Source organism: Chlamydotis macqueenii, chromosome 28, assembly GCF_036417535.1.
Source record: "Chlamydotis macqueenii isolate bChlMac1 chromosome 28, bChlMac1.mat, whole genome shotgun sequence".
NCBI lineage: Eukaryota > Metazoa > Chordata > Aves > Otidiformes > Otididae > Chlamydotis > Chlamydotis macqueenii.
This window is the reverse complement of record NC_141583.1, coordinates 197,174-262,675: the sequence shown is the minus strand read 5'-3', so window position 1 is coordinate 262,675 and position 65,502 is coordinate 197,174. Positions and strand designations below refer to the sequence as shown.

Below are 65,502 nucleotides of genomic sequence, written 5' to 3'. Positions count from 1 at the left end.
CAAGAGTTTTTAAACTTGGCTCAGTCCTGCTCAAAACTAGTTCTGATTGAAAAACAAACCTCGAGACTATCATGTACAAAAGCTTGATCAGCTAAGAAGATGGTTGAAATTTTCAGAATATGATCAAAGCAAAAGAAGGGAGTTTTCACTTTTTAAAGATAAACAGTGTATTTCGACCCTCCCTGCGCGCAGGTGGTCAGAACAAGTGCGGCTTGTGCAAGGCAACTGCTGCTCCAGGACTTCCCCGCTGCAGCGGAGCCGTTTAAATCGCAAACACTTTTGTTTCTCGTCAAGACAAGGGGGTAGGGGAAAAAAAAAAAAAAACCCGAAACAAATGGGTTTTGAGAAAGCTTCTTAGAAAAATGCAAGTATTCCTGGGGATTCAGCTCCAGCAGTCCTTGCTCCAGCTAGAATTAGCTGCCTAGAACAAGAGAAACACATGGTTTTTATCATACACCCCAGCACGGTGGAGGGCATTTTGAAGGGACAGGTGACTTTCAGAGGGACAGGCGACTTTCAAAGCAATGGGTGCTGGTGCCCGCTCCCCCGGGGCAGCGCAGGGGGATGTCTCGGAGGCTGCAGCCCCTTCCCGGGTGAAGCTCAGCTGCCCTCTGCTCTACAGGTGTTTGAACCAAATTTCAGGCCACTCTGCTGGTGTTTCACAGCTTGCTGGGTTTTACCATTGCGAAGGGTTACAAAAGCTTCAGGGGGCTTTGGGCAAAGGAGGGGGGCCTTCCAGTTGTCTCCAGATATGTGTTTCGCCTGGCACAAAGGGCCCCTGTATCGGCTGCAGCCGTGGCACGGCAGCAAAACTGTTATTGCCACCCCTGAGGATGAGGATGCTCATTAAAAATCTTCCCAGCTAGGTGCAAACGCTCCTGCTTTGCACAAAAGCATGGCTGAAGGATTGTTAATGTACTAAGGGTTTTTTTTAAATGTGGAAGGCAGAGGTGTCCTTAAAAACCACCCTGCTGCCTCCCTCAATTCCCCCACCCTTGCGCGTGGTACCACGACCAGCATTGTGCGCCGCTCTCCAGCCCCGCTTGGCCTTTTGTCAGCCCCCTTTTCTGTGTCAATCAGATGGCTTTTGTCGGGTCCCAGACATGTTGTGTCCACACGCACACAAATACGTGAACACGGGAACACAGCGCACATTCAGATCATGCGCCGCACCCTCCCGTGCACACATGCACACACGAGGGGTGCACACGCAGGTTAAACAGCCGCCATGTCCTCCCTGGGGCGGTGGGAACTGGGGTTTGGGGGTGGCTGGAGCGGGAAGCGGTGGAGGTGCCCGTTCTCCAGCGATGCGGTGAGTGTCTGTGTGTCCTCGAGGGCTGCCTGACCCGCTGGATGGAGCTGGGCTGCTGCTGGCACTTTTCTCCCTCACTTTGGGGTTTTTCTCCCTGTTGCTTTAAGCTGTTTTTCTTCAGTTTTTCCCCATGTTTCTCAAGCACACGGTGATGTCTGGTTGAGTCGCCAAGTTGTTCCTAGAAAATATGTATTTTTTGCAGTGCTGTTTTTGTGAGTTCTTGTGTAATTAGTGATGCCAGGTGACAGAGAAACTACAACTTAAGTTCAGAGTGGTGGGCACACTGCAGCCAGCCATCCCATGTCCCTTCCCCCCAGATTCCTGGGCTCCTTTCCATCCTCAGCTGCCCCCAAGCCCCTAGCCTTATGGTTGCTGTTGGGACCCCAGCTTGCTGCAGCTCAGAGGGCAACTTTGGGCTAAAACCCGTCCCTTTGGGGACTCTTGACAGCCTCTGCAGGGCTGGGGACCCACACAGAGAGGTGGCAGCTCCCTTCCTCATTTGCTGGGTTGGGGCCATTTTCCAGCAGCCGTTTCCCTGCCAGCTCCCGGCTGAGAGGAGGTTTTTGCTCCATCCTCGTAGTACCACCATAAGCCCGGGCCGGACTCGACCTGGCCAGGCCGCTCGATCTCCTAGCAACCGCTCAGGCCTCAATGGCGCCCGTAGACCTTGACGGCACCTGCAGGCCCTGATGGCCCCGCAGGTCTGACAGGGAGCGAGGGACAGAGAGGAGGCAGGAGGACAGCATGGCTACGGGCTCTACGCATGGAAGAGCCTGCAGCAGCAGCAGCCGCCCTCCCTAGGCATCAACAAAATGGCGGCAGTGGCTCCCAAATGGCGGCGCCCGTCCTGCGGGGCCTGGCGGGGAAGGCGCCGGCGCGGTGCCAGGGCTGCTCCGGAGGGCACAATGACTGGCACATAACGGCCCCTCGCTGCGGCCGCCCCTCTGCCGCGGCGGTGCCAGCTGTAGCCCCCCTCCCCTCCGCCTTGGCACGGGCAGGCGGCCCCGCCATGGCCGCCTCTGAGGAGGATTAAGGCCGCAGTTGTGTCTCCCTCTTTCTTTCCCCCTCAGTGGCTGAGAACAGGAAACATGAACCTATCTGAGACTAATTGACTTGCAAATTAATCGTTTGTCCCTGTGCCTGATAATTAGTGCTAACGATTTTTACACCCCCCCCCCTTTTGCTCTCTCCTCCTCCTCTTTATTTTAAAGGGGGCTGTTTTCCCATTATTTTTCTTCCCTCTCTTCTTTTTTTTTTTTTAACCCACCCCCTGCCCCAGTTCTTCCCTAAGCCTCCCCAGCTGCCCCCTCGCCGTGGGGTGGGGATGGCACTGGGTTTGGAGGCGAAGGGGCCTGGCAAGGCGGCCGCCCTGCTCCGGCACCCACGGCTGTTTGTTGGCTTCCCACGACTTGGTGCCAGCCTCCACGTCTGCCCGCGAAGGACAACAAACGGGGCTGGAGAAAGGGGGTCAGGAGTTTGGGGGGCTGCGGAGGGCCTGGGAGGTGGGGGAGTGGGGCCGCCCAGGGATGTGGTGGCGCTTCCGAGGTGGCTGCAGCTGAACCCGCGATTCCGAATGTCCCAAACACCCGGGAAACAGGTTTAAAAAAAAAAAATCAAAAATCAGTTCAAAAGGAAGCAAAGGTTGGAGGTTGTTTTCCCCAGCCTTCCCTCTTCCTCTGTCTTTATTCCAGGGATATACATCTCATTTTTACAGGTCAGAAGAGGTGTTTTTCCAGAAGGAGGGCAGCTCAACGCTGATATTTGAGGCTGGCGGTTGAAATCACTAGCGTTGGCTGTTGTGGCTTTGTCCAAAAGCCTCACTCAAAACCAGGGTGCTGCTGCTGGAGCAAGAGGTCGATGTGGGAGATGGGGGGGTGGGGGGGGGCGGGGAAATGAGTTTTATGGTCGTTTTTGTGGCCTGGGGCCTCCTGTGCCTGAGTCTGGGAGCAGCCTAGGGCTGACGGGAGAGGACATATTCAGTTCATTGGTGAAATGCAGTTTTGTTGAAATCAACGCATTTTAGGGGAATGTTTCCCTGTCAGCAGCAGAACAATGCTGCTAATGCATTATTCCGAGACTGTTATTGAGGGCTGGTAACATAAAACACCATAAAGTACATTTACTTTGGTTGTTTCATTTCAGTAAACTTTCCCTTTTCTCCAGTGAGACTGAAAATTCTGCACGTAATTATCATATTTCGAGGCAACTCAAACCAAAATGCTTTGATGCTTCTACACTGGAATTATTGAGAAATTTCACATGGCAATTTTTTTTTTTTTTCTTCCCTAGTTTTTAGGAGGAAACAATGCCATGTGAGGGGGATGCACTGGGGTGGTGGGGGACCTTTTGTGCTGTTGTTCTCTTTTTTCCTCCCTGGCTGGCTGGCGTTTGTGTTCGTCCAGTGCCAGGCGAGACAGGAAGTAAAACAGCCCCTCTGCGCCCGTGCTCAGGACCCTGACCAGCCCTTGGCCCGTGGCAGAGCCGGGGTTTGTCCACCCTCCCCGTTCCTGACCGCGAGTCGGGCTGCGGGTGGGAGCCCTGTGTCCAGTCATCCCGCCGCTCCCCTCCAGCCACCGGCTGCTCTTCCTTTGGTGCCCCACCATTGATAATTAAAGGGATACTTTTCTTTGCAGCTCTCCTCCCGGAACGCTCCTGGTGCCTGACACAATTTGTCAGCCGTACTCCTGCTGTAATCCTATTTTTGCCCCGCTCCCTGCCCTGCTTTGTGTCCAGGGCTCTCTTCGCCTCTCGTTTTGCAGCTCCCGCTGCTCAGGCGTTGCCGGTCCCCCTTCCCTTGGAGCCAGGAGTCTATAAACCCCGATGGTGCTCTTAGACTCCACGCTCATGAACTCGGTCTGTTTGGTTTGACCAGAGTTAATTGCACACAAACTCCGGCCCAACGGCACACAGGGGCTCTTTGTTCCCACAAGAATCACTTGCCCTTCGAGGTCACTGTGGCCACGACCTGCCGTCCCCGAGGGTCGCCCCGCTGACATGCACTGTCGATTTGATCCCTGCACCATGGTGGAGGGTGGGACGGAACGGTGCAGGTTGCTGTGGGGAGAAAGCTAAAATGGGGGGTGCGATGGGGTGGGAGGAGGCATTGGAGTCTTCTGGGTCAGGCTGATGGAAGTAATGTGATGATTAGCAATGATTGTTGAGCTTTATGGCTGGGGAGGGGGAGAGAGGGTGAAAGAGATGTTAGGGGTGGATTAACCTCCATCAGACCTGTACAAGAGGTTTCCCAGATTAAGTGCAAGTTCAGTGGTCTGTAAACGTTCCCCTTTCGCTGGGGTGCTTCGCCAGAGCAGCTCTGGAGTTAATGAAAGCTCTGCTGCTTGTGTGCAGGGACCAGACTTTCAATTCCAGCCCCTGTCGAGGGCCTGTGGCCTTTCAAAGGGAAGCTGGGCTTAACTCCTCTGAATTAACACCTTTAATTCAGGGGAGTTAAGCCTGAGCTCCCAAGTGCCAGATTAACCTGGGTGTTTGGTTCCTGGTAACTTTCCAAGCGCTCAGAAGCATTCGGAGAACTTTTATTGGGCTCGTGGTCCATCCCACAGGCTTTGGGTCATGGTCCCGTCCGTACAGTGCTGGCGTTGTGCAGGGAGAGGCTGTAGTGTGGGTGGTGCTCCACGGCAGCAGGGGCCCTGGGGTCCTGGGTGAAATTTGGTGCTGCTCAGAGCCAAGCGAAGGGACAAGTTGCTTTGCTCTCCCACCAGCTCAGCTTTGCGGAGGGATGGGGGTCTGATTGTGGGTGCTGGCAGGCACCAGTTTAAGAAGCACTGATGCTGATGGAGGGTTGGAGACAGCATTGAGCGTTTGGTGGTCCCTGGGCAGGACTGAGACCCCCATGAAGACCCTTTCTGACCCTCTCCCCCACTCAGCCATGTCTTTGCTGCTGCTGGGGAAGGCAATCCCCTTCCTCTCCAGCATCCTTCAGGCTCCATCAGGGAGAGACCAAGAGAAGAGTTACGACTTGTTTCAGAGGGGGAAGGGGCTGATAGCTGGCAGCAGCAGTAAGAATGATGCCCTTCAGAGGGCCCTGGGTGCTGGGCAGCGCTGGAAGGGACGTTCCCACTGACCATCTCATCCTCGGGTCCGGCCCGCAGCTCAGGCAGGTGGGAACTGTCCCGGAGCTGGCCGGCCCTGTGCAGACCCCTCTGCGGAGCACGGCAGGCTGGCGAGATGCTGCCTCGAGGCGGTTTTCCCAATCCTGCGCACCTGGTACTCTGTCAATGCAGCCACTTGGCTAAATGTGGGTCATTGTAGGAGGGTGCAGCCACTCGAGCAAACAAGCCTCAATTGCCCACTGATTGGGGTGGCTGAGAGCACCATCACTGAAATTTCTGAGGGGGGAGGCATTAATAATCCCCATTCTGTCTCTGCAGCCCTTGCCCCCTTGTTATTTCCCTCTTTGTGTCTTAATTTGGCCCATTATTATTATTTTATAAAAGGGCCTTTTCTCCACCCCCTCCCTCTTGAAGACACTCCTTAGACCGATGGGAAAATGGCAAGGAATAATTATGAAAAACATCAGTGGAGAGAGGGCCATCTGAGAGGGATTAAAGGATTACAATTAAAACTCATTTTAGGGAGGTGATGTGACATTAGCGTTTTCATTCTTCCCTCCCCACCCCCCTTCCCCAAACACCCTCCAGGCTATCTGGGTCTAAGTTGATTAAATGACAAACTCCAGCTCAGAGGGAAACAACAACAAATTAAAAATAGAGTAAAATGAAAAACAACAACCCCAAAATGATTTACAAAATTAAGTGAAAATGAGGTCACTGAGAATTACTGGAAGTCTAGCAGCAGCTGGAAATGGGGTGGACAAAGCACCTGCTGCTAATAGCAGGTTTCTGATGGTGGAAGCATCTCCCCTGCCTGGTCTGATGGGCAGGTGAAGATGTCTGAGGTCTCTCCTCTGGGATCCACCTGGAGCTTTGGGCTGTGGCAATGTCTGCTTTTGGCAGATTGCGTCGCAGGGCTGGTGCTCACCGTGGAGTTTGTCAGCCCTGTGCTTTGCCAAGGGGACAGCGGGGCTTTGCTTTGGGACTTGAGAGCAGACGCGGTGCTTGCTGTGCCCCCCATCCAAAAGCCTAAAGCAGATTTGCAGCAGGAGAGCACAAGCTGGGAGCCGCACCCCGGGGAAATCCGGTGCTGGAGCAGCAGGGCCACAGTAGCCCTCGTTTCTGCCTCGGCACATCCCTTTCTGGCGTGGCTCTCCAGCCTGTTTTCTCAGCTCTTATTGCTGCTCAGACTCACACTTTGCAGCTCCTACTAGTGTCTGGAGCCAGCCAGACCCTGCCTTACCGCTCGGTCAGCATCACGCTGGCTGCGGCACAATTCTCGGGGCTGGAGGTGTGTTCTGACCCTCCCCAGATTAAGCAAAGCCAGAGGGTGATGCCTGCAAGACCTTCCTTCTCTCCTCCCCATCCATCAGGATGCACAGAGGTTTCTGCCCGTTGTTCCTCTGGAGTGGAGAAGCCTGATGGGGCTCCCAAGAATGGGAGCTGCTTAGCGTCTTGATAAAATAAAGCGCCACTGCGACTCAGGGCGGTGGGAAAGGCAGCGTGCTCAGAGCAGGCTGCTGTGGGGAGCTGGCATTTCCAAATGGAAACACGTACCGAGCTGGGGCTTCATTTCAGTAAGGAAAACAAATTACAGGATGATTGCTGGCTGCTTCAGCTAATGATTATGAAGCCTGGGATGGGGGATTTCCCTTTATAAAGCAAAAATGTCTGTAAATCAAATTATTCTGATGATGTGGACACCTAAGCCCATGCTGACAGCCTCGTTCGAAGCAGGGATGATGGGAAGATGCGGAGGCAGAGCTGTGCAGCTCAGACTCTGCACTTCACCATGCTGAGGAAGTTTTGGCGGTCGGTATCCAATCTATAGGGGCTCCGAGAGCAACAGTTGGGACTGAGTCCATGTCCTGCCCTGAAAGCACAGATCCTACTGCATCAACTCAACCACAACAGCCTGCGAGTGCACGGCCTGGGAGTGCTTTTCCCCCAGTGTGTGCCTTTTGGCAGGGCACGCGGCTTTGGGCATGCAGGTCGGGAGCAGACAGGAGCTTCTCTCTTCTTCATCCTCTTTTTTTCCGGCCAAAGGGATCGGGCTGTGATCCCAGCCGCTCGCCTCCATCCCACGGCCCGGCATAGCTGGGCATCTTGTCACGTGGCCGCGCACGTGGGCACGAGCGCTTGTCATGTGAGATGCCATACAGTGTCTGATATTGGGAGGCAGGCAGAGCTGCAAAAGCTTAACAGAAGGGAAACTCCCCCTACCCCCCCACTCCGGATCCAGCCTATTTTCTTTCCTCTCCTTTTGTTTCTGATTTCCGGAACTATGCGGCAAAGCAAAGCGTGGGGAGAAGAAAGAGGCTGAAGAGAGCTGGCATCTGGCAGGGAAAAGAACAAAATAGCGGCGCAGGGCTTTGCTAGGCAGGAGCAGCGAAGGTGGATGGTTCGCAGGGCCCTTTGCCTCGTCAGCAGCGACCGCCCCAGGAAAATTCAGGGTCTGAACACAGGGCAGGCTCCCTGGCAGGGCCAAACCGGTGCAGAGCTCGCTGGTTAACTGTGGTGGAGGAGTCAGCACAGTGGCTTGAATTTTAGCTGCTCGTGAGCATCTTCCCCTGGTCACAGTATCCGTCCCTCGCTCTCCCTCCTGCCATAACTCATCCACCCAAGCATCCCCAGGCATGCCTGTCCTGGCATTCCCCGAGGATGCGCACTGCACCTCCAGCACAGCGTCGAGAGGCTGGGGTGCACTCATACAGCCCCGTCCCGTGCTCTGTTTGCAAAAGAGAGAGGGTCGAGGTGGAGGCGATTCTCCCGCGGCTGCTTTCTCCGAGGCAGAAACAATGGGAACGGCACGCTTTCTGCGATGTCCCTTTTGCAGTCGGGGCTGGGAGATGCCTTCAATATATTTTATTCTTGTTTTTTCCTCTGTCCCGGCGAGTACAGAAAAAGGTCTTTGCATACAGACCCAGTGAAGATAATGTTAATTAGGTAAATTAATTAGGACCAAGATGCAGTGTTTTCCCCCTGAGGAAGAAATACAGTAAACTCCATTTTTTTGTGAGCTGTTTATTCAGCCAGGGGGGTCGAAGGAGAATAGCGGTGTCAAAGAAGCTGCCATTTTCAAGGTCCTTATGTCCCTTCTGCGCAGCCCTAGAAAGGGAACAAAACTCTGTTGACAGCAAAATCTCAGCAGGAGCCCCTGGGCTGAGGGGCAGGGGGAAGCGAAGTGGAAAGGGTGCCAGGTTTCCGGGCGCCTGGAGGGGAACAGGCTTTGCTCTCCGGTGTTTCAATGGGCCGGGGAAAGCAAATCAGCCCTTTCAGGGTCAATCAGGCTGTTCTGGAAGGCACACACTGGAGACAATGTGCCCTTGGCAGGGGGAAAGGGACTGGGTGGCCGTGGCAAGGGCGAGGGGAAGGAGAGGCTGTGCTCCTGCTCCATCCGTCCTCGGAGCGCTTGGAGAGGTGCTGGGACCTCCGTAGTGCAATGGATCAGGAGCAGCCCGAAGAGGCTGTTGGGATGGGGGAGATGGGGCACCCATGGGTGTTTCTCCCTGTATTTTGTGTTGTCCTTTGAGATGCACGTGGCTCTCCCTCTCCACCAGCACGGCCACAGCTTGCATGGTGAAGGAATGCTAATGCACCGTGCCTGCTCGCTGACCCTCTTCCCACCCCGGTCTTTGGTTTCACAGTTTAATTCATTCCACTCTGAAAGCTTGTGACCAGGAGAGTCCGGTCCCAGCCCACGCACTTGGCCCAGTGTCTCTCCTGGACGTGGTGTGTTTTTGGGTGGGTCAGTCGCCTCCCTGCCACATGCTGTGGGACAGATGTGTTCCTGGCTGCTCTTGAGCATCGGTAGGTTGGGATATTTGCATGCCAAGTGCTGCTGTATCGCCTCGAGAGGAGCAGGGCTGATTTTTGCCAGCTCTGTCGCAGCCTCTCCCAGCCCAGCGCTCTGTCCACAGCACCATCTCCCGTCAGCATCGCTCTGGCTCGCAGGGGCAGTGCATCCTGGGAATTTCCTTCCCGGGTGCCAGAATACCTTCACCCTGAGCCCGATCGCGCAGACGATCTTCCATCATCATATTTAGCCCCCCCTCCCCATCACTGACCAAAGCCAGGATGAAAGCAGTGTGGTTTTATTTTTTTTTTTCCACTTTCTTTCTTTTTTTTTTTAACGGCGTTTCATTAGCCTCCAAATCAGACAGGCTAAACAATGGCGTTCTGTCAGCGATGGGCTTTCGTGCTGATTTCATCTCCTCTCTCATCCGTATGCAAACCAGCCTCCAGCAGGCTTTGGTCATGCCATGGAAACCGAGGTGCAGGCCTGGAATGGGGGTTCTCGGAGTGAGAAATCTCCTGTTCGCTTTTTCCCATTTGCATAATGCAACTTTTCTTCCCCCAGACACTGAGGCGCTTTGTTTATAGAGAGCCAAGAGAAAGGGGGATGCCGGGGACAGAAGAGGACCGCGGGGAGGGGGGAAGAGCCCGGTGGGAGTGGGGAAGAGGAGGGCAGCTCTCGCAAAAGAGGAACGTGCAGAAAAAAGCGCCGGGCGACTGGAAGGGAATATATATGAGGATGGGGACTGGGAAATGGGGCTGGGCCAGTTCCCCGTGATCCTGGGACCCGCGCGCTCCTTTGGCCTCTCTGTCCCAGCCGAAGGGTGTCGGGGGGACTTGGCGTGGCTGAGGATCCAGCTGGGAGCCTGGATCTGTGCTGAATTCAAGCCGGTTGTCATGATAATGCCCCCCAGAGGAAGCAGGAGCCTTTTCAAGCCCTGCATGAAACATCTCAAAGGGTTTTGTGCAAGAAGCCCCTAAGAACCTGAACTGGTGGAAACCGAAGGTTGTTTGGAGGAATAGTGACCCGCAGGGTCCGCGGGAAGGTGGCAAAGTGACAGCCGGCAGAGCGGAAGGAGCCGGTTGTCCTGGGAGGTGGGGAGGGAAATTGGGGGAGATGAAATCACCCCAGGTCTATTCCCAAGGAAAAATCTGGGATGGCAAGAAGGTTAAGCAATGCAAAATTGCAGTTTGTTTCTCTCCCTTGAAACATGGCAAACTCCAAGGTTGTGTGGGAAGGCAGGAGGAGGAAGGGATCGGACAGTCCAGTCCCCATCAGTGCCCCCAGTTTATTGGAGTCACTGGAGGCAAGTGACCTCCCAACCTTGTACCTCTCCCCCTGCAAACTGGCAATCTGGTTCTCTTTTGCAAACCAGTTTGAGACCTACTGATGCACGGGGGACAAGGTGTTGCTCTCACAAGTCTCATCGCCTCCGATGGCTGCACGTCCTGAAAACAAACCCCGGCTATTGCTGGCTCCCTCCTCGTCAACAGGGTGCCTGCTCCGAATCGAATGGAAGGACAACTAATGGTAATAATAACAGTAATAGCAATGGAATGTATTAATCAGTGACAGATGACAGACACGAAACCTGCAGTTAAAAGTATTTTAGGATATGTAAAAATCCCAGCAAATGATTTGCAAATGACGTGCAGATGGCAAAGCAGGCACCAATGGGGATATTTTTGGGTTTTGCCTTCAAGTGGGGCCACTCTGTTTTGAGGGGGATTGAGCGCGAGTTGGACGTACAGACATCCGCTACCCAGTGAAAGTCTCCTGTTGGTGCCGTACAGCCGCGATCAGTGGTGGGAAGCGTGGGATGCTTCACCAGACCCGGCAAGTCCTGCAGGACGGGCTGCAAGGGCAGGACCAGCAGAACGACGGGCAGGAGCGCCGGCGGGGCACACGCTCTTCCCCGCACGCGGAATTTGCACAGGTTTAGGCTGGAACTGGTTCAAGCCTCGCTTGTGCCTTTTGCACTGCGGGGCTCTGGTTGCACTGGGACCAGACGTTACTCCTTCCTCTCTAAAGAGCAGCTGGGAGTGAGCGTGGGTGATCCATGGAACGTAAAACTCCAAATACCTACCTGTGGGCAGGAAAACGCCGCAGTCTCATCTCAGCATCTGGTGATTACAGTACTCTGGGATGGGAGAAGAAGTGAAGGGAAAAGCGTTAGTGCTTCGGAGGACTGCGCTGTAGCTTCGCAGAGTCCTGTTGGCCAGCAGGAACACCCGCCTTGACATCCATCTCAGGTGCAGCGGTACCTTCGTGTAGCGCAGCTCTGCACAGCACGGAGCGACTGGGATGCTGCTAATGCGCTGTGAAAGGGATGGGGATTTTCAGGTGGCTAATTTGGGGCTTTTTCTCTGTCTTTTTTTAGTCTAGTTTCTGCAAAAAAAAAGAGATTTCTGCGGTCACAAGAGTGCATCTGTCATTTCTTGCCTCTCTCTCAGGAAATTTAGAAACAGGACGAACTCAGCCCCGTTTGGCTCGATGTCGGTTTTTGATCCTCAGGCTGTGGAAACTGTGTTGGGGCTTTAGTTATGAGTTTTGCAGAAGCTTATTTCTGCTTCAAAAAGCAGTTTTTGCTTAAAGATGAAGGACTGGTGAAGGGCTGTGACCCTTCCCTTTGGACAGGGAGAGGTGCTTTGCCCGTCCAAAGCCCGTCGTGGCAAGCTTTGGGCAGTGGCATGGAAGGAGAGGAAGGAGCAGGCTGTGAATAAAACATCTGACTTGGGTGCAAACCGCTTTGCAGGTGGCCCGAGCCAGGGCGGGAAGGGGCAGCCCGGCAGCGGGTCGGTTTCTGCCGAAGCAGGGAGACGGCTTCCCAGCATCACTTCCACACTCGCCCTCCCACCCTCTGGCCCGCTGGTCATGCCAATTTGTCACCAAGCTGGGATTTCAATTAAACCCCCAAAGGAGGGGTCAGGGGTTATACAAACATGGTGGAATAGGCCACTCGCCTGGAGGGCTTTGCCGGGGCCGCTGGTGCCGGCCCCTCGCTTTACACCGTCCCAATTGACCCGGGCTGAGGGCCGGCATTGTCCCCCGCGCTCCATTCAAGAGGCAGTTTGTCAATAAAATTGACCTCTCAGCTGCCAGGGATGCTGTCGCCTCCTCTTCCTCCCTCCCAGTTCGGCCAGAGCAGAGCTGACGGTCCCTCCGTGGTCTTCGTGCCCCTGGACATTCCGAGAGCGGGGACAGGAGCAGAACAGCCAGGTGCTGCAGGGCACAGCAGGATCATGGCAGCTGCTTCCACCCGTGTTTTTCGTTCGGTACTGGTCTCTTGCATCTGAGGGCGGTTTCCAGCCGGACCGCTTGGAAACGTCATCACAAGCACCGGGTTCATTCCTTCTCCCCAAATCTTGTTCTTTCACAGCCATTAGCTGTTGCTCTTGCAGCCGCTCCCGTGAGTGTCCTGTGATGTCTTGCAGCTCGTCGCCGCTCAGGTAGGGCCCACACAGGGACCCGGAGGTTTTCTCCAGCAGAACAGAGCCCCGTTGACCCTCCCGGTTACACAACCAACACCACGCAGCGCAGCATCTCTACCTACCAAGCCACGTGCCCACTGCCACCGAACAGGACCTCGCTTTTCGGGGAGGTAGGAGGCTTCCCGGTGGGTTTGGGCAGTGGGGCTGCATCGGCCGCTGCTCCTGCGTGCTAATTGTGCTGGGCAGCGTTGCAAACAAGCAGTGCTTGAACCTACGAGGCTGAGGAGGCAGTTTCAGCTGCAAGATAAATGGATATCGTGGAGCAAGTGGCAATTAGCGTGGGTAAAGAGCCCCTTAGTGACTGTCCCTTACATAACACCTTTGTTCCAGGCTCTTCACTTCGTACTCAGTTTGTAAATAAACTTGACTCCCAATTTTACTGGGGCCTTTATTCCCTCTTTATTTTATTTTATTATTCTTTTAACCCAAAGAACAAGCCGATTGTTCGCCCGCGGGGAGACGCGGCGCTTTGAGGCGCTGCCTGGCCTGGCATTGCCCGCTCGCCCCAAAACGGACGCGGGCAGCAGCGCACAGCAGAGCCACCCACGCAGCCACCATGCCAGCGATTTTAATTGCTTTGCCCCCACTGACGGTGCCCGCAGGCTCATTACGCTGCTGGCAACGAATGAGGGCCTGAAAATGGGGCTTTAATTGCGGTGGGTCACAGGTGGTGGGGGCTTTTGTTGGGAGGTAGCTTGGCAGAGGGGCTGAGCTCTGCCCCCAAGTTTGGGGTTGGGGCGGGAGTCTGGGGGACTCTGGATCAGCCCCAGCGCAAGGACCCGTCTCTAATTCACACCGTGTCCTCCCTGTCGCCGTGGGGCCCGGGAGGCTCTGCCTGCGCGCGCGGTGGCCTCTGCCAGGCTGGCGGTGAGAGGACGCCCCAACGCACGGTGGGGTGTGCGTTGGTGGGTCCGGGGTGCTTGGCCCCAGGCTTCGGGCAGCTGCAGGGCACGAGGCTCGATGGCTCTCCCGCCTTTAACACGCACGCTCGAGCTGCGGTTTGCTCTCGCCGGGTCCTTTCCCAAAGGGCAGGGGCTGCCCAGGGAGGTCGCGAGGTGTTTGGCACCACGAACAGTGGCTCTTCCTCCACCGCCGGTGCTGCCCAGGCTCTTCCCTCGCCGCCGCATGTCCTTCACGCAGCCCAGCGCTGGTGCTGGTGATGCCGTGCCGCAGTGGGAAGCCGACGGGCGCTGCTCTTTGTTCAGCGTGGGGATGGTCGGGCCCCTGCTAGTCTCCTGGGCCTCCCCTCGCCCATATGGTGCCCATTATTAGCCGCGCACACCAGCCTGGTCTGACAAGGAACTTTACAGGTGTCGCTCGGCTAACGATTCACACTCTAACGAAGGTGGGAAAGATGATTAGCTGGCTTTCTATCAAACAGCACACAGCATCAGCTGTTCCTGGGAGTGGGGGCTGTGGATGTGTAAGGACACGTACGCCGGGAGCCTGGGCTTTGTCCTGCCTCTAATTCCAATGGACTCTCAGGCACCTCTTTGTGTGCCTTAGTTTCCCCAGCTGTAACAGAGAGATGTTGTTATTGCTTTTCCTCGTAAAACAGCCTTTGAGCAGCTGACAGAGCCCCCGCATTAGCAAGAGGTGATTTAGGCAGGTCCCCTGGCAGCTGGGCTGTCGCGGGAGAGGGCAAAGGAGCTGTTGGAGTCGGGGCTCTCGGGGAACAAGGCTGGTAGGGAGAGGGGGGGAACGTGAATTAAATGAGCCCCCAGGAAGCGGGGATGCAGTGTATCTGGAGTGCATCCCGCAAGCTGCGAGACCCCACGGCGCGGGGAAGGGCTCCCTGGTGCCAGCATGGCGCGGGCAGGGCTTGCTCTGCGCAGATGTGTCTGCCCTCCCTTGCCTGCATCGCGTTGGCGGGGCCTTGGGCTTTTCCTGCTGATGTATTTTAAATAAAGACTGATTTAGCAGGCAGGTCCCAGCACCCCTGAGCTGGCACACCATGCACCCAACCCCTTCCTTCTCCAGCTCTTTCCAAGTCTTGAGGGAGAGGGAAAATGAGAATGAAATGAGTTTTTCTGAGCTGTCCTTTGCTCCCGTGCACAGAAAGCGGTGCTGTCTCACAGTACATCTCCCCCCGTCAGGCTGCGATCTGAGGGTGAGCCCTGCTCCAAAAAGTGACGGAGCAGAGAGCTGGGGAAACTGAGGCCCGAGCAGCGTCTGGCGCCCAACCCACCCTCCAAGCAGAAGAGGTGTGAAGGTGGGGTTGCCCACCCAAGCTCGTCGTGCCTCATCGGGGTGCGATTGTCACCCAGCTGCCACCGTGACCCGCTTGTCCCGGGATGGGCCCCCGGGGCTGCAGGCAGAGCCAGCGCTGCCTCTCCCCGCGCTGGCGGGGCCGGCGGGATTATCTGCTTAGCTGCACCATCTGTTCGCCAAACTGCCATCATTATGTTCAACTTGGGAAGAAAACGGCCCCTACAGAGAAGCAATTTGTTCGCTGACTAAACCTTTCAGGCTCTTGCCGTCCGAACCTACCCTCGCCCTTGTGCGGGCGAGCTCTCCGCTCGCGCCCGGCTCGCTTAAACAATCTGCGGGGAGAGTGGCAGCGCGCAAGCCGGTTGCGTTGGTAAATGGGAGCGAGGAGGGCGCGGGGCTCCCCTAATCCGATTACAAAACATAACAGCCTTTCAGAGGGGCCGGGGGGCCGGGCGAGGGGAGGAGGAGGGAGGTCCATTTCACACCCAACCCCTACGTCTGGGGGTCTCGCAATGATCTCACTGGAGGGGCTTTTCTTCCCCTCGCAGTGGGTTGCTTTTGAAACGTGCCGCAAGGAGATAAAAAAAAAAAAAGGGGAAAGGGGCTGCCTGGGAAAGAGGAGGAGAGGGGTGGGAAGGGGTGACGGGGGGCTGGGGGTGAGCCCTGCACCCCGGGCCAGGGGCACTGGCTGGAGCCCAGCACCTCCTTGCTGGGGCGCCAGCCCTCGTGCCGCTTCTCCCCTCCTGCATCCCTCCGCGATGCTGGGGAGTGGTGCGTGCCGCGGGGACGTGGGCACGGGGGACGTGGCCTCCCCACCAGCCTGAGTATGAAGAGGGGCTGGGGTCTCTGTGCAGAGGAGGGGCAGCAGAGAACTCCTCCCCAGCACCCATGGCGGTGGCGGGATCGGAGCTGCGTGGCCCGCTTCCCTGCGTTTGGTGCTGGAAATCCGGTGGCGCCGAAGCGTTCAGTGGATGCGGTGAATTCACTAGGTTTTCTGCAACAAACTACTGGAACTGGGAAAGTTAAAGTGGTGGTTTGACTTGTCTCAAAGTTTTGAATTCCTGCTGTGGAGCAACGCTTCAGACTCCAAATTTTCTCTAATTTGATTCAATTCCTTTTAGAAAGGAGAAGGAGCCCCATTTAAAAGTGGTGGGTTTTGGTCAGCCTGCAACCAAATTATTTTTATTATTACTTTTTTGCATCTTTGGTGCAATCATTTAAAAAAAAAAAAAAAATCTGTGTGTTTCAACAGCAGCAGCTATTCAAACCAGGTGGTCCTGACCATGGCCACTTTGGGTAGCAAACTGCTGGCCCCAAACGTGGCTGCGCTGGCCCTGAGCCCCCTGTCCCCTCTGCGTGGGACGGGGCTGTGGCCCCCTCCCCAGGTGCCGGCAGCTGGGGACACCTGCGCCCGTGGGAACCCCACACAGCGAGCACCGAAACCTGGCACTGGAGGTGTGAAAGTGTCTGGCAGCCGCCCCCAGGCTCGTGGGAGGTGGGTCCCCCCAGGACCTGCAACGGCCAGGGGAGTGTCCCCCTCCCAAAGGGGCTGGGTGCTGGGGGGCTACTTTCCTCTTTTGAGGAGGGGGGGCTTTTTCTTGGCCCCAATCCCCGACGCAAGGCAGCGAGCGGTTAGGGGAAGGTGGGGGTCACCCCTGTGCTGAGGACCCTGGTGTCACCCTGGTCTTGTCCCCGGGTGCTGGGTGCGCTGGGCTGTTGCACCCTCTGGTGTGACCAGCACCCGTGGGTGGGGGGACAACAGGAATGGAGCAACACGTGGAACCCATCAGTCCTTCGGGTGAAGAGGGGTCCTGGGGGGGTTTGCTTTCCTCCCTGGAAAGAAACCTGAAGGAAACTTGGCCGGCAAAGTCGGGCAGGTGCTGTGTGAATTCACTGGCAAATCCTGAAGGTACAAAAAAATCTGTGTGTTTTAATTGTTGTGTAAAAGTGTCCGTAGAAAGCCTTTGCTGCTCTCTGTGGAGCCTGGCGTGACCCAGCAACCCTCGCTGCCTTTCCCCTCTTTGGAGAGTGGTAGATGGGGAAGCCGAGGCACGGAGCAGCGAGGGGAAGCGGCTGAGCCAGGCCGGACACCCTGCGGTGTCCCAGGAGCAAACTGGGTTGCTCGCGCCCTGAGCACCTGCATCGCCGCAGCATCTCTTCACCCTGCGGCAGCCCGCGGGCACCCGAGCGCTCCCGAAACCTTTGGGACCATGCAAGGACGAGCCTGGCTGTGTCTGGAGCAGGCTGCTGGGAAATTCAGGCTGCAGCAGCTGCCCAGCACTGGGGATGCTGTGCCCCGGGGGGGGCAGGACCCCGCTGGGGTCCGCGGTCCTCACACCAGGGTGCCGGTGCCCGGCTCCTTTGCCCTTGCCTTGTGGTCGCATCCTTCCCCGGCCACCTGCACCAGCGCGGAACGGGGCAGACACAGGCCCTGCTCGGAGCGAAGCAGGACGGGTGCTGGGGGGGTTTCATGCAGCTGCTTCCCCCAAACCCTGCTGCGGGGGGAGGGAAGCAGCCCCCAAGCCCCGCACAGCCCGGTTTTTTTTTGGCAGCCAGCCCCCCGCTTTACCTCCCCGAGGGCCGCGTTGTCCGGGTACCGCCTGTCTGGAGGTCTCAGCCCCCTGATTTTCAAGACGGCTCCTGAGGGTGCCGAGAGCCGGGCGAGGGCGTCTGAGAGCGGGGGAGCGGCCCGGCGCGGCTCCTCTCGCCGGGCTTCCCCTGACACCTAGCGGCAGCTCCGGGCCGGGCCGCGGGGGCTCGGTCCCAGTTCCAGCCCCAGCCCCGGCTCGGTCCCAGTTCCAGCCCCGGCTCGGTCCCAGTTCCAGCCCCAGCCCCGGCTCGGTCCCAGTTCCAGCCCCAGCCCCGGCTCGGTCCCAGCCCCAGCCCCGGCTCGGTCCCAGTTCCAGCCCCAGCCCCGGCTCGGTCCCAGTTCCAGCCCCGGCTCGGTCCCAGTTCCAGCCCCAGCCCCGGCTCGGTCCCAGTTCCAGTTCCAGCCCCGGCTCGGTCCCAGTTCCAGTCCCAGCCCCGGCTCGGTCCCAGTTCCAGCCCCAGCGGCAGCTCCAGCCCCGGGGGGTTTTGTGCAGCACCGGGCTCTGCCCACCCCAGCCGATGGGGGGGAGGCTGCTCCCTGGCTGTTCTCCCCCCCAAATCCAGCAATTCTCCTGCCACTTGAACCCCCCCCGTCCTGTCCCACCCGAGGCAAAACTCACCGGCGAGGCAGCCCCCGAGCGTGGCCAGGAGCAGGGTGACAGGCAGGGCGCTGAGCTGGCAGAGCGCCTGGTCGGTGGCCGTCCGGCCACCCGGGGCCACCAGCGGGAACACCAGCTCCAGCCTGCAAGCCAGAATGGGGACAGGTTTTTGGGAGCTTGTTCTCCCAGATAGGCTCCGCTCGTGGCTCTGGGTGATGTGACAGAGGGTGCGTGGAGCATCCCCCATTTCAGGGGTCACGGTGGCCCCAGCTTGGTGCACGGAGTCACTGGCACCCCGATCCTGGCTCTTCTCACCTGCCACCGTAAGCATCTGCCGTGGCCAGTGCCGTCAGCAGTGTCCCCAGCAAGGCACCCAGGATCCCTGGCAGCCCGTGGACGTTGTGAACGCCGCACGTGTCCTGGATTTTCAGCCTGGAGCGCAGGATGGGCTGGGGGGAGCGTTAAGGAAAAGCGAGTGCTGCATCTTGGTGGTTGCAGGTTGGCAATGCAGCCTCCCCAAAGAGGGGTGGTCCCCTCACCTGGGATGGGTGTCCTCGGCTGTCCCGAGGCCACTCACCATGAGGAACCTGAAGCCAAGCGGGGGGATCAGTCCGGCCAGAAACCCCGCGATGAGGGCCCCGAAGGGGGTGACCAGCATCTCCCCAGCCATACCCATCATGGCCGTGCTGGCCAAGGTGGCATCTTGGATCTGAACCTGGTGGAGCAGGACATGGTGGAGGAATTGACTCCGTAGAGGACATCGGCATGGGGCTGGGGGAATTTGGGCTTCCTTGGTGTTCAAACTGGGTCTTAATGAACATAAGAAAGCCTAACAGGCATCCTCTTTTTGCCCTGAGTGTATTCACGCTCGCCGTCCCTGTAGAATGGGACACGAGCAGTCCATGAGACTTGGGTTTGTCCCGGGAGAGGACCTACCATCCGCACAGTGCTCTCCTCATAGAGGATGGGCGAGAGGACGAAGGTGGCCAGGGTGCTCGCTGCCAGTGAGAAGTAGGTGTTGAGCACGGCCCAGGGTGCAGTGTTTTCGTGGACAGTGGTGGCTGAGGTGAAGCTGGGCCAGAAGACCCAGAGGTAGATGGTTCCTGCGGGGAAGCGGAACAGGCAGGGTTGATCCCTCGTGGGAAGGAAACTTATTGCTAGTGCCAAGAGATGCAGGTGGCCACAGCTGGCAGTGTGGGAGGTTCAGGCTGGGGAAGCTTTTTCCTGGAAAAGGTGGTGCAGCTGCAGGACAGGTCACCAGGGAGGTGGAGGACCTCTGTCCTTGACAGTTTGCAGGACTGCAGGTCAAAGCCACGGCCACACTGTCCTAATATTGGTGATGGTCCTTCCGCCACCTTGCAGGATTTCAGCTGCATACCAACCACAGCAAAGGCGTCTGGCTGGCACCCCGTGTCCTGCTGCTCTTTCCTCTTGTCCCTGTGGGGCTGGTGCAAGATCCGTGAAACCATCAAGCCGAAATAAGCACCGAAGGTGTGGACGGTCAAGGAGCCCCCGCTGTCGCTTACCTGGTGAGCACAGAAAAACGCCGTGCAGGAAGCGGGGGTACAGGGTTTATCTCTACGGACAAGGCAGGTCTTGACACGAGAAGCCTAAACCCACGGTGTCACCCTTTCTGGTGGCCCCCCCCTGCTCGGTGACTCACCCCCATGAGACCGAGCAGGATGTACTCATTGAGAGTGAAGAGGGTGACTCCCAGCAGGGTCAGCAGCAGCATCTGCACGGGGTTCACCCTGCCCAGAACAGCTCCGGTGGCAATCAGAACGGCTGCAGTGCAGAAGTCGGCACTGACCATGCTGGGAAGGAGAGGGAAGGTGTCGGGGGACGAGCACCGGAGCTGGGGGGAGCAGGGTTTGCGGGGGACAGGAGCTGAGCCCGCAGCCCGGACCCTGCCTCCCACTGCTCCCACAAGCTGAACGGGCAGCCCCAGCCTTGCGGTGCTGGTGACGAAGGGACGGCTGGGCCTGAGGCGGCGTGCCCCCCGAAACGCCTGCTGGTGACATCGGCAGCACTTACATGGCCCTCACTAGCGTGGTGCTCACGTAACCCAGAACCCTGCTCCTCATCCTCCTCCAGAGCAGAGCCGTCCGTTTTACAGAGGAGGGAGCCAGTGTGCCAGGCTTGGACCTGCCACCAGCGCTTCTGCCACCAAGACCAGCCCCTCCTGCCTTACCTCTGAGCTCCCACCGAAATTTTGCCGTTCAGGAAGGAGTATAAAAACCCTTGGATCAGTACGGCCCACTGGATGGCGAAGGCCACGACGACAATGCTGATGGCCGTGCTGCCCGGCCCATAGCGGCCGAGGAAGGCCACCACGAGCCCGAAGCCAAGGAGAGCTTGGAGGTGGACATCTCGGAAACCTGGCAGGGCAGAGGCAGAAGGATGGGTCTGAGGCGTGGAGGGCAGGCAGCCCCCCCGGTCCCCCCGAGGGTGCTCAGATATCCCTGCTCTAACAGCTTTTGGGGAGCTGAAGGCTTCAGCCGGTACAAATCGGCCTTGCTGTCTCTGGAACCATGGTCGATCCGGCCTTGCGTCTCGCTTGGAGATCTCCAGCGGAGAGCACGAGCAGTTGGTGCTTATGCTGGTGGCAGGTAAGGCTGTCCCGTCTGACGCGGCGCCTGCCAGACTGTTTGCTACCACCCTGAGCAGGCACTCAGAGCATGCACGTAAAATCATGGAATCACAGGATGGTTTGGGTGGGAAGAGACCTTTCAAGCCCACCCAGTCCAACCCCCCTGCCAGGAGCAGGGACATCTCCAACCAGATCAGGTTGCTCGGAGCCCCGGCCAACCTGGCCTGGGATGTTTCCAGGGATGGGGCATCACCGCCTCTCTGGGCAACCTGGGCCAGTGCTGCACCACCCCCAGGGTAAAAAATTTCCTCCTCCTGAGGCAGCTGAGAGCCACCTGCACCCATGACGCCAGCGCAAAGATGAGTCTGCTGCCCCGGAAAACATCACGCTCCGCTTCACGGGCCAAGAGGACCAGAAGGGTGAACAGAAAATTGGGACCAGTCAGAGGAGAAGGGGGCCTGACTCTCACTTGGGCTAAACGCCCTTTGTACCGCGCGGCTGAGAGCTGTGTGCCGGAGCCGTGAGTCACTGCCAGCGCTGGGTGGGGTTGAGTGGGCAGGCGAAACTGGGAGAACCTGCCCGATGCCTGCTCCCCGCCGGGCAGCTGGGCGCTGCCCCGCTCCCCTCCCTCGGCCCCGGCGCTCCAGACGCCGCGTTCCCAGCGCCTGCCTTGCCCTCGCCTCAAAAAAGCTGGAGTTGTCCCCTCATCCTCCGGCTCAGGCTGGGTCTCACCACCACGCTGGGGGTGCAGGAGGATGCTCATGGTGGGACGGACCCCCTGCCCCGTGTTGGATGCTGCGGCGAGGCTGAGGGAGCCAAATCCCCTCTGAAAGGGGCTTGCTGCAAATCCCTTGGCACTGCCAAACCCAGCAGGTCGGTGGGAATTTCGCAGACCCCAAGGCGTCGGGAGCGGCTGCTGTGTTCCCTGGAGGGGACGGGAGGACAATCCCAGGTTTGTCACTGCACCGAGTGATCCCCTCTGCGCTCCAGCTGCTGAAACGCATGTTCTGGACTCAAATATCCCGGTTTGGGGCTTGGCTTTGTCCAAGTGGGTGGGAAACCCTTGCAGCATGGCTGCTTTCCACCCACCAGCCCCTCCTCGGTGGGATGCACCAGTACCCCAGCCCCGCAGCTTGGTGTTCCCCTCCCCTCTGGGATGCGATCCGGAGCGGGACGCTGTGAGAGGTCTGCAGGCCGGACCGAGCCGTGACATCCCAGATGGCAGCGCCTGGGGACCAGGTAGAGCCGCTCTCCGCACCCGCCCGGGACGTGGGTACTCACGGGGGTGCTGAGAACCCGACTCCTGCTTTTTCCAGCTGCAGTTCAGCTGCGGGAAGCAGAGGCTGGGGCTGCTCTCTGGGCTGTACCGGACAAAGACGGCGAAGAAGATGATGGTGAGGATCTGGAGGAGGAAGCACAGCCCGGAGAGCTGGAGTCTCGAGGCGCCGGTGTGCTCAGGCATGTCGTGGGGCAGGCAAACCCTCCGAAACTGGGGAGACACGAGGAGAGGTGCGCCGGGAACGCAAACTCCGCCTGCCAGGGTGGCTGCCAGGTCCTGCCCTCGCCTCGGTGCTTCCCGAGGGCGGAAGAGCGGCTGGGAGTGGGATGGCATTGCCAACACGGAAACCCCAGGCCGGCCGCCCAGGCACACCTCGGTACCTGGGTTTGCCAAATTGGGTGGCTCGGGCTGCTGTGCTGGGGCTTTTGGTGTCGGTGTCCGGCTCGGCTGGGAGCCAGAGGGTCAGGGTGGGATTTGGGGTGGGGGGGAGCCGTGGCCGGGGCAAGCCTGGGGTTTCAGTTTTCGGGAGGTTTGGCACAGGAGGAATGTGGTGGTTTGTGGGGACGGGGTCAGGGAGAGGAGATTTGGGGGATTGGCTCAGCAAAGCCAGGTTCAGACTCCTTGGCCAGCAGGAAAAATGGCTGTTCGGGGGGCTTCGGTGAGGAGGTTACCCGTGGGGCTGCGTGGGGAGGAGGAGAAGCTGAGCCTTGAAAACGAGGGCGAGGAGCGGAGTCCAGCCCGCGCCAGGAGGGCTGGGCTGAGAGGGATGCCTTCACTTTGGCTGCTTTCGCGGAGAGGTGTTGGCAATGCCCCGCGAGCGGGTACAAACCCCAGAAAGGGAGAGGAAGAGGCAAGGAGCCGAGAAGTGAAACACAGAGCGCTGTTTGGGAGGCGGCTCAGATAACTCCCTTCCAGAGCGCCGGGCCAAATCATGACCTCAGATCGGCAGCATTGGGCCGAGGTCATGCCCTGACGCCGACGGGATGGGGAAGGGGAATGAGTCACTTCTGGAGGCCCAGCAAGTGCCCTGCCCCGGGCTGTGGTTTGGCGAGAGCCGAGGGGTGTAGCTGTTGCCTTCACTTGGGAAAAATGCAAGAAACCGCTCGGCTGGTCCACGGTACCGCTGCGCTGGGAAACAGCATCCTCTGGCCGAGGAGCCCCGAGCCACCGCTCGGGGGTGGGGGGGGGGGGTCAGGAGCCGCTTCTGCAGCCGTGGGCACGGGAAGGAGCAGGGGGTTTGGTGGGGGGAGGTGACGGATGCTCTCTGACCAGCCACAGACCCACAAAATAACTGGGGAGAGGAGCGTGCGGTGCCGTTGTGGTTTAGCCCTTCTCTGCCTGGGGGGAGCGAAGCCCCGGCCGCCTTTTGCTCGTTAAAATGAGCCTGAGCGCTGGCTGTCTCAAGCTGGGTGAGCCTCGGCGGCGTCCAGTCCCGCCTGCCAGCACCAGCGCTGGGGCAGGTTATTGCCTTCACCCTTCCGCACAAGCAGCCAAATTTGAACAGGGGCTGGGGGTCCAGCGTGTGCCCCGGTGCTGCTCCCCCCGGGGAGGTTTGTTTTCCGTGCCGTGCGTGCCACGGCGAAGCCGGGATCGCTGTGTCCTCTGGTGCCGGGGACAGACGCTGCTTGTCTTGTGTTTCCTTAAAGAAAAGCTTCCTCCAGCCCTGGGGAGGGAGGAGATAAGGGAGCCCGGAACACAGCCCCATTGTGCGGCTTGTTTTGCTCCCGCCAGCTCCCGGCCCCAAGGTGACCATGGAGAAGCCTCTCCGATGCCTTTTCGCAGGGCGGGATAAGGCTGGTGGGACGCAAGAGCGGTGAGACCCCCCCCTCGCACAACCCACAGGACCCCCAAAGGATGGGAGCAGCATCTCCCCGTTGGAAATTTTGAGGCGGGGGGGCAAACTCAACTGCTGCCCTGACGTCTGCAGGAGCGGAGAGCCGGCTCAGCGCCGGGGACCGACACAGCAGGAAGGCTCTGCCGGCGCGAGGGGCTGCCGGAGCCCTGTGCCGTGCTGGCGTTTCCCCCGAGCTCCCCGACGCTGTGGCCGGCAGATAAAGGGATGTTTGTTAGCTGGGTGCTCTGTGTTTTGCCGAGCAGAACAATAAAGAGAAAGATGCTCACAATGGGAAATTGTGCTTCCTCCTCCCCGTGCGTTCCTCGGGGAGGTGTTGGGGGGGGGGGTGGGTGGGAGGAAAAAAAAAGAAGAAAGCGGGAAGAGACGGCGGCAGGGCAGGGAGCGAGGGCACGGCTGGCGCTCGCCGCTCCCGCGCACCATGGGAGCCGACACCAAGGGACGGCGGGGCCGCAGGGTTGCGGGGACGCCGCCTGCACCGGCACGGTGAGAGGGCGCGAGCCGGCTGGGAGCACCGGCGTCCCCTCTGCCCAGCAGCACCGCGACACAGGTTTGACCTTTCCAGAGCCTTTGGCCCTGCAATGGGGCGGCTGTGACGGAGACGGGACGCGGCGGGGCAGGACGCGCGCCGGAGGCATTGGATGGGAACGGCGACTCCCCGAAGGACGCAGCCGGGGAGGGTGAGAGGCGTGGGACGATGGGGAGGAGGGTTGGCACGCTGTTGGCTCGGTGTCCCACGAGATGTCCCCTTTGCACAGTAAATGTCGGTGAGGCCCCAACTGAACAGGGCACCATCCATCGGCACCGCCGGCAGCAAGCGCTGCGGAGCCCCAGGGCCACGTCCTCTGGTCCCCACCAAAGCTGGCGTGCATCCCGCTGCTCGCCCCTGACCCCTGCGCTTCCGCAGGTGCCGTCCTGCCCCCGGTTCTAAGGATGCGCTGGCTTCTCCTGCTCGGCTCCCTCTGGCTCCTGGCGGCAGACGCGGCATCCAGCATCTTCCAGCGGCCGACGGGGAGCCCGGGTAGGGAGTGGGGCCTGGGGGGAGGGTGGTGATGCCGGGGGGGATCCAGCCAGGGCAGAGCTGAGCTCTGCATCCCATGGGAAAGGAGCCCGGACAGGTGATGGACATCAGGCTGGAGGCGCTGATGTGGGTTGAGGGGCGTCGAAGGGGAGGGGGGCTGCGGCCGTGCTCCGTGGCGAGCTGACGCTGAGGGGTGTGCGGGCCGCGCCGCAGCCCCCCCGCACCTGCAGTACCTGCTGGAGCCCCTCCACGCCACAGTGCACACGCAGCGGGGAGCCACAGCCACCCTGCCCTGCGTCCTGCGCGCCCTGCCCCGCAACTACCGGGTGAAGTGGAGCAAAGTGGAGCCAGCCAACTACCGGGAGAGCATCATCATCATCACCAACGGGCTCTACCACAAGAACTACGGGCCGCTGAGCCCCCGGGTGCGCCTGCGGCACAGCCACCGCTATGACGCCTCGCTCACCATTGCCGACGTGACTCTGGAGGATGAGGGACGCTACCGCTGCCAGCTCGTCAACGGGCTGGAGGATGAGAGCGTCTCTCTCACGCTGCACCTGGAAGGTGAGGTCGTGCTCCCTCCTGCCACATCCCTGGGAGCGTGGTGGGGGGGGAGCAGGGAGGGGACCCTGGGCTGGACTGGGGGGGTCCCTCGCGTGCCCTCTTGCAATGCCCCATGCCCCGGCCTTCTCTTCAGCGCCGAATCCTTGGGGGCAATAAGGCAAAGCCTCCTTGGGGAGGAGCGTCCCCCTCGTCCTCCGTCCCTTTCCCTGTCCCCCCAGGCGTCGTGTTCCCCTACCAGCCCAGCAACGGCCGCTACAAATTCAACTACCACGAAGCCAAGCGAGCCTGCGAGCAGCAGGACTCCCGCCTCGCCACCTACCAGCAGCTCTACAAAGGTGAAGCATCCAAATAAATAACCAAAACCCCTCCTTCCACCCCAAAACTTGCCTCTCTGGGTGCGGGGAGGAGGGAGGCGCCGGTGCTGAGCCGCCGTTTGCCCCGCAGCCTGGACGGAGGGGCTGGACTGGTGCAACGCCGGCTGGATCCTTGACGGGACCGTCCACTACCCCATCATCAACTCGCGGGAGCCGTGCGGCGGCCGCCTCCTCCTGCCGGGCGTTCGGTCCTACGGCGCCAGGGACAAGCAGAAGGACCGATTCGACGCGTTCTGCTTCACCTCTGCTCTTCAAGGTACGGCCGGGACCCCCGCCCTTCCCACCGCGACGCTGAACCCCAGTGCCCACCCGGCTTTGTCTCAGGGCTGGGGCTCTTCCCAGGAGCCCACCATGGGTGGCTGCTCACTCCCCGTGTCCCCGTTCATCCCCAGGCCAGGTCTACTTCATCCGGGGCCACCTGAACTTCAAGGAGGCCGGGCAAGCGTGCCACAACCACGGGGCCGCCATCGCCAAAGTGGGGCAGCTCTACTCTGCCTGGAAGTTTTCCCAGCTGGATCTCTGCGATGGGGGCTGGCTGGCAGACGGCAGCGTGCGGTACCCCATCACCACCCCCCGCGAGCGCTGCGGGGGGCTGCCAGACCCCGGCGTCCGCAGCTTTGGCTTTCCCAGCAAGGAGCTGAGGACCTACGGCACCTACTGCTTTGCGGGGAAGTAGGAGCGGTGGGCTGAGCGGAGGGGACGGCGGTGGGATCCCAGCCCTTGTCACTCGGGTGAAAAGCTCGAGGTGGGGTGTTAGGGGGTCTCCCAGTGATTTCGGGTGGTTCGTGCCTCCTCGGAAGGAACGACGGAGGGTCTGGGTGCTCGGTGCATCCTCTGACGGAGCTGCTCCCCCACCCCAGACTGCATTGGGCTTGCGGGGTCTGTGCTGGAGAAGCCAGACCCGCCGCTGGGTGGGAAGGGGGTCTAATCCAGCCCCCCCCCCCCCCCCCCCCCCCCCCCCCAGCAGGCAGTACAGGCTCCCGTTCCCCGCCCTCGGCGCATCCCTCGCCCCATCCTCGCTCCCCACAGCCACGGGGACTCTGGCTGGAGCAAGCGTGCTGGAGGGCCGGGCATTAACGAGCGTGACTAATGGAGTTTCGCCTTCTTGATTAATAAAGCCACGATAAAGCTGCACGGCAAAGCCACGCTTTCGCCTGGGCTCTGCCCCCCAGGACCGTCCGGAGCATTGGCCAAGGACTTTCCGTCTCGGGTGGGGGGGCCCAGCCCCGTCCCAGGGTTATCGGTGTCCCTGGCACCGCACCCCGGGGCTTTCTGAGCTTCGCTGTTGGACGCAGCCAGGCACAGCTATAAAAAGCACCAGAGCTGGCACGGTGCAGGGGGAAAAACAGCACGGGGAGACACCAGCATCCCACCAGCACCTGCCGTGTGCCCCCAAATCCCAGTGTCCCAGCCTGAGCTCTGACCGGGATGCGGGGGCACTTTGGGCTGTGCCTCCCCGTTTCCGCGGTCCCCAGGGACGTAGCTGTGCCCAGGTTGTGCCGCCGGCTCTCCAACTCCGCGGCGCTGGTGGGTGCTGCCACGCTCCCCGTTTTGGGGCTGTGCATCCCTGCCTTCCCCACCCCTGTGCCGGGGCTGCCCCAAATGACCAGCCCACTGCTCCGCAGCATCCCGTTCCGGTTTTCACACCCACAGAAGCACAGGGAGAGGGTTTGGGCAGCGCGCGCCCGCTCCGAGCCTGCGGCGGAGGCTTCTGCCTTTCCTGGGACGTGCAGGAGCCCCCCTGCACCCCGGGACAAGGGCTGAGCTGCAGCACCGCTTGGGCCCCCCCGTGCCACCCCTCCCAGGGTGTCCCAGGATGAGGACCCTCGGGCCAGCGGCGGGAGAAAGCGGCTGGGGTTGCCGTCGCCCGCCCGCAGTCCCCCTGCCCTGGTTTCAGCTCTGGAACAAACCCCCCCACCCCATGCTATGTTTCGGGTCACTGTCGGCTTTCGAGGAGTTCTTTAGTTGTTAGGATTTCTTTGTACAGATACAAAACAAACAAGGAGGCAGACACCCGGCAGTGAGGTTTCGTGCCACCCCGGGGTCCGCGCTGGCGTCCCGACGCCGTCCCCATCTGCGCCAGCTCCGGGGCCCAGGGAGGTGGTGGCTTCTGCCCTGGGGACTCGCTCAGTCGGTGGGGGGCTGAGCCAGGCCTGGGGGGGACAGAAGAAGCCGCAGGTGAAGGGAAAGGCCCACAGGCAGGTGCTGAGAGGGAGATGGGGGAGCCCCGCGCTCACTGGGGCGGCAGGCCAGCTGGGGCGGCTCCCACGTCCCGTCCTCTCGGCACCGGATGATGGGCGAGCGGCGCTGGGCAAAGCCGCGGCGGCACTGGTAGCGTGTGATGGATCCGATCTCGTAACGCTGCTTTGGTTTGCCGAAGGCGCGGGCGTTGCTGACGGCGGGGGGCGGCCCGCACTGCACTGGAGCGGGGGGCAAGGGTTCATTGCAGCCAGGCACGGGTGAGCACCCCCAAACTGGGGCAAACTGACCCCAACTGACCCCAAACAAGCCGATGGACCCGTGCACAGGACCCGTTTCCCCCCTGCTTTAGGGTCACAGAGGGGTGCAGCCCGCAGGACAGGGGGAGGCGGGGGGGGTCACAGCTTACCCAGCCCCATTTTGCAGGTGTAGGAGAGGTGGTAGTTGCAGGGCACGTCGCTCCACTGGCCACCGTCGTGCCAGACGATGACCACGCAATTCTCCCCGGAGAGGAAGTAGCTGTCGGGCTGCCCGGGGTGCCAGTTCTCGTAGAGCTGGGGGGACAGGCGGGACGGGGTGCATGGGGTGCCCCAGCACCCCCTTTAAAGGAGGGGGCCACACCTGCACGCGCCCCTCTGCAGCCTCCCAGCCGTGACACCCCCATTGGGAGCGAGGTCCCGTCTCCGTGCCCCTTGGCGTGGCCTTGGGACCCCCAGTGCTGGGGTTTGGCCCAGCCGCCGGACCCCTGAGGATGCTCAGTGTGGCTGAGGCTCTTGCGGGGGGGGCATTTCAAAGCCCGGTGCCAGGGTGGGACCTGTCCCGTGGGCACGTTCCCAGGCCATGGAGAGGGATATGATGATGTGCCGGGGGGGTGGGGAGGGTCTTCTCCTAGTGGGGCTGGCAGCCGGACTCACCAAGGGGCTCCCGTCGGACCACTGGAAATCCCCCTCGATAGTCCGGTCGTTCAAGCCAATCCACTGGTACTCCCTGTACTGGTCTGGGGGGGCAGGGGGTTGTTGAGAGGGGGGACACAGCCAGGCCCCTCCCAGCACCCACTGTTAGGAGGGGGCTCAAGGGAGCCAGAGACTGAATTTGGGGAGATTTGGGGTCTGGGGGTGAATGTGGGCACGTAGGGGTGTTCCCAGCCCTGCAGTGGAGAGGGGGTACTGGGAGGCTCAAAGGGGTCACAGAGAGAACCTCCTCCTCCCCCCCCCCCCCCCGGGGAGCGGTGGGATGGGGCCAGCTGGGAACAGACGCCACATCCCCACGGTCCGGTCTGTCCCTGCCAGGTCTCTCTCTGCTCCTTCCTCCCTCACCCTCACGTCCCTCCAGACTCCTTCGCTCTCTGCCCCATCCCCGCCGCTGCCCCACGTCCCTCTGCCTTCCCCCCAGTTCCTGCTTTCCCTTCACATTTACTTGCACGTGTGCCCCCCCCGGCTCTGTCCACCCGCCATCCATCCACCCATCCCTCCCTCCATCCCTCCATCCCTCCTTGCATCCCTCCATCCCTCCTTGCATCCCTCCATCCCTCCCTCCCTCCCTGCATCCCTCCCTCCATCCATCCCTCCCTCCATGCATCTGTCCGTCCCTCCATCCATCCCTCCCTCCATCCATCCCCTGCTCCCATCTCTGTCCGTGCCACCGTCCGTCTCCTCTCGCGCCCGTCCATCCTCCCCCAGCCCCGCGGCCCTGCTCCCACGCCTCCCCTCCCTCTCGCTAGCCAAGGGGCCGGTGAGCCTCCAGCAATCACATCGGCCGTTCCCTTTCCTCTGGATTTTCTCTGCCTTCCCTGGCCTGCGTCTGCATCTCCCTCTGCTGGTTTTTTTTGGCTGAGGGTTCAAAACCTGAAGCTCAACGCTGCGGGTCCCGTGGCAGGGACGCAGCGGGGTCTGGGGCTGCGCCACGCACCGTTGATGAAGTCCTGCTCCTCCGGGGTCAGGATGGTGGCCAGGTGGCCCCCGTGATGCCTGCACTGGGTCTCCGCATCCTCCCAGCTTCGCCGGGTGGAGAAGTGCTTGTAGCAGGCTCCCTGGAAGCCGTCCCAGCCGGGGCCGCACTTCTCCAGCGCTGAGCCGCGGCGGGGAGCGAGGTGGGAAAGGAGAGCGGCTCAGGGTGACAAAGCCCAGCTCACTAGCGAGCCAAAGACCCCAAAACCCTGATTTTTTTTTTTTTTTTTTTTTTTTTTTTGCTTTTCCCCTGTGTACGTCTCCTGGCTCAGAAGCCAAGGCTGCGGCCCCAGCACCCGGGGGACTCACGTTGTTCGCAGCGGCTGCCGCCGTAGCCAGGCAGGCACAGGCAGGCGAGGCGGGCACCGTCCTCCGCACAGGTCCCTCCGTTCAGGCAGGGGTTGGGGACGCAGCCACCTGCAAGGCAGATGCAGCGTCCTCACTGCCCGCACGCAGAGACGGGGGCACCGCCTTAGCGCCCGGTAAAGCCCCGTCTCTGCCGTGAACTCCCCCTGAGCGCTGCAGGCACCGAGTGTGGGGCAGGGGCAGGGCTCGGGCACGCGATGGGGTGCCCGGTGCCACCCCCTCCGCCCACGCGGCCGTGGGAAGCTCCTGGCTCAGCCGTCCCAGCTGAGCGCTGGCCAGGTTTGGGGCTCTGGCCTCCCCACAGGGCACGGGGACGCGAGCGGGACGCTTTCGTCCTCAGTGGGCTCGCTGCCGTACCAGCCCCTGGCCTGCTCCTGCTTCCCCTCGGAGCGAGGCAGCCGGCGCGCTTTGGGGGGCTGGGGGGGGGGCGCGTCCCAGCTGCGCGTCCTCAGCCTGGCAGCAAGGTGAGCCTTGCGCCTGCCGTCACCTCCAGCCTGGCCGGGGCTGATAACTCAGCCGGCGCCATCCCCGACCCGCGTGTCCCGCGTTACGGTCATTAAGGCTCCTGGAGCGCATCCCGTGCTCCCAGCCCCAGTGGAGGAGCGTGACTAAGGGCTGCCAGCGCCGGCGGAGCAGAGACGGAAAGTCCTTGACGCCCTCCAGCCTAACGACGCCCGCTTAATTGTCCTTGGCCGGTGGAGTTGCGCCGAGCACGATGCTCGCCCCAAACACCGCCACCGCCCCACGCGGTGCCAGCGTCTCGCCCGGGACACCCGGCCTGCCCCAGCGCACCGGTGGGGCAGGACGGGCTGTTTAGGGCCCTGACGCTCGACGGCCGGCTCCTTCTGAGCACCTCTCCTCACCAGGGCCAAGGTGGCCAGCCTGCAGGGTCCGACACCGGCTGCGGAGCATCCTCCACCCCGCGGGACCAGGCAGGACCCCGCACGCTCCCCTCGGCAGCAGCTGCCCCTCGCAGGGAGCCAGGAGGGCGGAGGCAGTGGCACCAGGGCACGTGGCCATGAAGGGTTGCAGGAGGTGGGATGCTCCTGGGGGGGCTCGGCACCCACGGGTGCCCCCCAGAGCCCCAGGGGTAGGAAGCTCGCGAGCCAGCCCCGGGGCAGGGAGGGGGCCGCACAGAGGGTGTGCAGCTGCCACACCCCCCCCCACCACCCTCCCGCCTCACGCAGGGTCCCATCCACCCCACCCCAGGGACTCGCGGGCGCGGGGGCTGGGGGATTAGTTCGTCAGTGGGAGAGGCCTGCGGGCGGCGAGCAAGGCAGCGGGCGCAAGGACGGAGGGAAGAGCTAGCCGAGATGCTGCTTCTAGACAGCGTTTAATTCCCTTTATTAGTGCCTGTTAGTCAGAGCCGGGTCTGGGGCCACCTTTCGATTTTCCTTTTTTTTTTTTTTTCATGGAAACAGTCATTAAAACACTTCACAGAAGTAGAAGAGATTTAAGTGCATGCAGAGCTCAGACCAATTTGTTTGACAAATATGTGCTTCTCCGGACCTGGAACCTTCCCTTACCCAGCGGAGGAGAGACGGGCGGGCGGACAGAGGGGAGCGCGGCGCCGAGGAAGGGCGATGGCCCTCGCTAGTGCCAGAGCGTGGCCAGGAGCGCGGCCCCCAGGGTGAGGGGGGCGCGGCAGGGACCCTCGGTTGAGCAGGCACCCGCCCCAACACTGGCCCGCTCGGTGGGGAGGGCAGGCAGGGGGGCAGCCGTGCTGGGGGCCGGGTCCCCCAGCGGGGTCCCCGCTGGGACCACCCCACTACGGGGAGAGGTGAGGCCGTCCCTGCGGGTCCCACCTGGTTCTCCGGGAACGGCGGCAAGGAAACCCTCCACGGTCGCAACAGAAGGAGTGGGTTGCTCTTCCTCCTCCTCCTCCTCCTCGTCCTCTTCCTCCTCTTCCGAAGATACAACAGGCGTCCCACGGCCAGCGCCTGGGGATTGCGGCACAGCCTGCTCGCCTCCCGTGGCCGGCACCTCTGCGTGCCACGGTGTGACCGCCGTTGCCTCTGCCGGGACCGCGGGTGAGGGGAGCCACAGGGCCCCCGACGGCTCCTCTCCCTCCTCCTGCGGCTGCAAGGGTGTGGGGGGCAGTGGGGACGCCCCGGGGCTTTCGACCACGTCTCCTGAGAGCTCAGCATCTTCGGCAGCGGGGATGGCTGCGCTCGTCCCGCCCAGCTCTCGGCTATCTGTCGAGGCGGCAGAAGTGGCACCGGTCGGCGACGTCGCCTGCTGCCCAGGCGCCCCAGGGCTGGCAGCGTGGGGCGACCGCCCCATAGAATCCTGAGGGCGGTCGGGACGGTGCGTGGGGCCGAGGGGCCAGGGAGACCCCTCAGGAGGCTCCGTGTCACCTGCTGTGGCCCCTGCTGGGGACGGGGCACCCGTGGGTCCCTCTGTGCCCGCCCGCGGGGTCATGGAGAGCGTCTGTGTGTCTGCAGCTCCATCAGGCTCCACGGGCTGGCTGGGGTCTCGCCCTCTGCCTGGGCTCTCCGCCGACGCGCTGCCGGGGTCCCTGCCCGGTGCTGGTCCCCGTTCCTCCTCTGCAAAGGGCAAAGCAAAAAGGCAGCGTGACACCGGCACCGGGGAGCCAGCCAGGCCCTGGGGACGCGGGCACCGGCGTCACCTGCCAGCGCTGCCAATCCTGCCCGCAACGGGCAGAGCTGGGGGGCGGCCAACACTGGCACAAAGACACACGGGGAGACAGAAATGGCCCTGAGCCCCTGCGGCATCGTCCCCTCTGAGCAGGCCAGGCTCCGGCTCGGCCGCCGCCAAGCCCAGGCACAGCCCAGGCTTCCCGGCGGTGGGCGCCTTGCTCAGCCCCTCACCGCTGCGCCTGGCCTGCTCTCCCTCCAGCCGCCAGCACCCTTCTCCGGCTCTTTGTGCTGCTAAACCGCGGTTCAGCACTGACCCTGCACGCTGGACCCCGGCCGAGGGAGGGAGGGATGGATGTCCTGGCAACTTGCGCGCGGCCCTACACCGAAATAGCAGTGCCCTGGCCATGGGTGCTCCCTCCGCAGGACAGGGCCGGCTGGGGTGACCCAGGCACCCACGGGTGCCTCTGACCTCTCCTCGCCATCCTGGCTCCTCCGTCCCTGCATCTCCTCTCTGCACCCCGGCCCTGGCACCGCCGCAGCGGCCGCTCGACCTACCCGTGCGGGATGGCTCGCGCCCAGCCGCCGTGCACCGCCCAACCGTCCCGGTCATCCCGTCCTGCCCTGGGGGGGACGGGGTCCCTGGTTCTGCACCACAGCTAAGCGGGACGCCTGCCTCGGGGACGGCCATGGCCGTGGGGACAGGGGTGGCGGAGGCTGGGTGACCTGAGGACACGGAGGGATCTAGCGGGGGGTGTCGGGCCCCGGGCCCCGCTGCGTCTTCGGGGGACGGGCTCGGCTTTTCCGGCTCAGCGTCCTTAAAGAAAGGGACGGCGTATATAGCCCCTCGCGACTCAATCTCCACTTGCGCTTTGGGCAGCCGCAGCTCCTCCAGCTTTTCTGCCACTGTAACAATCTCCTGGAGGCCCTCGGGCTCTCTGGCTCGGGATTTTCCTGCAGCCTCAGGGAAAGAGTTTGTCCCTTCTGTGGGCAGAAAGAAAGCGGGATATTACCGCCCGGTCCTGGCCCCACGGCAGGCAGAGATGCCCTCGCCCTGGCGCAGGGCGCGACCCCTGGGGACCCGGCTCTGCTCGGCCTCCCCTTTCCCCTCAGCGCAGGGCAGGATCAGGCCCTCCCGATGCCAGCAGAGCCGCGGGGCTGGGCAGCAGGCGCTGGGGCCGGGTCCTAAGCCCTGTTTCCCCGGGGCGATGCTGAGCCCAGAGCCGCGCTGCAGCTCGTGGCCTCGGTGGGCGTCCAGGCAGCGCCGGGTTTTACATTCGCAGCCGTTTCTGCTCGTCCCTGCCCTTCCCGAGAGCTGCTCCCTGCACTTCTCCTCCTCCCCCTCCAGCGAACCCTAAACATCGATGCACCCCTGCCCCAGGGGGGTCCTCCCCACACCCCCATCCCCACCCCGCGGGAGCGCAGATGTGCGTGGGGGGGTTAGTGGGTTACAGGGGCCGCGGATTCATGGGACGGGTCCATCCTGCCTAATGTGTGGGCTGCCCTGCCCTGCCAAGAGATGGGGAAACTGAGGCACGGAGACGCGTGGCATCCAGCCGATCTCGGGGAGAGTGGCCCCGTCCCTCGAGCCCACGCAGGGACGTGGGACCGGGAAGGAGGAGCAGAGGGGTGGCTCTTCCTTCCCTCCGTGCCTCTTATCCCTGCCAGCCTCCATCCTTGCTCGTCCCCTCCCGGCTTTATCGCCCCCGTCTGCCAGCGCGCAGGCCATCCCTGGCAGCTCAGCACCACTGCCCGTGGCTCTCAGTTCCTGTTCAACCTGTGAGATATCGCCCAACACCAGCCTCGTGCCCAGCAGTGCGCAGGGACCCAGCGATGCCCCGCGGCCGGGGCCTGAGCCATCCCAGAGTCGTGCCTGCGCAGAACCCACGGTGCCATGCGTGCATCCCTGCTCTGTCGCAACACAGTGGCGTGCAGTCGTGAGGACACGCCGCGCATCCCTACTCTGTTGTGACAGATCAGCACGACCTGCTGAGACCACGCAGGGCATCCCTCCTCTAGCACGACGCGTCGGCGTCATGCAGGTTATTCCTCCCCATCACAACATATTGGCACGCGACACGGAGACCACGCAAGGCGTCCCGGATCCTACCACAGGAGGATCAATGTGCACGGCTGAGACGGTACAAAACACCCCTATTCTATCGCGATATGGCTGGAGAGCACGCAGGGATCCCGATGCCATCCCGACCCCATGGGACATCCTGACTCTGCTGTGCCCAGCACGTGGGCGGGCTGGAGCTGGCACTGCCTGGAGGCCTCCCAAAACCTCAGGCTGGTCCCTGCCCGGGAGCACTCGTGGGGCAGGGGGTCGCCCCTCTTTACCTCGGAAGCAATACACATCATATCTGCTCTGGGCATCGGGGAATCCCGTCTGGTTGCGGAAGAGGAAGATGGTTTTGACGCCCGGCAGAGCCCCGCCGCAGCGCTCTCGGGGGGTGACGATGGGGTAGCGGACGCTGCCGTCAGCCAGCCAGCCGGGGCTGCAGGCGTCCAGCCCCGCGCTCCAGGCCGCGTAGAGCTGACCCGGGCTCGCCAGCTCCGCGCCCAGCGCCCGGCAGCGTGCCGCCGCCTCCTCCAGCGTGAATTTGGCTGGGGCCGTCTCCAAAAAGATCTCCCCTGCAAAGAGAGGAAGGAGACGGGCGTCAGAGCTGGGGAGCGGGGCACAGGCTCTGGGAGCCCCCTCGCCTCCTCCGCTCTCTGCAAGACCCCCGGAGCTGGCTCAGGGACGGGCACCTCCAGCGTGGACCCCGGCGAGGAGGAGCACGGAGCGCTGGAGAGTCCCGGGTGCCTCCCTGCACATCTCTGGTCTCCCTGCACACGCACACGACAATGGCGGCGTGGGCATGGCCGGAGCTTTTGTGGGGCATGGGACGTTTCTAAGGGGGTCTGGGACGCGGGACGCTGTGATGGGGCTTCGCGCTGGAGACCGCTGCTCTGAGGCACCTCGCCTGCCAGCTCCCCACGACCACACTGGTCTCCCCGCCCCAGCTCATCGCGTCCCGCGCACCAGCGACCTGCACCGCAAACCCTGCAGCCCGCCTGGCATCACCCCAACCGACCCCACAGCAGCCGCCACCGCCACCAGTGGGGAGCCCCGGCGGGGCCCGAAGGAGGGACCGGCCACCCCCGCGCACGGGATGTGCCCGAGCAGCCCAGCGCATGTGAAGCACAGCACGAGCTCACGTAGATCCCCACGCGGCACTGTGCCTGCGGCATGCTGCCGACGCAGGGCAGAGCGCCACGGGCATCCTCCAGCCCTGAGGCCAGCGATGGGCACCGGCTGCGGTGAGGGACAGAGCCCCGTGCCCCGCAACGCCAAACCGTGGCTGCATGCATCCAACGGCCCGAAGCTTTGCAGAGGCTGGGGGTTTCGGAGCCGGCACACGTAGCTCAGGGCAGATTTTTCGCTGGGGTTTATGACGGGTTACGAGGGCGAGTTAGTGCGGCCGCAAAAGCAGGGGAGGGCAGGACAGGGCTGGCGGCACGGCGCGCACCTGCGAGGTCCTCGGCATAGCAGTAGACATCGTACATGTCCTCGGGGTCCACCACGCCGTAGTTCCTCACGCCGGGGAAGCCGTTCATGTCTCCGTAACAGGCCTCGCGGGGCGTGTGGATGGGGTACCTGTGGCGGGGAAGCACGGGGGGGGCTGGCGACTCGCGGAGAGGGGAAGGGGGAGGCGGCGGGGGCGTGAGCCAGGCGGCGGCAGTGCCCACCTGACGGTCTGGTCGGCGATCCAGCCAGCGTCACACTGCTCATAGCCACCGAGGTAGGCGGCGTACAGCTGCTCGGGGGTGGCGATGCGGGCGCCAATCCTGGCGCAAGCTTCCCGTGCCTCGGCGAAGGTGTAGGCATAGCGCATGGAGCCCTCCCGGTAGTGAAACACCACCCCTGCAGCGTAGGGGACGTGGGCGTGGGCAAGGGGGCTTCACGGCAGACCCCCACCCACAAGGGCACATCCGTGGCTGGCGGCAGGAGGGGTTTGCCGAGCCAGGAGGGGCGGACCTCCGCCCGCCCCACTCCCCGCCGCGAGGTACCTTTGACCTTGACGTCGAGGATGTCGTGGCCGTCCTCAATGCCGTGCTGCACGTCGCAGCGGTAGATCCCCGAGTCGTTGGGCCGCAGCTCGGTGAGCAGCAGGGAGGCGTTGGTGTAGCGCTGGTGGAAGATGGGCAGGGAGGCGCGGAGGCGATAGTCCTCGCTCACCTTCACCCTGTCCCCCCGGGCTACCAAGATCTCCAGCTCCCTGCCCTCGGAGATGAAAGTCCACTTGACCCGGGGGGTTCCCAGGACCCCCCGGCGCCCGGCCATGCCGGTGGTGGGCTGGGGGCCGAGGTAGGTGATGAGGCAGGGGATGGTGATGTCCCCCGCCAGCACGGCGTCCAGCGCTGGGTGGCGCGGGATGGAGACCTGCAGAGCCTTGAGGTCCTCTGGGTGGGAGAAGAGAGGAGCCATGAGCGGGACTGGCGTGGGGTGCCCCCCACCCACCCAGACCCCCGCCACAGGGCACCGACGGGGCAGGAAGTGGCGTGGATGCTGCCGATGACGCCAAATTACCTGTGCCGTCTCCGGGGCCAAACACCTCCAGGGCCGCCGTGGAGGCAAACGCCCAGAGCAGCAGCAGCGAGAGGGCTGAGGCCATCCTCTGCCCTGCAAGGGGGAGGAAAAACCACCAGCAGTGCTTAAAACAGGAAGCAGCATCCAAAATGTCCCTTCCCTGCACGAGGGGTAGAGGTCGGGCTGTGCGGGGATGGGGCGACGCAGGTGGCACTGGGAAGGGAGAGGCCGGCACTGGCACGACCGTGGCGTAACGCGGACAGTGGAACAGAAGGAAAAGTGCCCTGGTTAACAGGAGGAAGGAGAGTGCACGAAAAACCGGGATCGTTGGCCGGGCGCCGCGGGGTCCCGTCCAGCCCCACCAGCCCTCTCGGGGAGCCAGGTCCCCAGGACGGCAAAGCCCAGCCCAACCGCGGCAGCACGGAAAGCTGGAGCCCAAACCCCGGCCGCAGCGGGCAGGGAGGCGATGCCAGCGCCCAGGCTGCATCTTCGCAGGCGCTGCAGGGAAAAAAAACCTCAGAAAGGGGTTTTTTTAATTTTTTTTTAAATTGGTGGCGGTCAGCACAAAAGAGGCAGCGAGCCCCGGCCGGGGAGGTGAGTGTGCAAGGCACGCATGTGCGTGCTCGTGCTTGCAGTGTGCCCACGTGCGGGTGTGCACACACGTGTGTGTGCGCTCGTGCACGCGTGTGCCGTGGGGAGGGTGGGTCGTGCAGAGGCAGCTGAGGTCAGCGTGCTGCCGGGGATGGCCAAGGGCGCACAAAGCGCGGGGCGGAGGCGGGGAGGGCTTCTCTTTGCCATTCAGCTCACGCCGGAGGTTCCCCGCGCACGGGCTGGGAAACGCGGGGCCGGCCAAAGCGGCCATTATGTCCCGGGCCTCTCTGGGGCTGCCTGGCACAAAGGGCTCTCCCCAGCGGGACGGGGACCGGGGCTGACCGAGAGCCCAGAGGCCAGCACCGCACCACAGGCCTGGGGAGCAGCACGGGGACCCCTGGGGACACCGGCCGGGTGGCGGCAGAGGGGCTTTGGATGCAGCCAGCCGGAGAGGAAGGATACCAGGGATGCGGGGAGATGCTCCGGCGTGGTGCACAGCCCCCCGACCCCTCTGCAGCAGCTCCTCAGGGGGCTGGGAGTTTCCTCAGCCCCCCCCCGCCCCCCCGTGTTCGCCAGGACGGGAGCACAGCGGCCCTGAGACGCAAGAGCAGGTTTTTAATTTACAAGCTCTTTGTGCTGCATTGATTTCGGCCGCCACAGAAGTGGATTTGGCACCTTGGCAGCGCTCTCCGGGCCAGGGCGCTGGCTGCCAGGGCCAGCCTGCCGGGAGGCTGTCCCGCCGCCTGCACCCCTCTGCCAGCAGCGCCCCTGAGGTTACCCCTGCGACCGGTGCACCGGGGAGAGGGTGGTAGCACAGCCCCTGGCACCACGGACCATGGGCGTACAGCCCCTAGAACCATGAAACATGGACAGGGAGCCCCTAGCACCATGTAACCGTGCACAAAAAGCCCCTGGCACCGTGCACCATGGACGTGCAGCCCCTGGCACCACGCACCAGGGACATTCAGCCCCTGACACCAAACACTATGGACATACAACCTCTAGCACCACGCACCACGCATGTACAGGCCCCGGCACTATGGACATACAACCTCTAGCACCACGTACCACGGACATACAGTCCCCGGCACTATGGACACGCAGCCCTGGGCACCGCGCACCACGGACGTGCAGCCCCCAGCACTATGGACACACAGCCTGTAGTACCATGGACGTTCAGCCCCGTGAACCACGCACCATGTACCATGAACATCGCCTGTCGCGCGCAGACCACGAACCCCCTACTTCCCAGCAGGAGCTGGGCACGGACAGGCACAGCCCAGTTGCCAGGACCTGGCCAGCGGTGCCAGGGCCGAGCTGGGGGCTGTCTCTGCTCTGGTCGGATCATTTGAATTCAGCCCCATGGCTCTGGAGCAAGGGACAAAACCCTCCTACTCGGCGGCCATGGCCGGGCTCCAGCACAGGGGGCTGGCTGCCATCCCCCCGGGCGGCCGAGCGAGGAAGGCTTTTGTCACGGGCACCTTTTCTTCCCGTTCCCAAGGCACCGCAGTGGCGTGAGCTGCGGGCAGCAGTGGCCACGAAGCCCCAGGGAGGAAACGCAAGTGATCAGACTCTGCAGGAATGGGGCAAAATAGGGTGAGCGGGTGTCTGCTCCCCTCCCCTGCCCATCCCTGGCTGGGACCAGGGTGCCGGCACCGGGAATGGGATGTGGAGAGGGTTAAACCTAACTTCACCCTGCTTGTGGGCGATGCCCCAAGGTCCTGGAGTCCCGTGATGGCAAAAGACTCTCAGACGTCGGGTTTGGGGTTTGTGGTTGGATTTTTAGGTGGCTTTTTTTCCTGATTTGCCACAAATGGAAAAATTTTCAGCCCATACATTGGGAGGGAACAGCTGAGAGCAGGATCAGGGAAAGGCAGCCAAAAAGCTCAGAGAGAGGGGCATGGCCGTGGGGTTCGATCACCTGCGAGATCTTGGAGCTCAGGAGCCGCTGGGAACAGACCAAGACACAGGCATGCACGTGAGCGGCAGGGAAAGCTAACCTGCATTTCCGTGGGAAACCAGGTGTAAAACGGAGTGAAGTCTATTTTGGGATGGGAGCGATCTTCCTTTCTCCCCTGAGCTCAGCCCCGCTTTCCCCGGCAGCTCCCCGAACGCCGGGCCGAGGCCATGTGGGGCTGCGGCTCTGGGTCCAGGGTGAAAGGCAGGGGATGATCTGGAGGGACAACTGAGGGCCGCGTCCGGAAAGGGGGCTTTTTCCACTGCAGCCCCCTTGTCCCCCGCATGTGACCGTTCGGCGGCCCCACTCACAAGGTGCCCTGCCAGCCCGCAGCGCCGGGGGAAGGGACAGCAGCCGAGCTGTGGCTTTCCAGGGATGCTCAGCTGCAGAATGAGTCAGCAGTCACTGGCAGAGCCTGGCCCCGCTCCAGGTACCGGCCGGCAGCCCCGGCCCCGCGGGCGAGGGGGCTTCGCACACCCCGCTGCCGCCCCGATGCTCCCCAGCCGTGCGTGCAGCCTTCCTGGCACGCAGGTGGCTTCCTCCGCAGCGGCTCGCCCCCCGCGCTGCAAATCGACCCTGCGTCCAGGATCCCCGTCCCTGGGTACACGTCGGGTGCAGCCGTGCTGGAGGGGTCCCTGGAGCAGAATGGCGCGGGGCGACACGGCGGCTCCCCCCGGAAGGGGCTGGGGCCAGAGGGCCACGTCCTGCGGGGATGCAGCGGGAAGAGCCCAGCAGCATCTTGGCAGCGGCCGCTGGCAGAGCTTAAAAGGCCGGAAGCAGGTGGGGAAAAGGGGGGGTCCCCCCGGCTGCCAAAACCACCAGCCCCCCCCCCCCATCCCAGCAGGGAGAAAAGGGCTCCTTGTTTGCAGGGCTGGGATGTGCCCCCTGCAGCTGTGGGGCCCAGGGGAGCCCAGGGAGGGTCCCCAGGGAGATACAGCCCCACACAGAGGGGTTGGGGTGGGGGCAGATCCCACAGGGACCCCCCAGGGAAATGTGAGCGCACGCACACACGAAGGTTTGCGCAGCCGTCCCCGCCGGCCGTGGGGCTCTGGCAGGGAAACTGAGGCGCAAGGTGGGCAGAGCAAGTGTGGGGCGGAGGATGGGGCGGGAGGATCCCAGATTTTGGCACTGCTGCTCAGCTGGGACCCGCTCAGCACCTAACCCCTCCGCGCGCTCACCGGCAAACTCACAGCTCCTCGCTCCTGGCACGAGATCTGCCAGGATCTCAGTTTCCCCAGCCTAAACCCACTCCCCGAAAAGCAGCCCCATCGCCCTGATCCTTGCGTAGCAGCTGGAGAAGGCTCCAGGCTGGGGCAAAGGGAGCTTGGCCACCCCTCCGGCAGCCGAAAGGAAGAGCAACAGGTTCTGGGTTGGACAGAGACGGAGAAGTCGGCGTGATGGGAGAGGAGGTGGCTCTGGACAAAAGCGGTCCCGGGGCGATGCTCAAGGGCAGCCCCTTTGTCCCGGGGACGAAAAGCTCTGACTGCAGGAGGGGAAGGGGCTTGCGGGAAACTGCCCCAACCCGGGGCACCGCACGGGGGACCTGCGGTTCCCGCTGGGGCTGCTCGATGGGCAAAAGCCATGAAAATCCCACAAAATGGTTCTGTTTTCCCCCAGCCCCTCCTGACCCCCGCACCGGGACACCGGCAGAGCTGGGCAATGGAGTCGAGGGAGCTGAGGGAGGATGGGGAGATCCGGCAGCGCCTCGCAGCCACCCCAAACCCTGGGCTCTGCCCCAGCCCCCGCGGACTGGGCAGCTTTGCCGCTGAAAACCTCCCCACGGAGAGCAGCAGCGAGGCCGGGTGGGAGCGGGGAGATCCGGAGCCCTGGGTCTCTGTGCCTCAGTTTCCCTGCCTGCAGGGAACAAGGGACAAGGGGACCCTTCCGGAGCCTCTGCAGGACAGTTGGGGAGGGTTCCCCCGTGACGGGACACCCCAGACCCACGCTGGACCCCCAGCCCCTCTCCCAGAACGAAAGCAGCTGCTGAAACGGCCCCGAAAATCCCCCTTATCCCCAAAGACAGGGAGCCCGAGCGCCGGCCGGGCTGGGCTCCAGGCTGCGGCGGCCGGGCAGCACCAGAGTCCTTTTTCCACTCAACTTCGCAAGAAACCCCCCCGTCAGCCCCCGCTCTGCCTCCAGCGCTGCAGAGCCAGCGCCGGTACAGCTGATCCAACTAAAAAAAAAAAAAAAAAAAAAAAAAAATTAAAAAAAAAAAAAAGCAGAACTTGCAGAGGGATGCTGTCCTCCCAGGAGGGTCGGGGACAAGGACAAACCTCCGCCAAGCAGGATGGCGCGGATGGCCGGCTTTGAGCATCCCGCACCGCAGGGCAGGAGGATGCTCTGCGCCTGCATCCCGCGGGGAAAAGCGCCGGGAAAGCTCTCGGCGTTCCCACCGGGAGCCGGCTCAGCTCTCCGCTTACTTTCCGCCGGTGCGGAGGTGAGAGCGGGTACTGAACCGAACGGCGCAGCGCGGCCCGCATCCCGCCGCGCTCCCTGCATCCCACCTGGCTCGGAGCGCGGTGCTCCCGCGCTGGCTTTCCTCGCTGGCGGCGCCGGGGGGGTCTCCCGTTCCCCGGGACCCCGCTGCGGGGCTGGGCTGCGGCGGCTGCGGGGCGGCGGAGGCGGCGCGGGGCAGCAGGTTGGCGGGGCGGCGGGGCACGGGCTCCGCCGGGCATAAGTGCGGGCACCGAGCGAAGAGGAGCCTTCTGTCCGCGTCCGTGTCCTCGTCTGCTTCTTTTTTTTTTTTTTCCTTCCCCTTTCACTCCTCCTTTTATATTTATTCCTTCCCCCAATTAAGAAAAAAAAAAAATTATTACCGTGTTGGCAGGCGCTTCGTCCCTCCCCTCCCCTCCCTCCTGGCAGCTGGGAAGCCCAGCACGGGATGCTGAGGGAGAGGAGGGTGCTCCGCGCCGGTTTTAACCCACGGCAGCAGAAACAGAGGAGCAGCCGGCTCTGGCTCCCCCGGGCGCGGCTGGAGAAGGGGGTCCCCCTGCCACGCGCCGGGAATGCCCTCTGGATGGCTATTCCTAACATTTGGCAGCTTCAGCTGGACCAGGAGGGGGCCGCGGGCAGGGGTCCCGTAGCCAGCAGAGGCTTTGTCATGCAAAACCCGCTTTGCGTGAGGCTGAGGGAGGGTCTCCATGTGGGTGGAGGCACCATCCGGGGGCTGGAGGGACCCAGGGGCTTTGCCGGCCCCAAAAGCACGGTGGGAGCAGGCAGAGGCGACCTCCCAGCGCAGCACCCCTCAGCTGAGCTCAGTCCCGCAGGGAGCGCGTGCCGCGCCTCAGTTTACCCACCCGCACCCCTCTCACGGGGCACCCAGCACAATTAACGCAGCTTTGGGCCAGATGGCTGGCAGATAGCTCCTGGAGGGACGTGTCAGGACCCGGGTGCCCTGGGCCGTCGTCAGGGCCTGGGGGGCAGCTGGGGACCCTCATTCGCAGACCCGAGCCCCTCGGGAGAAGGGCAGCCCTCACGAGCCGCATCGGGGCTTTTTTTAACCAGATCTCGCTCCAACTTTCCCTGGCGCGGAGTGTCCTCCGCCCGGGGGGGCCAGCGCGGAGCCTGCCAGATGACTGCTCGGGTGAGTTTGCAGAAAGCCGCGGCTCCTGAGCAGAATTAATCATTCGTCGCCCTGGGAAATAATTACGGTGGCAGAGGCACTCTCGTTAGCGGAGCAGCCCAGCAGGTGATGCGCGCTGCAACGCTCTGCTCTCCAGGCAGCCGCATCGCGGTGCAGGGCTGGGATGGACACTGGGGCGGATGCCAGGATGGACGCCGGGATGGACACCTGGATAGGTAGGGTTGAAACCCATGGGCTGCCCCAGCCTCTGCCCCGCCATATCCATCCCATGAGGTCATGTCCTGCACCCGGCACTTTTGTGGCCGAAGGCTCGGGGCCGAGGGAAGCGCAGAGTGCCTGCTCAGCAAGGAGCATTCCCCAATCCTAATTGGGAACAAATGTTCCCAGCCAGGCTGGGGTTTCCTCACCGGATCAGAGCAAATCTTCTGGGGCTGCCGCTCTGCCTGCTGCTTCCCAGGGCAGCTCCTGGTCCCTCCTGGCATCGGTGGTGCAAAGCCCTTGGGACATCCAGCGCCTGGAGGGAGCAGGGGAGGAGGCAGAGGAGTAAGGCAGCAGCAGGGCACAACCCTTATTAGACATCAGAGAACCCCCATCTCTGCCTGTGGCCCCAGAGATGTCAGGGGCCTCCCAGCCCTTCCTGTTGCTCCAGCAGCGGAGGGCATGGGAAGGGGTCTGGCCCCACAGGGACCCCATCCAACAACCGCAGCCCCTGGCCACCTGCAGTCACCAGCTGCGTGAGGCTGGAAGGGCCCCAGTGCCCAGCTGTGCTTCGTCCTCCTCCTCCTCCTCCTCCTTCCCCTCCAGCCCTGCTCGAAGCCACGTAGCAGCGTCTGCCACGCACCCTGTGCCAAGCTCACCAGCACCCAGCGGGGCACCCAGCTGGCTCCCCGCCCTGGGATGGCATGCACCGCCGGGGGCTGTGGCACCCTCAAACCTGCCACTCCCCCCCCCAAACCTCTGTTGCCACCAAACAGCCACCCCCCAAGCACCCCACGGGGCTGGGGGTCACAGACTTCCCCATCCCAGGGGGTCCTGACCCCCAGCATCCCCCAGGGACACGCATGTCCCCATCCCAGGGGGTCCTGAGGAAATAGGGAACTGGTGGAAAAGTGGAGCAGCTGGCTCCAGAGCGAATGTGCTATGGAAACAAGGAGGAGGAGGAGGATGAAGGCACATAGCATTGCCCCACTGCCCGGAGCTCCAAGGACCCGGAGATGAATTATGAGACCCCAGCACTTGCTGTGCTGCTTTAATGGGATTTCAATCCTGGCTGTGAGAGGAAAACCAGAGCCGCGGCCGGGGGGCCAGACAGGATGTCTGGCGGAGACGAGCCGGGAAGCTGGTGCCTTTGGGGACCCCCGAACCGGGGCATCGCCCCCTCCCCACCAGCCAGGCACCAAGATGGGATGCGACAGCACCCAGGGAAAAAACAAAAACAAAACCAACAAAACCAAACCCCTGCCCCTGCCGTGCCAAGGGGCCGGGACCCCTGTCAGTGTTGCAGCCCCGGGCGGCTGCCAGGGGCTGGGGGCCAGCCCCGGGCAGCTCTGGTGGCCGCTGCCGGCACAGGGGACTGTTGCCTGTCTCTCCAGAGCAGCTGGCCTGCAGCCCGACCCCCGGACCGCTCGGGGGGCACGTCTGCTCCTTCCCTCCCGGCTCTGGGGGGACAGAGCTGAGACCCTCCCGTGGGAAAACCACCGCCTCCCCCGGAGAGGGAGGAGCGGGAGGGAACGCTGGCAACACATCTCCCCCCCAGCTGATGTTTTCCTGCTTCTTTTGTTCACAGAAACCCCGCGAGTCTGAATTTTTAAACCTCCTCGCCTTGCCAGCCCGCTGCCCTCCCCCCAGATAAACCAGCTGGGGGCCGAGGGGGGAAGAGAAAATAAGAAATAATAATCCCCAAGCACTCCCCGTGAAGGGATTCATAACCACGCCGTGACGGCTCGGCTGCGCGGGTGAAAGCTGTGAATGAAACCAAATGCTGAGGCGGCACTTGCCAAGTTTCGGAGGCTGCTGGCGAAACCGGTGGCCAGCCACGGCCGCGAGCCCCCCCGTTGGGCTCCCAGCCCTGCTCGGCGCCTCCCGCCGCACACATCTGGAAAGAAAGAGGATTGTAGCTGGGCACAGCTGGATGCAGCACCCCGCGGCGGGGAGGGGGCCGGGGTGATGCCTCGTGCCCCCCCGCTGTCCCCCCATCCTGCGGGGTTCTCCCTGCGCAAAGGGACGCTGGCATGGCCGGGCCCAGGCCATCGGCTCCGCCATGGCTTGTGCGGAGCCCAAAAGCATCCCGGCCACCGAGAGCGTCCCCGGCTGGGTGCAGCCATCACCTCCCCGGGGCCAAGACCCTTGACGGGGCACTGCGCCCCCTCAGCCCTGGGTTTCGGAGAGGCACGGGGCCAGCCAGTCGCAGCGGAAGGGTGCCAGCAGCCAAGCCCTTGAGGATGGGCATCTCCCAGCCCCCACACCGAGCCCCACGGCAGCCCTCTGGCACCCCGCACCCCAGAACCCCTCCAGCACCCCAACACCGCCCTCAGGCTTTGACGGAGGGGTCTTCCCAGCCGAGCCACGCCGTCGCGGGGAGGGGGCTCCAACCCCTCACACCACCCTCCCAAAGCGTGAGGAAATGCCTAGCCCGTCCCCGAGGCCAGGGAACCGTGGTGGTGTTTGCAGGAGCAGGGCTCAGGCCCCCCCGCAGCCGGCGTCGAGCCCACGTGGGCTGGAGCGGGCCTGGCCCGGCTGCGGAAGAGTTAAACCTCGCCGCTCGCCCGGGTCTCGGGGGCCTCCCACTCGCCCGGCTGTGCAGTATGAATAGCTGCACTCCCCTGCGCTCCCAGCCACTCGCTCCTCTCCCTGCCTGCCCTCTGCTCCAGAGCCCCGGCATCCTCCCCGGCACCCTCCGGCAGCGCCCATGCTGAGCGCCGAAAGTTTTGCCGGGGCGAGAGCCCTGGGCGAGGAATCGCTGCAGATGTGGGACCTCAACAAGAGGCTGGAGGCGTACCTGGCCCGCGTGAAGTTCTTGGAGGAGGAGAATGAGGCGCTGCGAGCCGAAATCCAGAGTGCCAAGAGCAGCCCCGCCGGCGACTCGTGGCGGGCGAAGTACGAGGAGGAGCTGCGAGCCCTGCGGGATGCGCTGGATGATGCCTTCAGGGAGAAGTGCACGGCCGAGCTGGCCCGGGACAACCTCTACGAGGAGGTGCAGCAGGTCCAAAGCAGGTGCCAGAGGGAGCAGGCAGCCCGGGAAGAAGCCAAGAAGCAGCTGTCCCTGAGCAGGAAGGAGCTGGAGGAGGAGAGGAGAGCACAGATCTGGCTGAAGGAGAGAGCCGTGCAGCTGGAGAAGGAGGTGGAAGCCTTGCTGGAGGCGCACGAGGAGGAGAAAGCGGGGCTGGACCAGGAGATTGCCAGCTTCTCGCAGAGCCTGGAGACCTTCCGCTGCGCGCCGGTGGCCTTCCAGCCGGTGGAGGTGGAGGACTACTCCAAGAGGCTTTCGGAGATCTGGAAAGGGGCAGTGGAGACCTACAAGAGGGAAGTGTCTCAGCTGGAGGGTTCCCTCTGCCAGGCCAAGGAGAACCTCTGGAAGGCGGTGGAGGACAACCAGCAGAGCCAGCTGCAGCTGCAGCACCTGGAGAGGGACCTGGCAGGGCTCAGAGCGCGGAAGGAGATGCTGGAGGAGAGCCTGGCCCAGCAGTGGCAGGAGCAGCACGGGGAGGCTGAGAAGTTCCAGGTGGGTGAAGGCAGTGGGGAGGCAGTGGTCGCCTGGGGAGGGGGAGAGCAGGGGGCTCAGGGCACCCACCCCTGCAAAGGGACGGGGAGGACAGAGGGAGAAGACCCCAGGGTGGGGACAGCCGACGGCCCTGGGTGAGCTGCAGCTGGAGAGGAATCTGGGGGAGGGCGGGATGAAGAGCAGCACGGTTTGGGGATGTCCTTGTCCCATCGCAACAGGGGCCCAGGGCCACCCCAGCAGCACCCAGACACCGGGTCCTCCCCCACCGCTCCCCTGGGCTCCAGAGCCGGGGTCCTGGGGTGCCAGCGCATAGCTGCTCAGAGCATATTCCAGCAGACAGAGCAAAGCCTCAGCAGAGAGCCCCCCATTCTGCCTGTTCCCGTGCTTTTGTACCCATCGCCCCGTCCCTCCAACCACCACCAGGTGCTCCTCATTGTCTTCCCACCACCAGGTGTCCTCAATTTTGCTTCTCTTAGACAGCCCCTTATTTTTCAATCCCAGCAACGTTCATTGCTCCCAACACTGGGGGATCGGCACCCCCTGCCCACAGCAAATGGGGGGGCTATGGGGGGGGACAAACTCCGACCGACTTCGCCACAGCTGTGACCCAACAGCTGCAGAAGTCGTTCGGCGGAAGGCGGCGGTGGGGGCTGGAAATGCCGGGGGATGCTGCCGGGGGAAGGGACCCTCTTTGTTCCAGGTCTGGGGGCCGGCTGCAGAGCAGAGGGTGCCACGGCCTTGGCCGCTCGCCCGAAAGATGCTTCTTTCCCACGCCAGCGTCCTGCCGTCCCAAATCCCTCTGGCCTCTTCTCCCTTCCAGCCCCGCTTCCCTCCTCACCCTCCGATCCCCCTCCTCAGCCCCCCTTTCCCAGAACCCAGCGCCCCAAGCCCCCCTCTCCTGAGGGACATTGGGTGCCCGTGTCCAGCGGGGCCGGGGCAGGGTGGCGGCGCCCCTGACATCGTGCCGCCCGCAGCTGGCGATGGAGGCCCTGGAGCAGGAGAAGCAGAGCCTGCGGGTGCAGATCGCCCGGGTGCTGGAGGACAGGCAGCAGCTCATGCACCTCAAGATGTCCCTCAGCCTGGAAGTGGCCACCTACAGGTGAGGTCCCCACGGGGGGACGGAGCTGGGGGAGCGCCCGCTTCCCACGAAAGAACCCGTGGGTGGGGACCTGGGGCCGAACCCCACGCCGAGGGGGCTTGGGCACAAAGGGGGTCAGGGGCACGGGGGGGGCGTTGAGCAGGGGCAGCCCCGCGCCCCTCTCCCAGCCCTTCCAGATGGTCCCAGACAAAGGCGGGCTGCCGGGGGACTGGGGGGACAATTAGCATGAGAATAGGGGCTGTCCCCAGCCCGGGCGAGGTGCCTCCCCGGCCGCGCATGATGTCACCCGTCGGCGGACACTGATCCGGGGACAGGGGGATGGGAGGGCAGGCAGGAGCAAGGGGGGCTGCTGCCGTCGCCCCCGCACCCCCGCCGAGCTGGGACGGGGCAGCAAAACCATCCGCAGCCCCTTCGTGCCTCAGTTTCCCCGCAAAGCCACGGCCGCAGCCCAGCGGCGCGTGCTGGCACGCACAGGGAGCACCTCGGCTCCCACCTGCCCCCCCATAGCACCCACCCCACAGCACCCATCCCACTCCTCTCCTCGCAGGACGCTGCTGGAAGCAGAGAGCACCCGCTTGCAAACGCCAGCTAGGGAATACAAGCTGGCCAACGGCCTGCGAGGTAAGGGAGCGCCGGCACCAACGTGGCACGGCTGCCGCGTCACCCCGGGGGGGTTCAAGGGACGAGGCCGAATATGGACAGGAGCGCTTTCCTGGCAGCGGCGGCTCAGTCGCGATAGGAAGGTGTGAACAGGGGCCGGGGGGCTCCTGGCACGGGGTTCACAGCCGCCACGCTGCAGATAAGGCCTTATCTGCTTCTTCCCGTCTTCTTTTAATTCCTCCCCTGCACGGAAAGGGCAGGAGCAGATCCGTGTGCCCGGGGGGACTGCGGGCTGGTGCAACAAGCTAAGCCTTTCTTTTTTCCTCAGACCCAAACAAAAAACCAAGGAAAGCCTGTCACCTGCGTGCTCCCCCCAGGAGCAAGACCTGACCGCAGCCGCAGGCGGGCAGAGCATCATCCCCGCGTGGCGCCGGATCCCCCCGGAGCACCAGCAGCGGCTGCGCTCGGGCGAGGAATTTCCCACTTTCCTTCAAGGGGCTGTTTAAAAATAGGAGAGGGGGCACGGGGCCGCGAGAGGCACCCGGCCGCCGCGGGAGGGATGGGGGAGCTGCGCGAGCGGCTTTTCAGCGCACTCACCGCGCTCCCCTCCTCGGTCTTTGCAGATCTCAAGCTGGAGGTTAGCAGCGGTGGCAAGCCGGCACCGGCGAGCGCAGAGGCCAGGCGGCTGCTGCCCCAGGACCACCGCGCCAGCCCCTCCGCCTTCCCCAGGGCCGAGGGCAGGGGGCAGCCAGCAAAAGCCCAAAGCAATGCTCTGACACCCAAAAGCCAGAGCCCTGGCGCCAAGGAGCTCCAGAAAATTAGCTCGGTCCTCCACGCCACGGCACCACGGGCCGCCGGCACAGCCAGGGCACCCAGTGCCCCCGGCCGCCCCACACTGAGCCTCCCGCAGCCCGGCAAGGCTGCCCCTTCTCCTCTCTCCCCAGAGCCCCCCAGCCCTGTGCCACCAGAACCGGGGAGCCCAGGAGCAGAGGGTCCTGCCTGGCCGGGGGGAGCCAGCGGCAAGAGGAGCCAAGGGAAGGAGCATCCTCCGCCCGGAGCCGCGGCGGAGACCCGCGACGCCAGCGCCGAGCCCCCGGGCACAGCACTCACCCTGCGGTACCCAGCCCGGCTGGTCAGCAAGGTGCTGGAGGATGCTCTCAAGGAAATGACAGACGATGCTCAGCCCAAAGAGGAGCCCATGCTCAGCGCTGCGTGGGCCCCCCAGGACACCAGTGCCCCCAGCCCCGTTCCCCCCACAGAGGCCTGCGGAGGGGCCAGGGAAGGGCAAGACCCCTCCGAGGGCGTCAGGGACAGCGAAGTCCCCGAAGAGGAGGAGAGGGCAAGGGAAGCCGTGGTCCAGGGACTGGAGAGCGGCGCTGCGCACGACAGAGCCACGGCCCCACCAGTATTGCACCCCTGCAGCACGGGCGCTTCCCTAAGCGCTGCGGAGAGCCAGGAAGAGATGGGAGCGTGGGAGGAGGAGACGCCCACCGTGCCGAGCCCAAGGGAACCAGGCGTGGTGGCCCAGGAAGAGGACACACATGGCTCGGGCCAGGCGGAGACTGTCCCAGAAGAGCCAGAGCAAGAGGAGGACACGATGGAGGCCCCAGGCACGGAGGCACCGCAGCCCTCGGAGGATGAGGAGGAGGAGGAGAGGAGACCTCTCAGCCCCCGCAGCGAGGATGGTGATTCCCGGGGTGACGGGATGGATGCACAAGAAGAGGAGTCCCCGCAAGCGGAAGTCGAAGCTGCCCGTGCTGTCCCCCTGGAAAGGCAGCCGGTCCTGCCCACAGAAAGTCACCCGGAAGAGGACCTTGGTGATGGGGAGCAGGAAAAGCGTGAGCATCGGGAAACGCCCACCTGCGCGACGGACCTGGCTGCGGAGGAGAAAAGGGAGACCTTGAGCATCCCTGAGGCCATCCCGGCAGACGGAGCTGAAGAAGACGCCGTGGGAGGGGAGGACCCAGGCAGAGCAAAAGATGGTGAGGGAGAAAAGGGAGAGGCTGCTGGGGAGGGGCTGGGAGGAGAAGACCCCCAGGCAGGAGAGGGTGTGGGACCTGAAACCCAGGGGCAGGAGAGCGAAGCCCAGGAGGAGCCTGAGGACCTGCAGGAAAACGGCTTTGTGGAGGAGGTGCGGGAGCAGGAGGAGCCGGAGCTGGAGCCAGGAGAGGAGCCCTGGGGCAGCGGGGATGAGGGCAAGAGCCAAAAGCCCTGTCCGGAGGACTGGGAGGGGACAGCAGAGGACACAGAGCGGGCTCTGGGGACAGAAGAGCCAGCCTGGGCGGACACCAGCGCAGGAGGGCTGGAAAGCGAGGAGAGAGACAGCATGTCGCCAGCGGAGCTGGAGGAAACCCGCGAAGATGATGATGAAGAAGACGCTGAGAGCCAGGTGATGAGCCAGCAGCAGCCACTGCCGCAGGCGGAGCCGGGTCCGGGGCTGGCGAGGGATGAGCAGGACGGCACTGTGTCCCCTGGGCAAGGGGACAGCCAGGAGCCAGCTGAGGCTCCAGAGGAAAGATGGGAGGCGCAGGATGAGGATGCCGACAATGAGTTTGGCTCGGACCCGGGGCAGCCGGAGAGCAGCGGCACCGACCCTGCAGCACCGCAGCAGGCGCCGGAGGAGGACGCTGGGCGAGCAGGAGAGCTGGAGCAGGGATCGGGGACGGGCGAGAGGACAGAGCTGGAGAACACGCTGCCGGACAGCACGCCCTTGCACCTCTACGAAGGGGAGATGTCGGCTGTGGTCACGCCCAGCCAAAACCCTCCGGAGATGGAGGAGACCACGGAGCCAGCTCCTGCAGCCGAAACGGCTCCGGAGGGTGAGTGGTGGCTGGAAGGGAGGGACAAGCCACCATCTCCCGCCGTGCCAGAGAGCCGTGATGAGGAGGCAGGGACGGTGGCAGCTCCTGCAGCAGAGAGTGCCGAGGAGGAGGAAGGCTACTTCATGGTCTCGGCTCCCAACCAAGAGGCATCCAGCTCGGAGGAAGCTGAGATCTCCGAGGACTTTGAAGAAATTAAAGTGGAAGCAACCGAAGCCAGCAGAGATGATCTGGAAGCTCCTGGGGAAGCATCGCCGGCGCCAGACGACGAAGGGCACTTTGAGGCATTTGTTGGTGAGGCGGACGAAGACATGGAGACGTCTGCAGAAGAACCTGAGCTGCCAAAGGATGAGGATGATGGCAAGGGTTTTGCTGCCGAGCTGGAGGAAGGCTCAGCTGTGCCAGAAGCAGATCCCCGCTCCCCCGGGGCCACAGGGCCCTTAGCAGGAGGCACTGACGAGCCAGCCCAGGCCACCACAGGCTCTGGTGTGTGCGAGGGACTGGGGCACTCAGAGGGCTCGGCCGCCGATTCAGATGCGGAGCTTGATGGCACGGTGGAGCCAGAGAGCGAGGCCAGCAGAGCCGAAACGCTTCTGGGCTGCAATGTGGGGCACGAGGAGGAGGAAGAGGACGAGCCTGGCACATCGCACAGCAGCACGCCCGAGCCCATCCCTCCGGCAGAGCTCCAGGCCCAGGTGGTGCCGGTTTCCCCACTGCCCGAACAAGCGGAGCAGCCATCGGAGGAGCAGCCACCTGCGGGGGAGGAAGCACTGGCCGGCGACAGCCTGCCCCTGGCCGGGGACGAGGAGCCCCCCGAGGCTGACCCACCTCGGCTGGGCTCCGCAGCGGAGCAGGGAGGTTTTCCAGAGATGGCTGAGGAAAGCCCGGAGGCGGCTGAGCTTTCTATGCCGGCGGATGTCGTGGAAGACTCGGATATTTTGGAAATAGTCGAGCAAGCCCTGGAGTTCAACCAGGAGCTAGTGATGGGCGCGAGGGCGGCCAAGGGTGGGCAGCGGGATCCCGGCGGGACCGAGCTCCCCCAGGAAGCAGGGGAAGACTCCTCGCCCGCCTCATCCAGCGAGGAAGAGCCGACGGTGCAGGAGGCGCCAGCGGATGCGGTGCCGGGGCCGAAGGGTCTGGTTGGGGCCGAGAACGGGCTGCACCGGGAGGCCAGCCTGGAGGACCTGGCCGAATTCGCCGAGGAGGTGTTGAACGGCATCGCCGGCGTGCCACTGGCACAGGAGTCCCCCGTGGAGACCGCAGAGCCCGCCGTGGCGATGCCACCGCAGCCCCCCGCTCCCGGAGACGCAACCCCACGCGGCAAACACGGCAGGGCCGATGCCGTCCCCATGGCGTCCGCTTTGGGGGACGACGTCTTGTGCCTTGCGCCCGAGCAGCCGCCGGCGTGCCAGCTGAGAGCCGAGCAGGAGCCCTGGTCCTCGGGGGACGAGTGACGGCAGCGGGGGGATCCCCCCGGTAGCCCCCTCCCTGCCAAAACCCAGCCCCCTCACTTTGCCCACCCACCCACTTAATGCCTGTCTCCTTATGATTTTTAACATGTTTGTGTGGATTTTTTGCACCCCTTTTCAGAGTGAAGAGCCACCAAGCTCAGTTCCACCTCCCCCAGCCCCCTAAACTCCCACGCTTGCTCCGAGACCCCAGCCCCACTTTGTGCCCCCTCCGGGCGGGTTGCCGTGGCTGTATTTAATTTCAACCCCAGGTTCCCCCCTTCCCTGCCATCTCCCCTCTTCAACCCCCGCCAGCGCATCGGCTCCGGGGAGCTGGAGCCTGGGGACCCCCACACGCTGGCGAAGGCACCCAGAGCTCACTAGCCCTGACCCCCCCCCCCCGACGCACGCGGGGCTGACCCACGCCGGGTGCATTCGCTGCCTTGTCATTAATTTAATAAAGCCGCGTCCTCCTGCTCGGACACAGCCCGCTCTCCTCATTCCCGCGGGTGGATCTGGGGGGACGGGAGGAGGGGGGGGGGGGTTGCAATTCCAGGCTGTTTTCTGCCAGGAAAGCACGCATCCATCAGCAGGGGTTGGGGTCAGGGTCCCCAGGACAATGCCCCCCCATCCCCAAGTGATGCGGATGCCGCTCCGGGCTCGCTGCTGGCCGGACAGAGTGGGACAGGATGCCAACGCCCCTCACCCCGGCGTCAGGGCCTCCAGCCACGGGCCAGCAACACCAACCCTCGCCATTCCCGCCCGGATTGCGCGGCCTCCCAGTCCCGGGAGCTGCCGAGTACACCACGGCGGGGACCCCATCACCCCCGCAGCAGTGACATCGCCCCTTCGGCAACACACAGCGGGGCTCCTGGGAGCCGGGGGGGGGCTCAACCGCCCCGTTGCGCGGCTGGGCGCGGGAAGAGCGGCCTGAGTCAGCCTCCAGCCGGAGAATGGGCTCCTTCGTGCCGGGCGAAGGGCTGAGTCACCCTGGGCAAAGGGACAAAGGGACCCGGGCAGCCGCGGCCTCGCCGGGGACCGACAGCCCGGCACCCACGGGTGCGCTTGGCGCTGCTCCTGGGGCGCGCGGGGAACGGGCCGCCTGCCCGGCCAGCCCTGCCGCTTGCCCACGCACCAGATTTAGCCTGGCCGTCCCCGCGCCGGTGCCCGGGGATGCTCGGAGCCAGCGGCCGATAAGGACCTGACGTTTATCTGCCTTCCTCCGCACGAAGCCCCCAGCCCCCTCCCTGGCCCAAAGGCGACGGTTTCCTTTTAAGGCCAAACTCCAACCGATCCAAACACTGTAATAAAAAAAAAAATAACCCCTCCGATGAGTTTAATCAGGCACCGGGCCTGCGTTCAATCAGCCCTTGGCCCGAACGCACCCCTGGGCACCGTCAGCGCGTCGGCGGCCGACAGCAGCACCGGTAAATCCCCCCTCGTCCCCCGAGACCCCTCACACGATCCCCCAAAAGCGGGGCCGCCTGGCCGTGGGGGTCCCTGGGCGAGGAGGGGGCGGCAGCAGGACGCTGTGGAGGAGGCGGCGAGGCGGGGAGCGGGGGGTGACATTCCTCCCGAAATTAATCCACATTCCAGCCGATGCTGACAAAGCGATGAGAGGGGACAGATGGCGGAGGGGGAGGAGGAGGAGGAGGGTGGGATGAGGCTGCCGAGGGTCAGTTGGTGGGGTGGGGGCGGCCACCGGCTGCTTTGCAAACCCCAGGGGCTGTGGCCCGGGGGGCAAAACCCCGGCGATGCTGGGCTACAGGCGGCGAGAAATGCACGAGCGAGGGTGCCGCAACGGGACCAAGTGTCCCCAGCGGGATCACGTGCACCCCGATGGGACCGAGCGTCCCCAATGGGATCGCGTGCACCCCAATGGGACCAAGTGTTCCCAACAGGATCGTGTGCACCCCGATGAGACCGAGCGTCCCCAGCGGGATCGCGTGCACCCCGATGAGACCGAGCGTCCCCAACAAGACCAAGCGTACCCCCAACGGGACCGAGCGTACCCCCAACGGGACCGTGTGCACCCCGACAGGACCAAGCGTGCCCCCAACGGGACCAAGCGTGCCCAGGTCCCCCCCACGCCCAACCCCAGCGTGGGGCTGCAGCTCGGATGCCCATCACACACCAACCCCCCCCCGCACTCCTGTCCAAAACCCACCGGACCCAACCGGAGGCTGCAAACCCCCGCGAGCAGCACCCACCCGGGCCCACCCCCCCCAGCCAAGTGCACACAATCCAATTTTGGGGAACCACGCTGCTTCTGGGGGCCAGAAAATCACGCAGAGGTGCCAGCTCTGGACCCAAACCCCACTCGTGCACCTGGAGGGAAGCACCGTGCTGGCGCACACGCGTGTGCAAAAGTGCCGACAGGGCGCGGGGGGTCCCAGGGCCGTGGGGCTGGCTGGGCCGGTGCTTTAAGGGCCTCCCGAGCCCCCCGCAGCCTGGCCCCTGCCAGCCGGGGAAGGTTTTGTTTCCTCGCAGGCTGGCGAGCGAGCGGGGGGAGGATTTCAATGGAGCCCACACAAAAAACTCCCTGTGGGGTGAGCCCGCGCCTGGGCCGAGGCGGGATGACCTCAGCGATGACTTCATTCCGCTCACAGCTCCCAAAAAAAACCACGGGAGCCTTATAAGGAAAGGACTAAAAATACAGCCAGAGGGGCGCGGGCAGCCCCCCCCCCCGCTCCCCAAAATGAGCCCTGGGGATGCTAAATGTGGGCAAGCAGAAGCCAGGCTGGGGCTACCAACGCTCCGGCGCTGACCCCGAGGGGGTGTGTGGCGGGAACAATCGATGGGGACCCAAACCCCCCCTCGACCCCCCCGAGAGGCGGGCTGGACCCCCATGCGAGACCAGGGTGGGGAGCGGGTGTCCCCATCACCATCCCCAGCCGGCACCAGCCCTTTCCACGACACACCCCCGGGGGGGGACACGACACGTTGGGGGGTGGGTGACTCTGACCCCCCCTTGCCTGCCCTTCACCTGGCTCAGGTCCCCCAGAATAGCTCCCGCCGGCTATAATAAGCTCTGCCCCCCATTCTGGGGGGTCGCCCAGCTGCCGGGTCGTGACCCCCCCCAGCAGCACTCCGCCCCAGCGCCGCGACAGCTGCTGCCAAACCGGGGTGACGCGGATGCCGGCGGCCGAGCCCCACGGCCGAGCCCCGTCAGGAATGCGCGCCTGCGGCCATCCATCAGCATCGGGGGGCACGACAGGGTCCTTGGGGCCCCCCCCCAGCCCCACAAAGAGCTGACCCCCATCCCCGCTCCGTTACCTCCCCAAACCGCTCTCTTGTACTGGAACGGTTGGGGGAAGATTTGGGATACGGGGCACCCACCCAGCACCCCGAGAGTGCCTTCCTCCTCCTCCTCCTCCTCCCCCCCCCGGTAAACACAGCCCCAGCAGCATCGCGGCCGGCCCCGCCCCCCCCAAATGTGGCAAACACGACACAGCATGCGGCACGCGGCCCACGGGCGGAGGCGTGGAACGCGAGCGGGGTGGGAAAAGGGTCGCGGCATGGGAAGAAGGCCGAGCGGCTCCGGACACGTGCACCGTGCCTCAGTTTCCCTTCTCACCCCCCCTGCCCGGGGCCGGGCACAAGCGGGACGGGGCTGGGGACGCGTGGGGCAGCCGGGACGGGGAACAGCGGGCGCAGGAGGTGACTCACCCCCGGCCGCGGCCGCCGGAGGAAACGCCGACAAAGCGGCCCCTTCCTCGCGGCACAGCCGGTCACGGGCACGCAGGTGGCACCGGGACAAAGAGCTGCGTCCCCTCCGGCCCCCGCGGCCAAGCCTGGCCCGGACAAAGGGGGCTGAGCCCCCGCGGACCCACACCGGGTGCCCGCAGGTTTGGGGCACGGGGTGCAGCGAGGGTGACGCGGCCGGGGACAGGACGTGACGGCGGCCGGCCCCGACTCACCGCGAGCGGCTGGCGCTGAATCCGGCCCCGGGAAGGGGGCGAGCGGGTCCCTCGGCTCCAGCGCTCCGTGTCCCGAACAGCAGCCCCAGCGCCGCCGGGGACCCCCTGCCCCGTTTGGAGACCCCGTTCTCAGTTTGGGGGTCCTGTTCCCAATCTGGGGACCTTGTTCACAGTTCGGGAGCTCCACTCCCAGTTTGGGCACTCCCTGCCCAGTCTGCAGACCCTCTACCCAGGCTGGGGAACCGCGTGTCCCATTTGGGGACTGTGCGCCCAGTTCAGGACCCCTATTCCCAGTTTGGAGACCTCATTCCCAGTTTGGGGACCCCCCCACCCAGTCTGGGGAATTACATGCCTCATTTGGGGACCGTATGCCCGGTTTGGGGACCCCCTATCCAGTTTGAGGGCTCTATTCCCAGTTTAGGAACCCCCTGCCCAGTTTGGAGACCCCATTCCCAGTCAGGGGACCATGTGCCCAGTTTGGAGACCCTCCCCCCCCCAGTCTGGGGACTGCATGTCCCATTTAGGGACTGTGCCTGGTTCGGGGACCCCCTCCCCAGTCTGAGGGCCCCGTTCCCAGCCCGGGCAGCCCCCGCCGCCCCCCCCGCAGCCCCCCGGCCGCGCCGCGCAGGAATCCCACCCGAACCCCCGACCCCGGGAGGCGACAACTGCCGGGGGGAGTCGGGTTTCGGGGACGGGGGAGGAGGAGAAGGGTGGGGATGATTTATCCCCTCCAGACTCCTGGAGACACGACCAGACGGGCCCAGCACCCCCCAAAAGCCCCTCCCTTTTGGGGGGCAGAGGGAGGAGAGGGCAGCCCTCCCCTCCCCTCCCCTCAATGTGCCCCCCCCCCCCCCCCGGCTGGATTGGGCCCGCCCCTCCCCGGAAGTGGATCGGACCTCGCCGCGCACCACGCCGCCCCCTGCAGGGCGGCTGCGGCGTTCGGAATTCCCACTCTTTCTCTTGATTGGCCGCCCGCTTCCAGCCAATGAGAGAGGAGCGGTCGTCCAGAGAGGCGGGCCCGCAGATATCGCATCCAATCGAAAGCCAGCAAATCGCTCCACCTCCAGGAAGAGTCGTCAACCAATGAGAGTAGGGGCGTGGTGAGAGGGCGTGGCTGTGGGCGGGCCACTAGGGGAGGGGCGCGGCGCGAGGGGCGGAGGGGGCGGGTCCCGCGGGGCGGCTCCTGGCCAATGGGGAGCGCGGGGGGCGTGGCCCCGGGTTCCAGAGAGTTCGGAGACCGGTACCGGAGCGGCGGCGGCGGCGGTGAGTGCGGGCGGGGGCGGCCCGGGACGACCCCGCCCGGGCCCGATCTCCACCCCGATCGCCCCCCCCGGGCCCGATCCCGCGCTCCCTCCGCACCCGCGGCGGCAGAGACCGGCCCGGTCCTGGCGGGGACCCTACGGGAGCGGGGCCCAGGCCCGGGCCCTGTCAGCGGCGGGGACCCAGCCACGGGGGCGGGGAGGGGCCCGGTGCCCCCCGTGGGGCCTCTCCGTGGGGTGCCCGGTGCCGTGGGGTGCCCCCCTGCCGTGGCGGGGCCCGGCCCGGCGGGGACCCGCTTTGGGGTGTCCCGTGTCGCCCGTCCCCGTCCCTCCGCCGGCGGGTGCTCGCCGCCCCCACGCCCGGCCCACGCTGTCACGGCCCACCCGCGGGACCGGGCTGTCATCACCCGCGGACACCCCGGCAGTCCCCTCCGCCCCGGGACACGGCTGCCCGGTAACCCCGCGGGTTTGGGGGGGGGCCGAGCGAGCCCGGCCCCCGCGGGACGGGTCCGTCCCCGTGGGAAGGGGCTGCCGGCCCCGGGGGGCGGGGGGGGGGCCCGTTCCGGTAGCGTTGCTCTTATTTACCCCCTGCCCGCAGCTTCCCCGCGTCTCGTCCCCCCCCTCCCCGCCCCTCCGTGTCGCAAGATAAACACGTCCACGCCCCGCGTGGGGCTTTATCGGCTGCCGGCACATTGCCCGGTGTCCCGGGGGGGAGCGCGACAGCGCGGGAGTGGAGCGGCTTCCGCCGCCACGCGGGATGCTGCTGCCGCGGGGAAACTGAGGCAGGGCGGCGCGGGGAGGGGACGGGGGCAGAGAGCTCCTTTGTGAGCCCCGTGGGGGGGGTGGGGGGTGTCGTGGGCCAGGGCGGGTCCCAGGCCGGGGGCTCACGGCTCTCTCCCCTCGCAGCGCAGCGGCAGCGACAAAGATGGTGAAGGAGACGGGCTACTACGACCTGCTGGGCGTGCGGCCGGGAGCCAGCCTGGATGAGATCAAGCGGGCGTACCGGCGCCTGGCCCTGCGCTACCACCCTGACAAAAACCCCAGCGAGGGCGAGCGGGTAGGCCGAGCCCCCCAGCCCCGGCTCCCCCCCGCGCTCCTTCACTTCCCCCTCGTCTCACCCGCGCCTTCCCCTCCTCCCCCAGTTCAAGCAGATCTCGCAGGCCTATGAGGTGCTGTCGGACGCCCACAAACGGGCTCTGTACGACCGTGGCGGGGAACGCGCCATGAAGGAGGGCGGCCTGGGGAGCCGCGGCGGGAGCGGCGGATTTGGCTCCCCCATGGACATCTTCGACCTCTTTTTCGGTGGGGGCGTGCGGATGCGCGGCCGGGCGGACAGGCGAGGTACCGGGCACGAGGGACCCGCCGGGACCGCCCCGGGTGTCGGGAGGGGGCCGAGACCTGGGCACAGCACGGTGCCGGCTCAAGGAGGGGGCAGCAGGATCCGGCCGGTGGCCCACGGGCCACCTCCTTCCCCGCAGCGTGCAGCCCGACGCTGATCCTCGTCATCCTCATTACTTTCTCCATCTGCCCCTCTTCAAAGGGCCCTTCCCTGTCCCTGTCCCAGCTTTTTCCCCGCTGTCCCCGGGGCTGGAGCTGACTCAGCCCAGCGCTGCCCTCGGCTCCCTGCGCGCCCCGGGGGGGAGGCTGCACGGAGACGCAGGGCGTGCAGGGCTGCTCCGGTGACTGTACGGATGTTTTTGGCCTGGGTCATGGGGAGAAGGTGACGTGCCACGGCGTTTCTTGCTGAAGTGGCACGATTTAATAGCAGGGCGTTTAGGAAGGCGAGGGCAGCGTCTCGGCGACTCCGGGTAGAGCTTCTCCAGCCGGATTGAGGCCGTGAGCAGCTGGAGGGCGGCTGGCGGCAAAGGGCGCTGGGGTGGGAGCCGTGCCCGACCCGTGCTGGGGACCAGGGCAGACCTGGCAGGATCCGGGCTTGGAGACGTGAGGAGATCCCTGCTAGAGTTTCCCCTGCACCCTCATGCCAAGCCCGGCTTAAAGCCGTTTCTGTTCCTGCCGCCATCCCGGAGGATTAAGTGGGACCGGCTCTGGTTGGAAGCCGTCGGCCGCCACTCCCCCTGGAGAACCGGTGATGCCGAGCCGCGGTGGCCGGCATCCGTCTGGTCACGGCTGAGGGTGGGGTGGCGCGCGGCCGGGCGCTGATCTGACCTCTCCCCGTCCGTCCGTCCAGGGAAGACGGTGGTGCACCAGCTCTCGGTGTCGCTGGAGGATTTGTACAACGGCACCACGCGCAAGCTGTCCCTGCAGAAGAATGTCATCTGCAGGAAGTGCGGAGGTGAGCGCCGGAGGGGCCGGGGTGCCCGGGGATCCTCCCCGGTGCCCCAGCCCCCTCGCCGACTCCTCTTCGTCCCCTCGCCACAGGCTGCGGGGTGCGGGACGGCGCCCAGAGGAGATGCCCCAAGTGCCATGGCTCGGGCATGGAGGTTCGCATCCATCAGCTGGGGCCCAGCATGATCCAGCAGATCCAGACGGTCTGTTCCCAGTGCCAGGGCCAGGGCGAGTGGATCCGGCCTCGCGACTGCTGCCTCACCTGCAACGGCCGCAAGGTCGTGCGGGAGAAGAAAATCCTCAGCGTCCACTTGGATAAAGGTGAGACGGGGGCCAGGCGGGGAGCGGGGCCACCCCCAAATGCTCCCCGCGCCCTGAGCCCTCCCCGCGCACCTCGCAGGCATGAAGGACGGGCAGAAGATCACCTTCCACGAGGAAGGGGACCAGGTTCCGGGCCTGGAACCTGGGGACATCATCATCGTCCTGGATCAGAAGGAACATCCCGTTTTCCGGCGCAGCGGCGATGACCTTCTCGTCAAGCGGGAGATCAGCCTGGCAGACGCCCTGTGCGGGTGCCGACAGGTCATCCGCACCCTGGACAACAGGACCCTGCTCGTCTCCTCCCAGCCAGGTGGGGTGGGATGGGGGGGACGCCCTGGGACGCCAGGCGGCATGCCTGGCGCTGCCACGCGCAGCGAGGTGACACCACGTTCCGTCTCAGGTGACGTTATCCGACCCGGGGACATGAAATGTGTCCCCAACGAGGGGATGCCCGTCTACAGGAGCCCCTTCCAGAAGGGAAAGCTCATCCTGCAGTTCCAGGTGAGGAGCAGGGAAACGCGTCCCCCTCCATCCCCGCGCGTCTGTCCTGTGGCTTCATCTCCCGTCTCCGGTCCCAGGTGAAGTTCCCCGAGCCCGGCTGGCTGCCCACCGACCGCCTGCGCCAGCTCCAGGCCTTCTTCCCACCGCAGGAGGAGGTGATGGCCACCGAGGACACGGAGGAGGTGGAACTCAGCGACTACACAGCCCACGGCGGGCCGGGCCGGCGGCCCTACGCCGGCGAAGCCTACCACGAAGACGACTTTGAGGACGGCGCGCGCCAGCACGTGCAGTGCCAGACCTCGTAGCCGGGCCGGGGAGGCCTGCAGCCCCCCGCCAGCAGCGGCTGGGCTCGTCCCGTGGGGCAGGGGCCGCTCGGCGGGAAGGGGGCTCGGAGAGCTGCCACATTCAGGGATGTACATAGGTCGCCTTTCCGACAGCACTTAACCTCCCTCGCCCTCCTCAGGGAGCCGGGCACAGGGCTGCCCCGCTTTGGGGGGGCCCACACCCTCCCGCCAAGGGAAGAGGCCGGGGACGGGGCCCCTCTTGGACCAGCCCTCGAGAGGGGGCCAGGGCCACCCTCCAGCTCCGCTGCTGCACCGGCCATGGGCTCGGTGGCCGGATCCAGCAGTTGCCAGCCCAGCGGGCGCATCCCGCAGTGGGACAGAGCAGCCCTGGACTGATCATGGGGCGGGGGAGCCTCGCCCCCCCCCCACCTCAGTCTCCCTAATTGTGGTCGAAAGCCCCCGCAGGAGCTGATTTGGGAAGGACGAGGACGGCCCGGCTCAGCCGGGCTCGCTGCCACTGCCCTACGGCACCGGCCGGCCCCAGGCCGGGGGGGCGCTGCTGCCTGGCCCCCCACGCCCCCTTGCTTTGCCTCTTTCTTTCCTTGCTGGAGCCAGGGTCAGGCCTGGGAGCGGAGGGGGTTTCTCTTTTTCTCTTTGCACAGAAGCGCGTTGGGGGGGGCGGGGAACCCGTCCCTTTAATTTATTTTTGGAAGAATTTAAAACATTTTTTCTTTTGTTTTTTTTTTTGGGGGGGGGGACGACGACGACTTTGTACGCGGCATTAAAAGCGAACCCCGAGTTGGAGTGGCTGCGTGCGGCCGCAGCGGGGCCGCGCTGCGGGCAGGGCGCAGGCGGTGGCTGCTGCGCCCCGCTTTGATCGGCCGGGCGTGCCTCAGTTTCCCTGGCTTTGCCCAGCGGGGAGGGGGCCCGCGGGGCTCGGCCAGGGCCGGGAGCCAGCTCCTGCCCTGCCAGGATGGGCGGGGGGGGTGACGGGGGGGGGGTTGTGTTTTACCTTCACAGCCTGCTCTGCGTCAGCTGGGGCCCCGCAGACCCCGAGGCCCCTGGCCGCAGCCGGGGCAAGGTCCCATCCCTCTCCCCAGAACCCACCCCACCCCATTTGCCATCCCAGCCCCCCCTGCACCCCAAAACCCCCTCTCCCACCCCCAGATACCTCCCTGGGCCCTTCCCGTCATCTCGGCACCCCTGGAGCCCCTCGTGATGGAGGCAGGAACCCCCAAACAACCTCAGCCCCCCTCGTGATGGAGGCAGGAACCCCCAAACAACCTCAGCCCCCCTCTCGGCCCCACACTCACCCCTTAAGGGCACACAGGTGGGGGGGGAGCTGTAGGCTGTGCTATGGGGCAGAGCCAGGCTACCACGCAGGGATGGGGAAGGACCCCTCCCCAAAAAAAAGGCTGAGGGGGTGAAGTTGCACTCCATAAAACACCCCACGTCCCCGTCCGCGTGCAGCTGTGGGGGCGAGACCACCCTCCCCTTCCCCCCTTGCAATGGCATGGGGGTCAGAACCCCGCAGCCCATGGGGAGTCCCAGCCTGGGGGGGTGCTGCTGGGGGCTGTAGCCAAACACCGCCCCCCCCCAATTCATGAAGGGGCCCAGGAAAGCGCCCGGCGCCAGCTGCGGTGGAGGGGGGAGAGGAGGAGGAGGCGGCCGAGAACAATGCTGGCCAGCCGCCAGCCGAGGGGGAGCAGGGTGGGGGGGCTGCCTCCCCGGCCCCCTGCCCCCCCCGCCGCCCCCGGGGTGAACCCGCGCTGGTGACGGTGTCCCGTCCCCTCCCAGAGCCCACGGCGCTTTCAGGGAGCCACCCCGCTCGCCCGGTTGCGGCATCGGTGTCCTCGGCTGCCCCGAGCCGCGAGGCCGGGCGTGTCACCCTGCATCAGCCAGTGACACCCCCCAAAACCAGGATCCCCCCCCCCGTCCCGAGCCACCGCGTCCCTGGGGAAGGGGACCCCGCTAGCGGGACCCTCACGCCGGGCCGGCGTCTGCCCACACCGTCGGCCGCGGGCAGGGCCGTGCCAGCGCCGTGTGCCGGAGCCCGCCCGGGCACGCGGCCCTGCTGATTCAGCGCCTCGCCCAGCACCGCGCCCCGGCACCCTGCGCGCAGCACCGGCATCGCCAGGGTCCCACCCAGAAACACCCCCCCTTTCCAGGGAACAGGGGGGCCTGGGGGACAAAGACCCCTCCCCAAACCTGGCGCCTCCCAGCCCCCCGCTCCTGCCTGACGGCTCCGATACGGGGGGAAGCGGGGGGTGTCGCGAATGAGATGCGACCCTGGAGACCCCACAGGGGCCCCCTCCCGCCCTCCTCACCCTCAGCCAGCCTTCGCCTCCAGAAAAATGCGTGAAAAATGCGGGGGCGACCCCCCCCTCCCCCGGGGCCATGCATTCATTACCCACAGCACAAGGCGGGGTGAGGGGGCCGGGCCCCCGCTTTGTCTCGGCAGATGAAAGGCAAGGGGCCAGCCCGGGGCGGGGGGGGGCCAGCCCGGGGCGGGGGGGGGCCAGCCCGGGGCGGGGGGGGGCCAGCGAGGCCGGCCGGGGGCCACTGGGGTCACCGGGGAGGGTCAGCACCAGATTAGAGGCGCCTGAGACTCCCCACGTCGTCTCACGGCACGGGGAGGGGGGCACAGCCCCGAGCACCCCGCCAGGGTTTTGGGGTCACTGCCACCCCCCAGCCCCGCTCCCCCCTCCCCGCAGCAGGGATTTACTTTTGTTGAAGGAGCGGCCACCATCCAACGCCCAGCGCCGGCCGCCAAATCTCGGCATGGGGCGGGGAAGGGGCACACCCCCCCCCGCCAGGACTCCCCCATCACCGTGGGGCAGCACCTACGGAGCAGGACGGGACCCCCAGGTCCCCAGCGTGGTTCCCATGGACCCCCCCCTCCCACGTGCAGATGCTGCTCTTGGGGGTACCAGGGCCCCCTCCCCGTCCCCCCCAAATGGCGGGGGGCTCGGGGCGGGGGACAAACCGGAGCCAAAAAGCAGAAAGCAGATATTCCTCCAAAGGGGAGAAGTGGGGTTGTGGGGGGGGAGGTCGCTGGTTTCCATTACCGGCTGCCCCCCCAGCAGCCCCGCTTCTGGCTGTCGCGGGGTCTCTGGGGAGAAAAGCGGGCGGTTTGGTGAAACAGGGAACGGGGCTGCGTCCCCGGCAGCGGCCCCGCGGTTACAGTGTTGGGGACGTCAGGCGTTTTGGGAAGGACGAGGGGGGGCCATGGGCGCCTGCCAAGCGTCCACCTGCAGACACCGGAGCCCTTCCTCCCCCCTCCCTCCTCCTCCTCCTCCTCCTCCCCAGGGCCGGTGTAATTACACCCCTCCCGCTGCAGCATCCCCGGCCCCCCGGGACAAAACCAACCCCGTCCCGGCCCCCCCTCCTGCCCCCCCACCCCCCAGGCGGCCGTCACTGCTGCCCCCTTCCCATGTGGGGCAGGAGGGAGGTGGGGTCCCGTCCCTGTGCCTCCCACAGGCACCCCGCGGCTCGGCGAGGCAGGGGGGAGTGGGTCGGTGCCCCCCACCCGCCCCACGGCAGCTCTGGGTCTGCCCCAGCCGAGGGGTCCCAGCCCACCCCAGGGTGCAGCTTTGCTGCGTCTCCCAAAAGAAGAGGGTGGGGGGCAAGGTTGGGATGGGCCACCTCACGCAGGGTAATTAGCGGGCAGCAGCCTAACGA

At 64.4% G+C, this 65,502-nt stretch overlaps 5 protein-coding genes across 10 annotated transcripts; 3 read left to right on the top strand and 2 right to left on the bottom strand.

The window, feature by feature from the left end:
• Positions 1-17,212: 17,212 nt before the first annotated feature.
• On the bottom strand, positions 17,213-22,120 carry RHBG (Rh family B glycoprotein). The gene is made up of 10 exons (XM_086768100.1): positions 21,940-22,120; positions 20,260-20,446; positions 19,732-19,882; positions 19,447-19,594; positions 19,005-19,171; positions 18,646-18,783; positions 18,384-18,517; positions 18,090-18,211; positions 17,450-17,520; positions 17,213-17,311 (listed from the first exon to the last, which is right to left on the bottom strand). The coding sequence occupies exons 1-10, from the start codon at positions 22,118-22,120 to the stop codon at positions 17,213-17,215; spliced, it is 1,398 nt and encodes a 465-aa protein (XP_086624226.1).
• A 2,050-nt stretch (positions 22,121-24,170) lies between these two features.
• Positions 24,171-26,882, top strand: HAPLN2 (hyaluronan and proteoglycan link protein 2). 2 transcript variants are annotated; one of them, XM_086768640.1, is made up of 7 exons: positions 24,171-24,275; positions 24,355-24,469; positions 24,548-24,810; positions 25,024-25,374; positions 25,593-25,709; positions 25,819-26,004; positions 26,141-26,882. In XM_086768640.1, exons 3-7 carry the CDS (start codon positions 24,723-24,725, stop codon positions 26,422-26,424), a joined length of 1,026 nt encoding a protein of 341 aa, XP_086624766.1. In that variant the 5' UTR covers positions 24,171-24,275; positions 24,355-24,469; positions 24,548-24,722; the 3' UTR covers positions 26,425-26,882. The 2 variants fall into 2 exon arrangements, with proteins under 2 accessions (XP_086624766.1, XP_086624765.1); XM_086768639.1 differs by having other exon boundaries at positions 24,177-24,275; positions 24,697-24,810.
• Positions 26,883-27,690: 808 nt separating this feature from the next.
• On the bottom strand, positions 27,691-42,659 carry BCAN (brevican). 4 transcript variants are annotated; one of them, XM_086768629.1, is made up of 15 exons: positions 42,485-42,659; positions 37,433-37,525; positions 36,913-37,305; positions 36,592-36,766; positions 36,372-36,499; positions 35,200-35,493; positions 33,415-33,840; positions 32,617-32,805; positions 32,065-32,454; positions 30,203-30,310; positions 29,856-30,014; positions 28,862-28,944; positions 28,357-28,501; positions 27,986-28,168; positions 27,691-27,901 (listed from the first exon to the last, which is right to left on the bottom strand). In XM_086768629.1, exons 2-15 carry the CDS (start codon positions 37,515-37,517, stop codon positions 27,876-27,878), a joined length of 2,784 nt encoding a protein of 927 aa, XP_086624755.1. In that variant the 5' UTR covers positions 37,518-37,525; positions 42,485-42,659; the 3' UTR covers positions 27,691-27,875. The 4 variants fall into 4 exon arrangements, with proteins under 4 accessions (XP_086624755.1, XP_086624756.1, XP_086624757.1 ...); XM_086768630.1 differs by having other exon boundaries at positions 32,065-32,805; positions 33,583-33,840; positions 42,485-42,658; XM_086768631.1 differs by lacking the exon at positions 33,415-33,840 and having other exon boundaries at positions 42,485-42,657.
• A 3,771-nt stretch (positions 42,660-46,430) lies between these two features.
• On the top strand, positions 46,431-53,615 carry NES (nestin). The gene is made up of 4 exons (XM_086768628.1): positions 46,431-47,284; positions 48,259-48,383; positions 48,931-49,004; positions 49,607-53,615. The coding sequence occupies exons 1-4, from the start codon at positions 46,472-46,474 to the stop codon at positions 53,254-53,256; spliced, it is 4,662 nt and encodes a 1,553-aa protein (XP_086624754.1). The 5' UTR covers positions 46,431-46,471; the 3' UTR covers positions 53,257-53,615.
• Positions 53,616-58,424: 4,809 nt separating this feature from the next.
• Positions 58,425-61,976, top strand: LOC147597160 (dnaJ homolog subfamily A member 1-like). Of its 2 annotated transcripts, none has more exons than XM_086768636.1 (7): positions 58,425-58,433; positions 59,336-59,486; positions 59,572-59,770; positions 60,618-60,722; positions 60,809-61,036; positions 61,116-61,537; positions 61,615-61,976. In XM_086768636.1, exons 2-7 carry the CDS (start codon positions 59,355-59,357, stop codon positions 61,840-61,842), a joined length of 1,314 nt encoding a protein of 437 aa, XP_086624762.1. In that variant the 5' UTR covers positions 58,425-58,433; positions 59,336-59,354; the 3' UTR covers positions 61,843-61,976. The 2 variants fall into 2 exon arrangements, with proteins under 2 accessions (XP_086624762.1, XP_086624763.1); XM_086768637.1 differs by lacking the exon at positions 58,425-58,433 and having other exon boundaries at positions 61,116-61,346; positions 61,437-61,537.
• Positions 61,977-65,502: the final 3,526 nt, after the last annotated feature.

Excerpts from the sequence above, each read along its gene's own strand:
- RHBG (XM_086768100.1), bottom strand. The coding sequence starts at position 22,120 with ATGCCTGAGCACACCGGCGCCTCGAGACTCCAGCTCTCCGGGCTGTGC. Across the intron at positions 19,172-19,446 it reads AGACGCCTTTGCTGTGGTTG|GAACCATCTACCTCTGGGTC; the intron begins GTATGCAGCTGA and ends GCTTCCCCGCAG. Across the intron at positions 18,784-19,004 it reads AGGAGAGCACTGTGCGGATG|GTTCAGATCCAAGATGCCAC; the intron begins GTAGGTCCTCTC and ends CTGCTCCACCAG.
- HAPLN2 (XM_086768640.1), top strand. The coding sequence starts at position 24,723 with ATGCGCTGGCTTCTCCTGCTCGGCTCCCTCTGGCTCCTGGCGGCAGAC. Across the intron at positions 24,811-25,023 it reads GCGGCCGACGGGGAGCCCGG|CCCCCCCGCACCTGCAGTAC; the intron begins GTAGGGAGTGGG and ends GCCGCGCCGCAG. Across the intron at positions 26,005-26,140 it reads CTTCACCTCTGCTCTTCAAG|GCCAGGTCTACTTCATCCGG; the intron begins GTACGGCCGGGA and ends GTTCATCCCCAG.
- BCAN (XM_086768629.1), bottom strand. The coding sequence starts at position 37,517 with ATGGCCTCAGCCCTCTCGCTGCTGCTGCTCTGGGCGTTTGCCTCCACG. Across the intron at positions 28,502-28,861 it reads GGTCCGACGGGAGCCCCTTG|CTCTACGAGAACTGGCACCC; the intron begins GTGAGTCCGGCT and ends CTGTCCCCCCAG. Across the intron at positions 28,169-28,356 it reads CACCTGCAAAATGGGGCTGG|TGCAGTGCGGGCCGCCCCCC; the intron begins GTAAGCTGTGAC and ends CCCCCGCTCCAG.
- NES (XM_086768628.1), top strand. The coding sequence starts at position 46,472 with ATGCTGAGCGCCGAAAGTTTTGCCGGGGCGAGAGCCCTGGGCGAGGAA. Across the intron at positions 47,285-48,258 it reads GGGAGGCTGAGAAGTTCCAG|CTGGCGATGGAGGCCCTGGA; the intron begins GTGGGTGAAGGC and ends TGCCGCCCGCAG. Across the intron at positions 48,384-48,930 it reads CTGGAAGTGGCCACCTACAG|GACGCTGCTGGAAGCAGAGA; the intron begins GTGAGGTCCCCA and ends CTCTCCTCGCAG.
- LOC147597160 (XM_086768636.1), top strand. The coding sequence starts at position 59,355 with ATGGTGAAGGAGACGGGCTACTACGACCTGCTGGGCGTGCGGCCGGGA. Across the intron at positions 60,723-60,808 it reads CATCTGCAGGAAGTGCGGAG|GCTGCGGGGTGCGGGACGGC; the intron begins GTGAGCGCCGGA and ends CCCTCGCCACAG. Across the intron at positions 61,037-61,115 it reads CAGCGTCCACTTGGATAAAG|GCATGAAGGACGGGCAGAAG; the intron begins GTGAGACGGGGG and ends CGCACCTCGCAG.